The sequence below is a fragment of the Salmo trutta genome, chromosome 1, assembly GCF_901001165.1.
Source record: "Salmo trutta chromosome 1, fSalTru1.1, whole genome shotgun sequence".
NCBI lineage: Eukaryota > Metazoa > Chordata > Actinopteri > Salmoniformes > Salmonidae > Salmo > Salmo trutta.
This window is the reverse complement of record NC_042957.1, coordinates 3382433-3434932: the sequence shown is the minus strand read 5'-3', so window position 1 is coordinate 3434932 and position 52500 is coordinate 3382433. Positions and strand designations below refer to the sequence as shown.

The window sequence follows — 52500 nt, the reverse complement described above, 5'->3', positions numbered from 1 at the left end:
CTTAATATGCACCTTGGAATAGATTCTAGAAGTTTCTTAGTATGCACCTTGGCATAGATTCTAGAAGTATCTTAATATGCACCTTGGAATAGATTCTAGAAGTATCTTAATATGCACCTTGGAATAGATTCTAGAAGTATCTTAATATGCACCTTGGAATAGATTCTAGAAGTATCTTAATATGCACCTTGGCATAGATTCTAGAAGTATCTTAATATGCACCTTGGAATAGATTCTAGAAGTATCTTAATATGCACCTTGGAATAGATTCTAGAAGTATCTTCATATGCACCTTGGCATAGTCACCACAAGGTGGACTGAAGAGATTACAATGGGATTCTGTAGGAAGCAGTACCTATACTCACCACAAGGTGGACTGAAGAGATTACAATGGGATTCTGTAGGAAGCAGTACCTACACCCACCACAAGGTGGACTGAAGAGATTACAATGGGATTCCAGTGACAGTTTCAGAGGTTTGTGTGTTTTTGATGCATAGAGGACATGTGCTCCTATTTACACTAGAGGGCAGAAGAGCACCTGTTTTGAGCTAAAAGATTGTCACTGTTTTACACAAGGAGGGGAAAATTACCAGCTGATTAATGCTTAGTCAATTCTTCAAAATAAAACAATGATCTAACTTGTTCAGTTTATAACTTTGACTAGGTATTTCCTTGTTCTCACCTAGACACACAAACAAATACACACACACACACACACACACACACACACACACACACACACACACACACACACACACACACACACACACACACACACACAAACACAAGTAGCAGCAGGTAGCCTAGTGGTTAGAGCGTTGGACTAGTAACCAGCAGGTAGCCTAGTGGTTAGAGCGTTGGACTAGTAACCAGCAGGTAGCCTAGTGGTTAGAGCGTTGGACTTGTAACCAGCAGGTAGCCTAGTGGTTAGAGCGTTGGACTAGTAATCAGCAGGTAGCCTAGTGGTTAGAACGTTGGACTAGTAACCAGCAGGTAGCCTAGTGGTTAGAGCGTTGGACTAGTAACTAGCAGGTAGCCTAGCGGTTAGAGCGTTGGACTAGTAACCAGCAGGTAGCCTAGTGGTTAGAGCGTTGGACTAGTAACCAGCAGGTAGCCTAGCGGTTAGAGCGTTGGACTAGTAACCAGCAGGTAGCCTAGTGGTTAGAGCGTTGGACTAGTAACCAGCAGGTAGCCTAGCGGTTAGAGCGTTGGACTAGTAACCAGCAGGTAGCCTAGTGGTTAGAGCGTTGGACTAGTAACCAGCAGGTAGCCTAGCGGTTAGAGCGTTGGACTAGTAACCAGCAGGTAGCCTAGCGGTTAGAGCGTTGGACTAGTAACCAGCAGGTAGCCTAGTGGTTAGAGCGTTGGACTAGTAACCAGCAGGTAGCCTAGTGGTTAGAGCGTTGGACTAGTAACCAGCAGGTAGCCTAGTGGTTAGAGCGTTGGACTAGTAACCAGCAGGTAGCCTAGTGGTTAGAGCGTTGGACTAGTAACCAGCAGGTAGCCTAGTGGTTAGAGCGTTGGACTAGTAACCAGCAGGTAGCCTAGCGGTTAGAGCGTTGGACTAGTAACCAGCAGTTAGCCTAGTGGTTAGAGCGTTGGACTAGTAACCAGCAGGTAGCCTAGTGGTTAGAGCGTTGGACTAGTAACCAGCAGGTAGCCTAGTGGTTAGAGCGTTGGACTAGTAACCAGCAGGTAGCCTAGTGGTTAGAGCGTTGGACTAGTAACCAGCAGGTAGCCTAGTGGTTAGAGCGTTGGGACTAGTAACCAGCAGGTAGCCTAGTGGTTAGAGCGTTGGACTAGTAACCAGCAGGTAGCCTAGTGGTTAGAGCGTTGGACTAGTAACCAGCAGGTAGCCTAGTGGTTAGAGCGTTGGACTAGTAACCAGCAGGTAGCCTAGTGGTTAGAGCGTTGGACTAGTAACCAGCAGGTAGCCTAGCGGTTAGAGCGTTGGACTAGTAACCAGCAGTTAGCCTAGTGGTTAGAGCGTTGGACTAGTAACCAGCAGGTAGCCTAGTGGTTAGAGCGTTGGACTAGTAACCGACTAGTAACCGTTCTGCCCCTGAACAAGGCAGTTAACCCACTGTTCCCTAGGCCGTCATTGAAAATAAGAATTTGTTCTTAACTGACTTGCCTAGTTAAATAAAGGTGGAATATAAAATAAAACACACACACATATCGATCTGAATGGAGATTTATCGTATTCCGCAGGAATAGAAACAATATGTCCTTAAATAATTCTCTCTTTCAGCACCGCTTTATATCCCTGCTCTCACACTGACAGAATGAATCAAAGAAACTTGACATCTTTCAGAGTATGTCGAACACTATAAGAGAGAGAGAGGGGGACAATAAATCTGGTAACACCAAGAAGTGATATTTGTTTCCTACGGGAGTCGTGTAGGACATTGAGGTAATATTACTGTCTGGGCAACACTTCACAGCATTCTGTTTAGACCACCTGTCTGTGTGTGTGTGTGTGTGTGTGTGTGTGTGTGTGTGTGTGTGTGTGTGTGTGTGTGTGTGTGTGTGTGTGTGTGTGTGTGTGTGTGTGTGTGTGTGTGTGTCTGTGTGTATGTGTGTATGTGTGTGTGTGTGTGTGTGTGTGTGTGTGTGTGTGTGTGTGTGTGTGTCCGTCCCCGTCCCCGGGAGCATGGTACTGATAAGTAAACAGGACTAAGGAGGAAAGTCCCCTTTATTGTCCTGTAGATCTCTTTCTCTCTCCCAGTGTTAAACACGGAAATGGACCCCTGCCAGCTAGCAGGTGCTTCCTACAACCCCTCCAACTATTTGACTGCATTTCCAGATGATTTTTAAGGGAACTACGATATGGACAAGGTCCAAACCGGCCAACTGTTCAAATCCATCTGTTGTTTGCAATATTATAATACGGTTACTCATAAACATACCAGACCTGGGCTCAGAAACTATTTCAAATATCACAATTACTTTCACATACATTCGAGGAAAGTATTCACATATATTTTATTTGAAAAGAGAAGTAGTTATATTTGAATGTATCTGGAAATACACTTGGAAAGTATTTGACAGTATTTTAAAATACCTGGGTTAAATTCATGGGAGTGTATTTGAGTCTGTGTATTTGAGAATTCGAAATAAGAATTTGGCAGACAATTAAAATAAAAGTACTTGTTTTGGGCTGTGTATTTGATAATACTCAAATACACACAAAAAAGTATTTTAAATACCAGATACTCAAATACACATGCATTTGAACTCAGGTTTGAAACATACTGAAATGGCAACTAGGGTAACTGCATCATCAAACACAGGCTGTTTGTTAGGAGCTAGCAGCATAAGCATTTCGCTGCACCCACTATAACACCTGCTAACCAGTATATGTGACCAATGAACTTTGAATTGATTTGTTTTTCCAAACGACACCCTATTCTCTGCGGAAATGGAACATAATTCCCTTTTTTTTAGGCACTTTTCTCTCCATGCGTATTTTGACCTTGAACTTAAACATGAGAACATTCACCCTGATATTTTTTTTCTGGGTGGAGATCTAAGAAATGAAGATGTGTCTACAGATACGTCGTATTCTGACCTTGACTTCATTTCTTAATAATTCCACCACCTTTACTTGTGAGGAAACTATAAATAAGGTTGAGCGAACCTGCCAGTTCCAAGGTGGGAAAAGGATCTACTTTATTTTTCCTGAAAGAAATAACACTGTTCTCCATGCACCATAAATGACAAAATTGATAAGAGCCATGGATAAGAGCCATGGATAAGAGCCATGGATAAGAGCCATGGATAAGAGCCATGGATAAGAGCCATGGATAAGAGCTATGGATAAGAGCCATGGATAAGAGCCATGGATAAGAGCCATGGATAAGAGCCATGGATAAGAGCCATGGATAAGAGCCATGGATAAGAGCTAGATAAATGATTCATCAGTTTGAATAAGGGGACTGTAAATATACTTACAGTGCCTTCAGAAAGAATTCACACCCCTTGACTTTTTTCTAATTTTGTTGTTTTACAGCCTGAATTTAAAATTGATTAAATTAAGATTTTTGTCACTGGCCTATACTCAATGCCTCATAATGTTAAAGTGGAATTATGTTTCTTGAAATTTTCACAAATTAAAAGCTGAAATGTCTTGAGTCAATAAGTATTCAACCCATTTGTTATGGTAAGAATAAATAAGCTCAGGAGTAAAAATGTGCTTAACAAGTCACATATTAAGTTCCATGGACTCACTCTGTGCAATAATAGTGTTTAACATGATTTTTGTATGACTACCTTATCTCTGTACCCCACACATACAATTATTTGTGGGGTGCCTCAGTCGAGCAGTTAATTCCAAACACAGATTCAACCACACAGACCAGGGATGTTTTCCTATGCCTCGCAAAGAAGGGCACCTATTGGTAGATGGGTAAAAATAAATAAAAAAACAGACATTGAATATCCATTTGAGCATGGTGAATTTATTAATTACACTTTGGATGGTGTATTAATACACCCAGTCACTACAAAGATACAGGTGTCCTTCCTAACTCAGTTGCCGGAGAGGAAGGAAACTGCTCAGGGATTTCACCATGAGGTCAATGGGGACTTTAAAACAGTTACAGAGTTTAATGGCTGTGATAGGAGATAACTGAGGATGGATTAACTACATTGTAGTTACTCCACAATACTAACCTAAATGACAAAGTCAAAAGAGGGAAGCCTGTACAGAATATAAATATTCCAAAACACGCATCCTGTTTGCAACAAGGCACTAAAGTAAAACTGCAAGAAGGCACTGTACAGACTATACTGTGATGCAGGCCAGGGGGACCTAGGTGACCGTCCTCAGTGCCACACGGTCCATCAGAGTGACACCTTCTATTTATGACACATCCCCTCAGGTAGGGACCAATGGGATTACTCAGAAAGAGGCACATCCATCAGCCTTGTCCAATGGGGCGCCTTGCCTGTGGCAGTGGCTCGCTATAGGTCTAGGTCTAGAAGGAAGTCTGGACGGACAGAAAGCTTCACACACTCATCCACCAACCCACACAAACAGGACAGGGGAGACTATTCACTAAACCGGCGAATAAGTACAGGCATGTCATAGAAAGATGAATGTTCATTAAAACTGAGAACGTATATGAGAACGTTCAGACTCAAATTCTCAATTTGAATGTACAGCTAGATATAAATGGAGAATAAACTGTATGTGTATATAGTAAGCCTTTTTAAACTTCCAACAACAGGGTGATCAAATTAAAACCCTACATTTGTACATGGTTCAATATTCTAGCAGTTTCTATAGTGTTACATGGTCCTATAAACTATCAGATTCCATAGTGTTACATGGTCCTATAAACGATCAGATTCCATAGTGTTACATGGCCCTATATACTATCAGATTCCATAGTGTTACATGGTCCTATATACATGGTCCTATATACTATCAGATTCCATAGTGTTACATGGTCCTATATACATGGTCCTATATACATGGTCCTATATACATGGTCCTATATACTGTCAGATTCCATAGTGTTACATGGTCCTATAAACTATCAGATTCCATAGTGTTACATGGTCCTATATACTATGAGATTCCATAGTGTTACATGGTCCTATATACATGGTCCTATTTACTATCAGATTCCATAGTGTTACATGGTCCTATATACATGGTCCTATATACTGTCAGATTCCATAGTGTTACATGGTCCTATATACATGGTCCTATATACTGTCAGATTCCATAGTGTTACATGGTCCTATATACATGGTCCTATATACTATGAGATTCCATAGTGTTACATGGTCCTATTTACATGGTCCTATATACTATCAGATTCCATAGTGTTACATGGTCCTATATACTATGAGATTCCATAGTGTTACATGGCCCTATAAACTATCAGATTCCATAGTGTTACATGGTCCTATATACATGGTCCTATATACTGTCAGATTCCATAGTGTTACATGGCCCTATATACTATCAGATTCCATAGTGTTACATGGTCCTATATACATGGTCCTATATACATGGTCCTATATACATGGTCCTATATACTGTCAGATTCCATAGTGTTACATGGCCCTATAAACTATCAGATTCCATAGTGTTACATGGTCCTATATACATGGTCCTATATACTGTCAGATTCCATAGTGTTACATGGCCCTATAAACTATCAGATTCCATAGTGTTACATGGTCCTATATACATGGTCCTATATACTATCAGATTCCATAGTGTTACATGGCCCTATATACTATCAGATTCCATAGTGTTACATGGTCCTATATACATGGTCCTATATACATGGTCCTATATACATGGTCCTATATACATGGTCCTATATACTGTCAGATTCCATAGTGTTACATGGCCCTATAAACTATCAGATTCCATAGTGTTACATGGTCCTATATACATGGTCCTATATACATGGTCCTATATACATGGTCCTATATACTGTCAGATTCCATAGTGTTACATGGCCCTATAAACTATCAGATTCCATAGTGTTACATGGTCCTATATACATGGTCCTATATACTATCAGATTCCATAGTGTTACATGGCCCTATAAACATGGTCCTATATACTATCAGATTCCATAGCGTTACATGGTCCTATATACTATCAGATTCCATAGTGTTACATGGCCCTATATACTATCAGATTCCATAGTGTTACATGGTCCTATATACTGTCAGATTCCATAGTGTTACATGGTCCTATATACATGGTCCTATATACTGTCAGATTCCATAGTGTTACATGGTCCTATATACATGGTCCTATAAACTATCAGATTCCATAGTGTTACATGGTCCTATATACTATGAGATTCCATAGTGTTACATGGTCCTATATACATGGTCCTATTTACTATCAGATTCCATAGTGTTACATGGTCCTATATACATGGTCCTATATACTGTCAGATTCCATAGTGTTACATGGTCCTATATACATGGTCCTATATACTGTCAGATTCCATAGTGTTACATGGTCCTATATACATGGTCCTATATACATGGTCCTATATACTGTCAGATTCCATAGTGTTACATGGTCCTAGGGGTTATTTACTGTGTCATGGACGTCATGGAGTGATATACAGTATTGAATATTTTGGAGTCTTTCGTAACTGTGGGATCCTTTTCTCTTGAAATATTAGTCATAGGACAACAATAGGAAAACCATCAGGACAACCATAGATCAACCATAGATCAACCATAGATCAACCATAGGTCAACCATAGGACAACCATAAATCAACCATAGATCAACCATAGATCAACCATCAGGACAACCATAGGACAACCATAGATCAAGCATAGATCAACCATAGGTCAACCATAGATCAACCATAGATCAACCATAGATCAACCATAGGTCAACCATAGGACAACCATAGATCAACCATAGATCAACCATAGATCAACCAAAGATCAACCATAGATCAACCATAGGACAACCATAGATCAACCATAGATCAACCATAGGCCAACCATAGATCAACCGTTAGACAACCATAGGTCAACCATAGGCCAACCATAGATCAACCATAGGACAACCATAGATCAACCATAGGACAACCATAGGACAACAATAGGAAAACCATCAGGCCAACCATAGATCAACCATAGGCCAACCATAGGACAACCATAGATCAACCATAGGTCAACCATAGATCAACCATAGATCAACCATATATCAACCAATAGGACAACCATATATCAACCATAGGACAACCATAGATCAACCATAGATCAACCATAGGACAACCATAGGTCAACCATAGGTCAACCATAGATCAACCATAGATCAACCATAGATCAACCATAGGACAACCATAGATCAACCATAGGACAACCATAGATCAACCATAGATCAACCATAGGTCAACCATAGGACAACCATAGGTCAACCATAGATCAACCATACATCAACCATAGGACAACCATAGGTCAACCATAGATCAACCATAGGACAACCATAGATCAACCATAGGACAACCATAGGTCAACCATAGATCAACCATAGGTCAACCATAGGACAACCATAGATCAACCATAGATCAACCATAGGACAACGATAGATCAGCCATAGGACAACCATAAATCAACCATAGGACAACCATAGATCAACCATAGATCAACCATAGGCCAACCATAGATCAACCGTTAGACAACCATAGGTCAACCATAGGCCAACCATAGATCAACCATAGGACAACCATAGATCAACCATAGGACAACCATAGGACAACAATAGGAAAACCATCAGGCCAACCATAGATCAACCATAGGCCAACCATAGGACAACCATAGATCAACCATAGGTCAACCATAGATCAACCATAGATCAACCATAGATCAACCATAGGACAACCATAGATCAACCATAGGACAACCATAGATCAACCATAGGACAACCATAGGTCAACCATAGGTCAACCATAGATCAACCATAGGTCAACCATAGATCAACCATAGGACAACCATAGATCAACCATAGGACAACCATAGATCAACCATAGATCAACCATAGGTCAACCATAGGACAACCATAGGTCAACCATAGATCAACCATAGATCAACCATAGGACAACCATAGGTCAACCATAGATCAACCATAGGACAACCATAGATCAACCATAGGACAACCATAGATCAACCATAGGTCAACCATAGATCAACCATAGATCAACCATAGGACAACCATAGATCAACCATAGATCAACCATAGGACAACCATAGATCAACCATAGGACAACCATAGATCAACCATAGGTCAACCATAGATCAACCATAGGACAACCATAGGTCAACCATAGGACAACCATAGATCAACCATAGGACAACCATAGATCAACCATAGGACAACCATAGATCAACCATAGGACAACCATAGATCAACCATAGGACAACCATAGGTCAACCATAGATCAACCATAGGACAACCATAGATCAACCATAGATCAACCATAGATCAACCATAGGTCAACCATAGGACAACCATAGATCAACCATAGATCAAACATAGATCAACCATAGGACAACCATAGATCAACCATAGATCAACCATAGATCAACCATAGGCCAACCATAGATCAACCATAGGACAACCATAGATCAACCATAGATCAACCATAGATCAACCATAGGCCAACCATAGATCAACCATAGATCAACCATAGGCCAACCATAGATCAACCATAGGACAAATAAATTAATGAGTGAAGAGAAAAGGACACAAAATGAAAGAATAGTTGAATTAATTAATAAAAATGAATCATGAAATGAATAAACAAGGCACTTTCTTAAATATGTTTTATTTCATAAATCATATCAGTACATTTTATTTAACCTTTATTTAACTAGGCAAGTCAGTTAAGAACAAATTCTTATTTTACAATGACGGCCTAGGAACAGTGGGTTAACTGCCTTGTTCAGGGGCAGAACGACAGATTTGTACCTCTTGGACTCAGGGTGTTGTTGCTTCTCTATGTTTTTCTTAATTTCTATCTTGGACTCAGGGTGTTGTTGCTTCTCTATGTTTCTTCATTTCTATCTTGGACTCAGGGTGTTGTTGCTTCTCTATGTTTTTCTTCATTTCTATCTTGGACTCAGGGTGTTGTTGCTTCTCTATGTTTTTCTTAATTTCTATCTTGGACTCAGAGTGTTGTTGCTTCTCTATGTTTTTCTTAATTTCTATCTTGGACTCAGGGTGTTGTTGCTTCTCTATGTTTTTCTTCATTTCTATCTTGGACTCAGGGTGTTGTTGCTTCTCTATGTTTTTCTTCATTTCTATCATGGACTCAGGGTGTTGTTGCTTCTCTATGTTTCTTAATTTCTATCATGGACTCAGGGTGTTGTTGCTTCTCTATGTTTCTTAATTTCTATCTTGGACTCAGGGTGTTGTTGCTTCTCTAGGTTTCTCTTCATTTCTATTTGACGCTGGTGTTCAGTCTTGTGCAGTGAATAAATGGAAAATGGTGCTATAAGAACCTTTCACTGATGTTAAATAAGAAGCATCTATATTTTCTGTGTGTAGAACATATCCAATGTGTGTATTTAATGGGTTTACACCTAAAGTGGCAATATCTTATTTTAACCATAAAGTTATTCATATCAGGGGGAATTTACAAAGATCACCATCATCAAGATAATACAATTAAATGGTCAACATTCTGGAATGGAGATTAAGTGACAAAAACAACCTGTGGGTCAACAACCTGTTTCCACAAAATAAATTTTAAAACATTTAAAAAAAATAATTGTGATTGTAGTTTAAATAGTTATTGTAGGCTATCATCAAAGTGTCTGTTAAAATACTTAGTGCAATTCCATCTCGTAAAATACATATTATCCAAAACATATGATGTTCATTTGATCATTTAAAGCCACAGCAAATCTGACTAAAAGAAAACTTTAAATTAGATGAATTACATAGTCAGCTAAAGACATATATTCTCTCTATCATACATACTGTACATACATACATACTGTACATACATACATACATACATACATACATACATACATACATACATACACACTGTACATACGTACATACATACATACATACTGTACATACATACATACTGTACATACATACATACATACATACATACATACATACATACATACATACATGCATACATACATACATACATACATACAGTACATGCATACATACATACATACATGCATACATACATACATACCTACATACCTACATACATACACACTGTACATACGTACATACATACATACATACATACATACATACATACATACATACATACATACATACTGTACATACTATACATACTGTACATACATACATACATACATACATACATACATACATACATACATACATACATACATACAGTACATGCATACATACATACATACTGTACATACATACATACATACATACATACATACATACATACATACATACATACATACATACATACATACATATATTTGGAATGTATAGCTTCAAGCTACATGATATGTGTTCATAGTCATAAACACGCAACAAAGAATGTTGCCAAAAAATATATATATATAATCCTAAAAAATCTACAAAAATATATTTATTGTGCTTGAGGTACTTCCTTTTGCATTCAAGTTTCACATAGACAGTACATAATATATATAACTATTGCTCCATTTGCAGTTAATTACGTGTAGCTCCTTAGGACAAAGGCTTATTAATATTATATTATATAATATTAATATTAATAAAACATTTATTTCAATAATTCATTATTCTATTCATTACAGTTATAGTTGATTAGTGCACTAACACCACTCAAACGTAAACTCAGCAACAAAAAAAATAAACGTCCTCTCACTGTCAACTGCGTTTATTTTCAGCAAACTTAACACGTGTAAATATTTGTATGACCGGAACAAGATTCAACAACTGAGACATGTACTGAACAAGTTCCACAGACATGTGACTAACAGAAATGGAATAATGTGTCCCTGAGTAAAGGGGGGGGGGGTCAAAAGTAACAGTCAGTATCTGGTGTGGCCACCAGCTGCATTAAGTACTGCAGTGCATCTCCTCCTCATGGACTGCAGCAGATTTGCCAGTTCTTGCTGTGAGATGTTACCCCACTCTTCCAACAAGGCACCTGCAAGTTCCCTATCCCTCACCCTCCGATCCAACAGGTCCCAGATGTGTTCAATGGGATTGAGATCTGGGCTCATTGCTGGCCATGGCAGAACACTGACATTCCTGTCTTGCAGGAAATCACGCACAGAACCAGCAGTATGGCTGGTGGCATTGTCATGCTGGAGGGTCATGTCAGGATGAGCCTGCAGGAAGGGTACCACATGAGAGAGGAGGATGTCTTCCCTGTAACGCACAGCGTTGAGATTGCCTGCAATGACAACAAGCTCAGTCCGATGATGCTGTGAGACACCGCCCCAGACCATGGCGGACCCTCCACCTCCAAATCAATCCCGCTCCAGAGTACAGGCCTCGGTGTAACGCTCATTCCTTCGATGATAAACGTGAATCCGACCATCACCCCTGGTGAGACAAAACCGCGACTCGTCAGTGAAGAGCACTTTTTGCCAGTCCTGTCTGGTCCAGCAACGTTGGGTTTGTGCCCATAGGTGACGTTGTTGCCGGTGATGTCTGGTGAGGACCTGCCTTACAACAGGCCTACAAGCCCTCAGTCCAGTCTCTCTCAGGCTATTGCGGACAGTCTGAGCACTGATGGAGGGATTGTGCGTTCCAGGTGTAACTCGGGCAGTTGTTGTTGCCATCCTGTACCTGTCCCGCAGGTGTACCGATCCTGTGCTGGTGTTGTTACACGTGGTCTGCCACTGCGAGGAATATCAGCTGTCCGTCCTGTCTTCCTGTAGCACTCTCTTAGACGTCTCACAGTACGGACATTGCAATTTATTGCCCTGGCCACATCTGCAGTCCTCATGCCTCCTTGCAGCATGCCCAAGGCACGTTCACGCAGATGAGCAGGGACCCTGGGCATCTTTCTGTTGGTGTTTTTCAGAGTCAGTAGAAAGGCCTCTTTAGTGTCCTAAGTTTTCATAACTGTGACCTTAATTGCCTACCGTCTGTAAGCTGTTAGTGTCTTAACGACCGTTCCACAGGTGCATGTTCATTAATTGTTTATGGTTCATTGAACAAGCATGGGAAACAGTGTTAAAACGCTTTACAATGAAGATCTGTGAAGTAATTTGGATTTTTACGAATTATCTTTGAAAGATAGGGTCCTGAAAAAGGGACGTTTCATTTTTTGCTGAGTTTAGTTTATGTAAAATATACAATATAAACAAGTTTCAATATTCTTCCAGAAAAATATATATTTTCTGTTCTGTGAAAATAACAGAGAATTTGACTAATTTCACTTCGCATATTTCAAGTTTTAAAAGATTCCCTTTTTTTGCATAACTTTCCTGTGCCGTGTGACGTGTGCAATCACAGTGGTAGTACTGAAATAAAGTGCTTTGATCATTATTTAATCAAGTGATGGATCACTATCAACAATTCTATCATCTCTTTCAAACCAAGATGTTTTTCTGCCAACTTTACCATACAGCCAACTTTTTTTGAGCTTTTCCATAAAGGTTATTGCCGATATCGAAGCCGAAACTTTTATTTGCTCCTAATGATCTAGTAATCATTTCTGATAAATTCTCCCTACGGCTTAGTATGAAATGCAGCTGTTAGTGTGCCTTAATGCTGAGGCGGTATTGGCACGCACTACGCTCTAAAACGCTTGATAGTTACAAGGCAGTGAACGTTAACCATCCTAACCTTTGCAAGGCATGTCACTTCACCCATCTCTTCGCATAGCCCACCCCTAAGCAAGCACTGCTTTCTTACCCACAACTGGATTGATTCATAAAGAATTACTGTGGGGATAAATCTCACTGAATGACCAAAATAATGGAATGAAGTAGGCTAAATCAATAGAAAAGCATGTATCAAATTGTTGCTTACTAAATCTCCCAAAGTCATCCAATTCTTATAATACATTTGAAGGATTAGCCAACTTGCGTCAGGCTGCGTGTGGTAAACTAGATACAGTGCATTCGGAAAGTATTCAGACCCCTTGACTAGTTCCACATTTTGTTACGTTACAGCCTTATTCTAAAATGGATTAAATAGTTTTTTCCCTCATCAATCTACACACAATACCCCATAATGACAAAGCAAAAATGTATTAAAAATTTAAAAAATTAAATATCACATTTACATAATGTATTCAGACCCTTTACTCAGTACTTTGTTGAAGCACCTTTGGCAGCGATTACAGCATCGAGTCTTCTTGGGTATGACGCTGCAAGCTTGGCACACCTGTATTTGGGGAGTTTCTCCCATTCTCCTCTGCAGATCCTCTCAAGCTCTGTCAGGTTGGATGGGGAGTGTCGCTGCACAGCTATTTTCAGGTCTCTCCAGAAATGTTTAATCAGGTTCAAGCCTGGGCTCTGGCTGGGCAACTCAAGAACATTCAGAGACTTGTCCCGAAGCCAGTCCTGCATTGTCTTGGCTGTGTGCTTAGGGTCGTTATCCTGTTGGAAGGTGAACCTTCTCCCCAGTCTGAGGTCCCGAGTGCTCGGGAGCAGGTTTTCATCAAGGATCACTCTGTACTTTGCTCTGTTCATCTTTACCTCAATCCTAACTATTCTCCCAATCCCTGCTGCTGAAAAACATCCCCACAGCATGATGCTGCCACCACCATGCTTCACCGTAGGGATGGTGCCAGGTTTCCTCCAGGTGTGATGCTTGGCATTTAGGCCAAAGAGTTCAATCTTGGTTTCATCAGACCAGAGAATCTTGTTTCTCATGGTCTATGAGTCCTTTAGGTGCCTTTTGGCAAACTCCAAGTGGGTTGTCATGTGACTTTTACTGAGGAGTAGCTTCTGTCTGGCCACTCTACCATAAAGGCTTGATTGGTGGAGTGCTGCAGAGATGATTGTCCTTCTGAAAGGATCTCCCATCCCCACAGAGGAACTCTGGCGTTCTGTCAGAGTGACCATTGGGTTCTTGGTCACCTCCCCTGCCAAGGCCCTTCTCCCCAATTGCCCAGTTTGGCCGGGCGGCCAGCTCTAGGAAGAGTCTTGGTGGTTCCAAACTTCTTCCATTTAAGATTGATGGAGACCACTGTGTTCTTGGGGACCTTCAATGTTGCAGACATTTTTTGGTACCCTTCCCTAGATCTGTGCCTGACACAATCCTGTTTCTAAATTCTACGGACAATTCCTTCAACCTCATGGCTTGGTTTTTGCTCTGACATGCACTGTCAACTGTGGGACCTAATATAGACAGGTGTGTGCCTTTCCAAATCATGTCCAATCAATTGAATTTACTACAGGTGGACTCCAATCAAGTTGTAGAAACATCTCAAGGATGATCATTGGAAACAAGATGCACCTGAGCTCAATTTCGAGTCTTACAGCAAAGGGTCTGAATACTTAGGTAAATAAGGTATATAATTTGTAATACATTTCTAAAAACCTGTTTTCGCTTTGTCATTATGGGTTATTGTGTGTTGATTTATTGGGACAGCACTGCTTTGAGACATGCGTTGGGACTCATCTTGATAAATCAATCAATGTCAGATTTGTGTTTTCACTGAATCTCCGTCTGGATATTGGTTAGGCTACAATTAGGCTGGGAAATGTTAGCTAAATTGAGGTGAGTGATGCTCATGATCATCTAGTCTGATGTATCAGAACATTTAGTCTAGTTGGCTGATTTATCAGAACATTTAGTCTAGTTGGCTGATTTATCAGAACATTTAGTCTAGTTGGCTGATTTATCAGAACATTTAGTCTAGTTGGTTGATTTATCAGATCATTTAGTCTAGTTGGCTGACTTATCAGAACATTTAGTCTAGTTGGCTGATTTATCAGAACATTTAGTCTAGTTGGCTGATTTATCAGATCATTTAGTCTAGTTGGCTGATTTATCAGAACATTTAGTCTAGTTGGTTGATTTATCAGAACATTTTGCCAGCATGTTATTCAGGATATGTAGTTTATCAAGTGGATTATTTTGCTCCTCACTCCAGGCCCTTAGTAGCCTTACACCCAAACTAAAGCCTGTTACTTCACTGACTTGTATCGATCAATGTGATCTGGTTGATTCTCTGGCTGGGCAAATAAGTGGAGGTATAGATCATCTATCTGTGATCAGAAACATTTAGCATCTAATAATGTAGCCTAAATCAAGAGTAGGCCTGTTATCTTGCTCGATCACGTAAAGCCTATACACTTTTAGAGTTGTGAAATATGAACATGAGACTCACATGCTTTTGAAAATAGGTATGCTATTATTTTCTATTGGTATCATGATGCAGATACTCTCAAGGTAAGCCCCATACGTCTGCCCCCTAACAACGTGGAGTGAGGGTAGGAAAGAGATGAAATGTGGAACAAAAAGGCAATGGGCTTGTTCTCTGCTTCAAATTGTCTCCTTTTTTTCCCCATGACTCAAGTTGTGTGGGAAAATATTATTATTATTTTATTCTGTTATATTGCTTTAAATTCTTAACATAAAATATGTGTTGACTGTGATCAGGTAGGTATGTCTTTAATTAACAAAATAATGAACTATTGATTTCATTCATTTGGAGGTAATTAAACTCAACTTTTTTTTACAAGCAAAATACCGTAAATTAAGTTTGAAGAGTGAAGTTTTAGAAATCAAGATCGTCTTGATCAATATCACTATTTTTGGCCTTGCTTGACTTGACAGATCTTGCCGGAGACTTCTTTGGAGTCTTCTTCTTTGGGGAGACGACTTGTCGCTCGAGAACCTCGCTGGCTGACTCTGTGACTTCTGACACTTTGATCTCGTTCTCTTTGTCCATAAGGTACATCTGCTTTCTCTTCACAGAGAGGTGGTGGCCCAAGCCTTTCCCCGACCCTGTCTGTGAACTCTTCTCACTGTTGGACTCTCTCTCTGCCTCTTCATCCAGGATTTCGTCCAGCGAGCCTGGTTGGGATTCCATGGAAGATTTGGTTGGCTGGCTATGTAGGCTCGTCTCAGATGTCCCAGAATGTCCATCACCGTCGTCTTCAGACTGTCCTTTGCTTGTGACATCATCCGCCTCATCGGCTGGCTCTTCCTCGGGAGCAGCATAGTTTTTAGCTGTATCCTCCTCATCTTCCTCCTGCTCCTCCTCATCTTCCTCCTGCTCCTCCTCATCTTCCTCTTGCTCCTCCTCAGCTTCTGTCTGGTCCTCCTCAACTTCCTCTTCAGCTTCCTCCTGTTCTTCCTCAGCAGCAGCATCCTCTTCTGCTGCATCCTTCTTCTCCACTTCCGCCTGCTCCTCCTCAGCTTCTGCCTGCTCCTCCTCCCCTTCCTCCACCTCCTCCTCAACAGTAGTCTCCTCAACCTGAAGCTCAGCCTCTGCTGCAGTACCACCCTCTTCTTCTGCTTTGTCCTCTTGGGCCTCTGACTCCTCATTGTTTCCTTCAGTCTCTGAATCCTCAACGTCAGAGTAAGCACCTTCTTCAGAGTACTCTAATCTGGAAAAGGCATCGAATGAGGTCACTTGAGTTTCCTTAAGTGTTTCCTCCACGTTGTCTTTCCTGATAGCTGTCTCCTCGATGTTTGACTCATCTACTGGCTCTATTTTCTCTTCTTTTTCAGCTTCCTCTTTTTCTACATCCTCCTCAGCTTCAGCTTCAGCTCCATTTCCTGCTCCTTCATCTTCAGCTGCCTCTGCTTCGCCAGTCTCTTCTTCGACTGCTGTTTCAGGTTCTGCCGACTCTTTTCCTGCGTTTTCAGTCTCATCTCCTATTGTTTCATATCTGGCTGTCTGCTCTTCTCCCTCAGCTGTCTCAGCTTCAGCACTCTCTTCCTCTCCTGCTGTTTCGTCGTCAGCTGTCTCTTCCCCTGAAGTTTCAGCTAGTGCTGTTTCTTCTCCTGCAGTTTCAGCTAGTGCCGACTCATCACCGGTTGTTTCAACTTCAGCCTCCTCCTCTCCTGTAGTTTCATCTTGAGCTGTCTCTTCTTCTGCTGCTGTCTCAGCTTCTGCCGCCTCCTCTCCTGTAGTTTCCTCTTCAACTGCCTCCGTTTCAGCTTCCTCCTCTCCTGCTGTCTCTGCCTCAGCACTCTCCTCCTCTCCAACAGTTTCGTCTTCTCCGGCAGTTTCATCTTCAGTTGATTCTACTTTGGTACTCTCAGCTTCAACAGTGTCATCTTCTGCTTCGTCTTCTGCTGTCTCTTCTCCCTCTACTTCAGCTTCCTTGTCTTCTCCTGCTTCATCCTCAGCAGTCTCTGCCTCTGCAGTTTCAGCTTCAGCTTCTTCCTCTCCCGCCATTTCATCATCAGCTGTCTTTGCTTCAGTGCTCTCCACTTCTTCTGCTGTTGATCCTGCTGCTATAACAGTTTCTGCTTCATCAGTTTCTTCTTCTGCTGCTTCCTCTGTTTCTTCGTCAGCTGTCTCTACTTCAGCAGTGTCCTCTTCTCCTGCTGTTTTGTCATCAGCTGCTGTCTCTTCTTCAGAAGTTGCTTCTTCTCCTGCTTCATCTTCTACTGTCTCAGCTTCTGCTGTTTCTGCTTTAGCTTCCTCCTCCTCCTCTACTGCTTCATCTTCTGCAGTTTCTGCGTCAACAGTTTCTTCATCTTTAGCAATATCATCTTCCTCTTCTTTTACTGCTTCATCTTTAACTGTCTCTTCTACTGCTGCCTCAGCTTCATTACCCATTTCATCATCCTGAGCAGCATCTTCCTGTTCTTGTGATTCCTTCGCCTCTTTCTTAGCCCCGTTGATAACGTTTTCAACAAGAGTTTCCGCTGCTTTGGCTTCATCTATACCTCCAGTCTTTTTCAACTGGAGAATTGACTTTAAATCAAATGCATGTATAATACTAGTTTTCACTACTGTGGCTTCATCCATAGTTTCAGTGTCATCAGTAGCATTAACTTCTTGTGTCTTTGGAGTAGGGTTCTTTTTCAACTGGAGGATTGACTTTAGATCAAAGGCCATCATGACTGGAGCAATATGCAAAACTTCTGCAGGAAGCAGTGGCCCTAAATCCAGTTTCTTCTTTATACATGTTTCACAAGGGCAATATTCATCATCACTCCGTTGGTCACTGAAAGAAGTGCCGGTTGCATCGTCGCTTTTCTCCTCTCGGTAATCAATAGACTGGTTGCGCACGACCTTCAGTCTTCTTCGCCTCGTCTCAGTTTGCGCACTTAATTCTCGTGACAATTCTTCTTTGGGTGGTCTTGGTCTTCCACCCTGACCGTGGATCTTCCTTAGTTCTCTGTCAATGCTTAATTGTATCCTCCTATGCACATCGTCTTTTAGTTCGGCTATCATGGCATCGAGATGTTCGCTGTCGTCCAAATTCCAGCGAATCTTGAACTCAGCCATGGCATCCACATAATGTGTCATGAACTGTTTCTCTAGTTTGTTCAGTAACTTCAAGACCCAGACAGGATCAGGATCCAGGGAAACCTTTTTGGCTAGTTGTGCCCTTTGGGCAGATGGAGGAGAGCCAGAGGTTGCGTCCTCTCGAGGGTCTGAGCTCTTGTTGGAAGACGGGGGTGTTTCTGGTAATTCTCTCAGACTTTCATTTCTAATGGTGTCATCAGACGCCGGGATGTCTTCGTCTTTTTGTTTCTCTTCCTCCACTGTTGTTCCTCCTTCTCCTCCTCCTTCCTCTGTGGTCCATTGGACCTGACTGGCTATGTCCAGAGTGGCTGGATCAGACATAGGGATTGAGGACTCTGGGCTTTCTTGTTCCTCTGCAGTTTCGTCAACTTCTTGTACCATCAGCAATGCTTCCCCCTCTGCGTTCGGTGCATGTGCCAAACCACCTGAGCTCTTACCTGAGCCTGTTGAGTCACTGCTGACGTCCACCCCAGAGGAGGACCTTGCTTTGGTGTCACCGTCCACAGAGTGTTGATCACAGCCATTCTGCTGTGTCTTTTGATTCTCTGCAGGGTCACACAACCAGAGGGACTGGAGGATGTTCATTAGCTCTCTGTACCTTGCTTCCTTGGCATTTGCATCGTCATTGTGATCAAAGTCTATCAACTGCAGCTTTGCGAGGCAATCCAGGAGACCTCTGGCTGAGGTGCTCAGTTTACGTCCGTACACTGGGGAAACTTCAGGTAAGCTGTGACACCGGTCAAGCTTGGGACTCAACAGTACTTTCATCACCTGCACTGAGGAGTGAAAGCTCTTTGATATGTCCTCCTGTGGAACGGTGCCCTCTGGTTGGGTCTTAGGTGGGGTCTCTGCTGGCTCCTCACCATCAGCCACATGGTTGGCTGCTGTCTCTTTGGGCTCTTCCTTTTCTTTTTGAGTCTCACACACAGCAGTGACATTGTTCTCCTCCGTCCCATTCGTTTTGTCCTTTGGTGCCAGCTCCGGTGAATGGCCTCTGTCACTGAATTCGTCCCCAATGTCGTACATCTCACTATCAGATGGTATTTTCTTAAGCCACTCATTCACCACCTCTGTTGGAGAGGCGTTTGGTAAATTGGAGGGAACCAGCTCAGAGACATCTCCTTCCAGCAACTGTAGGGAGGAACTGCGAGAGGAAACCCCTTTCCTGTGTTTGCACTTGCTGCTCTTGTCACTTTTGTTGTCACTGACATTCCTGTCTGTCGCTTCTAAGGGACCATCGCATAAGATGTTAGATCTCTCCTTCCTAGGATCTGCTGTGTGTAACTTGTTACTGTCACTTGAAAACCCAAGTAGAATAACAGGTTGTTTAATTTTTCTAGGGGTTGGTGGGCAGTGTGGTGGAGTAGGAGTGAGATGACTCTCTGATGCAATAGAGTTAGGTCTGGGAGTGTCTACATGATCTCTAGTGGCAATCTTTGATTTGTTTGTCTTCATTGAAATATCACTCCCTTTGTCGCTTTTGGCATCATCCGTATTGTTTTTGTCCTTTTGTCCTTTCACTTGTAGGTGGGACGACACATTGGACATGTTGCTTTTAGGTCTCTCAGTCACTTCAGCAGTTATGCTATCTTTGGGTTTGGAGTTACAGTAAATACATGTGTCTGATGTGTGGATCCTGTCTGATGTGTGGGTTCTGTCTGATGCGTGGGACTTGGCAGATGCGTGGGTTCCGACTGATTTTGGAGACTTAGCCGACACAGCACTTGTTGCTTTTTCCACATGTTCCTCTACCTGCTCTGCAGCCTTTTCTTCAGCAGCAACTTCAGAAACTTTGGACTTCCTTGATCTTGCAGATACATGTGACTTAGCTGATACAGCACTGGATGCTCGCTCCTCTGTTTCATGGTCAGGTTTCTTAGATCTTGCTGAGATATTTGATTTAGCAGACATAGCGCTCGGTGCTCTCTCCTTCGTTTTCTCTCCTGAGGCTGCTGTTTCCTCAGCAGAAGCTTCAGGAAATTTGGATTTCCCTGATTTTGCAGAGACATTGGACTTAGCTGACTTTGCTGACATAGCACTAGGCGCTCTCTCTTCTGTTTCATCCTCAGGTTGAGCAGTATCGTCCGTTGGAACTTTGGACTTAGCAGATATGGCTCTAGCTGTTCTCTCGGTTTGATGCTCTTTTTCAGCAGGGACTTCAGACACTGTTGACTTCCTGGATCTTGCAGAGATATTAGACTTAGGTGACATAGTGCTCGGTGCTCTCTCTTCAGTTTCTTCTATCTCTTCTGCATTTTCCTCAGCTGGAAATCCAGAAGCTTTAGATTTTATAGATCTAGCTGAAGCATTTGACATGGCTGACTTAGCTGACATAGCACTAGCTGCTCTCTCCTCCTCTGCAGCAGGATCATCTGAAAAGTCGTATTTCTTGTGTCTTGCTGACATATTGTACTTAGCAGACATAGCACTGGATGCTCTCTCGGGTTCTTGAAGACAAAGGTCAGAACCCTTGGACTTCTTTGATCTTGCAGGAACATTAGACTTAGCTGACCTAGCAGACATGGCACTGGGTGCTCTCTCTTTAATATCTTCCAGTTCCTCGTCTCCATTTTCCATAGGAGGAACTTCCAAAGCTTTAGACTTTGCCGATCTTGTAGAAACATTTGATTTTTGGGATCTTGCAGAAACATTGGACTTAGCAGACATGGCACTGGGAGCTCGTTCCTCTGTTTCGTCCTCTGGTTCAGAAGATCCCCCTACATCCTCTTCTGCATTTTCTTCAGCAGGAATTTCTGAAGCTTTAGATTTCTTGGATCTTGCAGAGACATTGGACTTAGCTGACATAGTGCTCGGGGCTCTCTCTTCAGTTTCCCCTACTTCACATTCGATGGCTTCTTCAGCAGGAACTTCTGAAGCCTCCACTTCCACTTCAGGAGGAACTTCTGAAGCTTTAGACTTTGCAGATCTTGCAGAAACATTGGATTTTTGGGATCTTGCAGAGACATTGGACTTAGCTGACTTAGCTGACATAGTACTAGCTGCTCTTTCCTCCTCTGCAGCAGGATCATCTGAAAAGTCGTACTTCTTGTGTCTTGCTGACATATTGTACTTAGCAGACATAGCACTGGATGCTCTCTCAGGTTCTTGAAGACAAAATTCAGAAACCTTGGACTTCTTTGATCTTGCAGAAACATTGGACTTAGCAGACATAGCACTGGGAGCTCTCTCCTTAGCGACCTCCACTTCCTCTTCTGCGTTGTCGTCAGCTGAAGCTGGAGTTTCATCCTCAGGTTCAGCAGGAACTTCAGTCTTAGCAGACATGGCACTAGGTGCTCTCACAGTTTCTTCTATCGCTTCTGCATTTTCCACAGCTGGAAATCCAGAAGCTTTAGATTTTATAGATCTAGCTGAAGCATTTGACATGGCTGACTTAGCTGACATAGTACTAGCTGCTCTCTCCTCCTCTGCAGCAGGATCATCTGAAAAGTCGTACTTCTTGTGTCTTGCTGACATATTGTACTTAGCAGACATAGCACTGGATGCTCTCTCGGGTTCTTGAAGACAAAATTCAGAATCCTTGGACTTCTTTGATCTTGCAGGAACATTAGACTTAGCTGATTTAGCAGACATGGCACTGGGTGCTCTCTCTTTAATATCTTCCAATTCCTCGTCTCCATTTTCCATAGGAGGAACTTCCAAAGCTTTAGACTTTGCCGATCTTGCAGAAACATTGGATTTTTGGGATCTTGCAGAAACATTGGACTTAGCAGACATGGCACTGGGAGCTCGTTCCTCTGTTTCGTCCTCTGGTTCAGCAGATCCCCCTACATCCTCTTCTGCATTTTCTTCAGCAGGAATTTCTGAAGCTTTAGATTTCTTGGATCTTGCAGAGACATTGGACTTAGCTGACATAGCACTCGGTGCTCTCTCTTCAGTTTCCCCTACTTCACATTCGATGGTTTCTTCAGCAGGAACTTCTGAAGCCTCCACTTCCACTTCAGGAGGAACTTCTGAAGCTTTAGACTTTGCAGATCTTGCAGAAACATTGGATTTTTGGGATCTTGCAGAGACATTGGACTTAGCTGACTTAGCTGACATAGTACTAGCTGCTCTCTCCTCCTCTGCAGCAGGATCATCTGAAAAGTCGTACTTCTTGTGTCTTGCTGACATATTGTACTTAGCAGACATAGCACTGGGTGCTCTCTCTGGTTCTTGAAGACAAAATTCAGAATCTTTGGACTTCTTTGATCTTGCAGAAACATCAGACTTAGCTGACTTAGTAGACATGGTACTGGGTGCTCTTTCTTCAATTTCTGTCAATTCTTTGTCTCCATTTTCCACAGGACGAACTTCTAAAGCTTTAGACTTTGCTGACCTTGCAAATACATTGGATTTCTTTGATTTTGCAGAAGCATTAGATTTAGCAGACATAGCACTGTGTGCTCTCTCTTCAGTCGGATCCTCTCCTTCAGCAGGAACTTCAGAAACTCTGGATTTCTTGGATCTTGCTGAAACATTAGACTTAGTTGACTTGGCAGACATAGCGCTCGGTGCTCTTTCCTCAGCTTCTACTTTTTCTTTAGCAGTTTCCTCAGCAGGAACTTCTGAAGTCTCCACTTCCACTTCAGGAGGAACTTCAGAAGCTTTAGATTTTGTCGATCTAGCTGAAACATTGGACTTAGCTGACATAGAACTAACTGCTCTCTCCTCCTCTGCAGCAGGATCATCTGAAAAGTCGTACTTCTTGTGTCTTGCTGACATATTATACTTAGCAGACATAGCACTGGATGCTCTCTCGGGTTCTTGAAGACAAAATTCAGAATCCTTGGACTTCTTTGATCTTGCAGGGACATCAGACTTAGCTGAATTAGCAGACATGGCACCGGGTGCTCTCTCTTTAATATCTTCCAATTCCTCGTCTTCATTTTCCATAGGAGGAACTTCAGAAGCTTTGGATTTAGCTGACATAGCACTAGGAGCACGATCCTCTGTTTCCTCTGCTTCTGTGTCTTCTTCCGATATATTTTCTGCTGTTTGTTCTACCTCCTCTCCTGTATTTTCTTCAGTTTTTTCTTCAGCGGGAGCTTCTGACATAGCACTAGCTGCTCTCTCAGATTCTTTCACTTCTGCGTTGTCTTCAGCATTGGAAACATTGCACTCAGCAGACATAGCACTAGATGGTCTCTCATCAGTTTGATCCTCTTCTCCATCAGAAATATAGTATTTCTTGTATCTTGATGACCGGTTGTACTTAGAAGACATAGTGCTGGATGTTCTCTCAGTGTCTTCTCCAACACAAATTTGAGAAACCTTGGTCTTTTTTGATCTGGTAGAAGCATTGGACTTAGCAGACATGGCACTAGGTGCTCTCTCCTCAGCTTCTTCTTTCTGTTTTACATTTTCATCAGGTGGATCTTCAGAAACATTGGATTTCGTAGATCTCGCAGAAACATTAGACTTCGCTGACATAGCTCTCGGTGATCTCTCCTCAGTTTCCCCCACATCATCTACTGCTGTAGACTTTCTTGACCTTGCTGAGGCATTAGATTTAATAGACATAGCACTGGATGCTCTCTCTTCAGTTTGTTCTACTTCTGCCTTTTCTTCAGCGGGAACAACTATGGATTTCTTGCATCTTGCTGAAACGGCAGACTTACCAGACAAGGCACTGGCTGCTCTAAGTTCTTCTTCTGGACAGAGTTTAGAAACCTTGGACTTCTTTGATTTTGCAGAAACAGACTTAGCAGACTTACCAGACACAGCACTGGGTGCTCTCTCTTTAGTTTCCCCTGCTTCGTCTCCTGCATTTTCTTCAGCGGGAACGTCTGCAGCGGGATCATCAGAAACATCGTATTTCATCAGTGACATCGTATTTCTTGCTGACATATTGTATTTAGCAGATATAGCACTGGATGCTCTCTTAGTTTCTTCAACACAAAGTTTGGACTTCTTTGATCTGGTAGACACATTAGACATAGCACTAGCTGCTCTCTCCTCCGCTTCATCCAATTCGTCTTCAGCGTTGTCTTCAGTAGGAACATCAGAAACTTTGGACTTCCTTGAGGAGTTTGATTTAACTGACAAAGCACTTGAAGTTGTTTTTGCGTTTTCTTCAGCTGCCACTTCTGACATTTTGGACTGACATCTTGTTGAGACATTTGATTGAACTGACATGGCACTTGAGGATCTTTTGTCTGTTTGATGTTGCTGTACTTCTACATCTTCTACAGCTGAAACGTTGGACTTCCTTGACTTTACTGAGGCATTGGATTTGACTGACATGGCACTTGATAACCACTCTCCCTTCTCCTCCTGAACTCCTGAATCCCCAACTTTGGATCTCCTGGATCTGGTAGAGACATTTGATTTGACAGACAGTGAGCTCATTGCCCTCTCCTCTGGTTTGGTGTCTTTGGTTTCAGTGTTCTCTGAAGGGATCCCTTCTTGACCTGCTTCCTTTTCAACTGCAGTCTCAGCATTTCTGTCATCAGCGTCCGTAGAATCTCCTGCTTCGTCAGATGCTTCACATTTACAGTTGTTTGATTCTTGGTCCTCTTGTCCATCTGCTGGTGCCCGAGACACAGCCTTGACTGACTTAGAGTGCACAGAAGATGCCTTACTACTAGGAGGCCTGGGAGATAAATGTTGCATTGGTGTTGCTGCTGTGTTTAAAACAGCACTTCTGGTGGGCTCCTCCTCCTTCTCTTCGGTGTTACTATTCTGGGAACACGAACACGCTCTCGAAGCACTTGGTGGAAGGTCGTCATCCTCATCATCCTGGTCTTCCCTGAGCGATGCCAGAATCTGAGAGGAAAGACTAACAGCAGACACAGGCCGCTCGTCTTCCTCCGCATCAGTGATCTTGACGCTAACCTCACTCTGAGACTCCTTAGAAGGAGCAGAGGAAGAACTATCAGCCATAGCCTCGTCGTTATCCGATGCCTGAGTTGTAATGTCAATGCTCTCGCTCTTGCCAAGGATCTCGCTTTTATCCTGGGTAGAAGCCCTACTCTTACACTTCCCAGACGTCGTCGTCAAGCTCATCTCGCTCCTACTGCAGCCGCGGCTGATGGTGCAGTACTCCACAGTGGTGTCGCCCCCCTCCTCCGCAGTCTGTTGGAAGCAAGTCGCCTTCTCCACCATGTACTCGGTGATCTCCTCACTGGACATGGTCTCCCCCAAACCTTTTTTATGGACAATGGTGTGTGAGGAGGCACTAGAGCTGGAGGAGGTGACGTGGCGGACAGTCCTCTGCCCCCCCGAAATATGGGTCTTCCAGATCTCATAGTCCTGGCAGTGGCCGCAGCAGTGCTGACAGTGAGGGATCTCCAGATGCGTCTCGTGCAGTTTGGTGATGTAGGCATCATCAGCCTCGCCTGGTGAAAGGGGCTCCGACTCGGAACAGCTTTCCACACTACCTTGCTGAAGAAAGCAGTTGTCGTGGTATCCTTGGAGGTATTCGTTGGTCGTTCCTACCGACTTCTTTATCTCTGTGGACCAATGTAGGGTCTCGTCGTTCAGTAGTCGGAAACGCACTTTCATTTCCATTGACAAGCTGCCATCTTTGTTGACTAGCACCCTTTTCTCAATGTCATCGTCCATCAAGCCTTCACGGCCAACATGGGCCGGGGATGTAGAGTTGATTGGTGGGAGTGATTTGTCAGATGATATGGAGTGCTTGGCTGACCGGTTGGATTCAGATCTTGGGTGGATGACAGTTTTCGTTGTCTCAAGTCCTAAGCTGCCTGTATTAGTGAAAAAGGAGAAAAAAAACTCATGATCAGTTAGGTTTATAAGAAGATTGACACTGACGATATTTCAATTTGATAATAAAAAATAAAAACGTTTATAAAAAAAAAAGTTTCAACAAGTTCAATAACTTTGTTTTACAAGAATTATCAGATTTTTGTTGTTGTTGAAGATTGATGATGATATTGATATCTATGATGGCCATGATACTGACAGTTCCAAACAAAATGTTTTGCGTAACATAGTAGTAGAATTGATCAAAAATGTCTTGTAATGACAGTGTAAGACGTTGTTAAGTTATATTTCTACCAGTTTTCTCTGATTCCTGTCCTTCACTGGCTGTGTTGGAGAGTCCAAGAGACTTTGGACTCAGTCGTGGAAGTTTGGCATCTGAGTTTTTCCGGAAGTTCTCCAGAAGGATGGTGTGGGAGGGCTCATGGCCCACACAAATCAACACACTGGGGCACTGCAAGAGACTCTGAACACTGTCGATCTGAGGAACACACAGATAGATAGGTGAGAAGAATCTTCCGGAAAGATTCCTAGATGAGGAAACGGACAAAGAGAATTAGTCAAAATCAGTTGTGATCTAAACTAAGATTGGTAGGTCTCTCTTGCAAGAAATGTTTTATCACAATGAGACAACCCCTGAATAATGTTTACATAAAGAGTCAAAGAATTATAAAGTGTTTAAAGGATGCTATATGATTAAGACCCTACACAAGGTACGGACATGGATTCAAAGTCGTTATGGTCGTTATGGATTACAGCCATCAACAACATAAAGATGTTAATGAGTTCAGGAAACATAAACATCTGCCATCTTAACTTTTCTCACGCGAACATTAAGGCTAATCATTAAAACAGCATCTTAACTCCTGCTCCTGTTCCCACCCAAAGCCCCTCTGATATTATTAACTTGAGTTAATTAGCCTACCATGAGGGGAAGTCTGATATAGAAAATATGTTTTAGGCATTCTGCATGCTGACTTGCATCCGTAACACTGTAGCCCTTTCCTGCAGTCAGTGACCAATAGCGCTCCCTCTTTCACCTCATGGGTTTGAATTACAGAAAACTGTATGGAACTACTTGGATTTGTCCAATAGGAATTGGTTGTTTTAGTTTTGCGTCTATTTTGCCCGTTTCCAGCCCTAGGAGTTTGCTGAATGGGCGAAAGCAGGAGCCACACCACAGAGAGTTGTGATCAGTGTGATGATCACTGTAATCCATTACAGATCGCATAATGACCTAGTGATTTATCTGCTCGGGTAACAAACTATTCTCTTCATTCTGTGTGCTGTGTGGAAATCTCCATATTATACGCTCATTGAACTCAAAATCATTAAGTAGTTCAATTTACAATCTACAAATCTAACACAAATTAATCAACACGTTTTTTTTTTTACTTCACCTTCTCTAGTTTGCAGAATAAGTGTTAATTCGGTGAATATTTTAAACTTTGATTAAATATTAAAGGTTGTGAAATGTAATAGCCTACTATCTCAAATAATGTACCAATGTGATGGTTTAAGTTTGGTCGTGAAACACCAGACATCAAACACCCAACATCTCAACATAAGAAAATAAATAACAAATGAAAACTGGAGTCATACTTTGCTGATTCCAGTGAGAGCCGACAAAAACGATAACCCTCTCAGATGTAGGCACTTCTGATGTTTTGTCATTTGGTAAAAAAATCTGGGATATTCCCTCACACACATATATATATATATATATATGTCTGTATTTAGACTGCTGGGATGTTTCAGTCCTCCTGTGTAACTATTAATCCTGCTTAAAACAGAGCTATTTTGAAAGACTAGAAGCAGGTCAGTGTTGAGAACACACAGGCTATTTGAAACCAGGAGTCGCTCAGAAATACGTCTTCCACTACAGCAGCGATTAATTATCTTCATGCCGGGCTACGTGTGACCGCGGATAAAGCCATTTATCTGGTTCAACTGCCAGTGTCCTTTTTTTTTACAGTTGGAAAAATAAAAATGCACTGTAAGCAGTAAGTACAACTGAATGTACAATAGAACAAATATTATATTCCGAGGAATCTTGAAGAGACTCATTTGACCTTTCAGATTTAGTTTTTGGAGGGGGGGGGGGGGGCTGGAAAAGAGTTGCCAGTTTTGATAAACTGTCTTGAGGATAATCAACGGACGTGCACAAAAATACACATTTAAACTTTGACAGTGCCAAATTTTGTTGGATCTTTTAACTTTTAACTTGATCCATTATCAGCCCATGGCTGTAGGGGTTTGGTTCTGATGCATCCTTGGGGAGTTACAGTAGCAGTGTTAGCACCACTAATGGAGCGGAGTAGAGAGCGGTACAAGACCTTACAGCATGTTTACCCTGGGTAGAACAGAGCAGGAGGGCAGGAAGTCTAATGGTTAAGAGCACTGGGGCCAGTAAACAAAATGTCGCTAGTTTGAATCTTCAAGCTGACAAGATCAACAACAAAAAAGTATGTTCTGAACCCTTGAGCAAGGCACTTAACTGTCATTGCTCCTGTAAGTCGCTCTAGATAAGCAAGTCTGCTAAGTTACATAAATGACTAATAGGATATGACAGACAGGAAATTCCTGGACGGGTGCCTAATAAGCCAGAATGATCTCTGCCTCTCAAAGAGATAGGCTTTTCCTAAACAAAAGTTGAAGGTTCTCGTACTGTAATTAATACAAATTGGTTTTGAATAGAAAAATGGAATCTTAGCATATCAGGGTTGACGGGGCTTGGTAAAGATAAAGTAGTCATAACTCCTGCCACTAGAGGTCTCTCTTTCACTCTCACATTTCCAGGCCTCTCAGAGGCAATTCGAGAAGAAGAAAGAAAAACAAGAAAACTGCTCTCAAGTCTCCACACTGTTGCGTAACATTTTCCAAACCAAATCATTCATGTGATGACTAAAAACAATTCTAACACATTCTGTTTATTTCCTGGTTATTATGTCTTGTGATATATGTTATTTCATATGCTATGTATGACTGTACTTTGTGACAAAGCAAATGTCTCTATGAGATATTGAAGTATTCTATTCCATTCTGTTCTATTCCATTCTGTTCCATTCTGTTCCATTCTGTTCTATTCTGTTCTATTCCATTCTATTCTATTCTGTTCTATTCCATTCTATTATATTCTATTCCATTCTATTCTGTTCTATTCCATTCTATTCCATTCTGTTCTATTCCATTCTATTCCATTCTATTCTGTTCTATTCCATTCTATTATATTCTGTTCTATTCCATTCTATTATATTCTGTTCTATTCCATTCTATTATATTCTGTTCTATTCCATTCTATTCTGTTCTATTCCATTCTATTCCATTCTGTTCTATTCCATTCTATTCTATTCTATTCCATTCTATTCTGTTCTATTCCATTATATTCTATTCTATTCTGTTCTGTTCTATTCCATTCTATTATATTCTGTTCTATTCCATTCTATTATATTCTGTTCTATTCCATTCTATTATATTCTATTCCATTCTATTCTGTTCTATTCCATTCTATTATATTCTGTTCTATTCCATTCTATTATATTCTGTTCTATTCCATTCTATTATATTCTGTTCTATTCCATTCTATTCTGTTCTATTCCATTCTATTCCATTCTGTTCTATTCCATTCTATTATATTCTGTTCTATTCCATTCTATTCCATTCTGTTCCATTCTGTTCCATTCTGTTCTATTCCATTCTATTCCATTCTGTTCTATTCCATTCTATTCCATTCTATTCTGTTCTATTCCATTCTATTCTGTTCTATTCCATTCTATTCTGTTCTATTCCATTCTATTCTGTTCTATTCCATTCTATTATATTCTGTTCTATTCCATTCTATTCCATTCTGTTCCATTCTGTTCTATTCCATTCTATTCCATTCTATTCTATTCTATTCCATTCTATTCTGTTCTATTCCATTCTGTTCTATTCCATTCTATTCCATTCTATTCTGTTCTATTCCATTCTATTCCATTCTGTTCTATTCCATTCTGTTCTATTCCATTCTATTCTGTTCTATTCCATTCTATTCTGTTCTATTCCATTCTATTCCATTCTGTTCTATTCTGTTCTATTCCATTCTGTTCTATTCCATTCTATTCTATTCTATTCCATTCTATTCTGTTCTATTCCATTCTATTCCATTCTGTTCTATTCCATTCTATTCCATTCTGTTCTATTCCATTCTATTCCATTCTATTCCATTCTGTTCTATTCCATTCTATTCCATTCTATTCCATTCTGTTCCATTCTGTTCTATTCCATTCTATTCCATTCTGTTCCATTCTGTTCTATTCTATTCTGTTCTATTCCATTCTATTCCATTCTGTTCCATTCTGTTCTATTCTATTCTGTTCTATTCCATTCTATTCCATTCTGTTCTATTCCATTCTATTCCATTCTGTTCCATTCTGTTCTATTCCATTCTATTCCATTCTGTTCCATTCTGTTCTATTCTATTCTGTTCTATTCCATTCTATTCCATTCTGTTCCATTCTGTTCTATTCTATTCTGTTCTATTCCATTCTATTCCATTCTGTTCTATTCCATTCTATTCCATTCTATTCCATTCTGTTCCATTCTGTTCTATTCCATTCTATTCCATTCTGTTCCATTCTGTTCTATTCTATTCTGTTCTATTCCATTCTATTCCATTCTGTTCTATTCCATTCTATTCCATTCTATTCCATTCTGTTCCATTCTGTTCTATTCCATTCTATTCCATTCTGTTCCATTCTGTTCTATTCTATTCTGTTCTATTCCATTCTATTCCATTCTGTTCTATTCCATTCTATTCTATTCTATTCCATTCTATTCTGTTCTATTCCATTCTATTCCATTCTGTTCTATTCCATTCTATTCCATTCTATTCCATTCTGTTCTATTCCATTCTATTCCATTCTGTTCTATTCCATTATATTCTATTCTATTCTATTCCATTCTATTCTGTTCTATTCCATTCTATTCCATTCTGTTCTATTCCATTCTATTCTATTCTATTCCATTCTATTCTGTTCTATTCCATTCTATTCCATTCTGTTCTATTCCATTCTATTCCATTCTATTCTGTTCTATTCCATTCTATTCTGTTCTATTCCATTCTATTCCATTCTGTTCTATTCTGTTCTATTCTATTCTGTTCTATTCCATTCTGTTCTATTCTGTTCTATTCCATTCTATTCCATTCTGTTCCATTCTGTTCCATTCTGTTCTATTCCATTCTATTCCATTCTGTTCCATTCTGTTCCATTCTGTTCTATTCCATTCTATTCTGTTCTATTCCATTCTATTCTATTCTATTCCATTCTATTCTGTTCTATTCCATTCTGTTCTATTCCATTCTATTCTATTCTATTCTGTTCTATTCCATTCTATTCTATTCTATTCCATTCTATTCTGTTCTATTCTGTTCTATTCCATTCTATTCTATTCTATTCTGTTCTATTCTGTTCTATTCCATTCTATTCCATTCTGTTCTATTCCATTCTGTTCCATTCTGTTCCATTCTGTTCTATTCCATTCTATTCCATTCTATTCTGTTCTATTCCATTCTATTCTGTTCTATTCCATTCTATTCTATTCTATTCCATTCTATTCTATTCTATTGCAATAGACAGCCGGTCCGGGGTGTCACCTTGCGTCCCTCCAGAGTGTACAGCTTCCTGATGTGGTACTGCATGAACTCAGACAGCTCCTCCAGAAACAGGCTCAGGCTGTGGAGGGTCCTGCGACGGAGCACGATGGTCCTCTGAACAGAGGGATCGCTATTCTTCACCAGCACCACCTTTTTGCTGTGCCTGGTGAGGTGCTGGTGGTCAGAGGCCTCAGCAGTGGGCTGGTCAGGCCGGGCAGGTCGCCTGCGGACATACTGCTGGGGGTGGTGGTGTGGGTGGACCGGAGGGAGGTACCAGGCTGAAGGCTCTCTTTGGGCCTCTCTTTGGGCCTCTCTCTGGGCCTCTCTCTGGGTCTCCTGTTTGGCCTCCGTGGCCTGTGCACACAGGTAGCACCCTCGGTCCTCCAGGGGCTCCTGGTAAGTGCTACCCCCACTATGGGAGGATCTGCTGGGGGACGGCGTGGGGGCAGAATGCAGCACGAAGGGGAGTGAGAGTTTGGGGTGGTGGTGGTGGTGGTGGTGGTGGTGGTGGTGGTGGCCATCGTCGTCCAAGATGGCATCGAAGCACTGGAAGCTGCGCTTATGGGAAGACATCTTTATTACTTCCTGTCCAATGGCTGTTACTTCCTAGTCAGTCCCCGCCACTGGATGAAGTTATCTCAGCCGAGAGAAGGTGAGGGACAGGTGGTTGTTGTCATGGTTACGCTGACTGGTTGTCTAGGGGCAGGTGGTTGTTGTCATGGTTACGCTGACTGGTTGTCTAGGTGCAGGTGGTCCTCAAAGTGTCTGTGTTCCTCTTATTCGCCCCCACACTGGAAAAGAGGAAGGAGAGAGAAAGTTAACAGGGGCTAATGATGATGCAGCCAAAAACGGGATTTCCCTGTGTTTTATATATTTCTCCAAACTGTGAGGTTGGAATAATACAGTGAAATTGTGAAAATTCTGATAATGCACTTTTAGTGTAAGAGCTGTTTGAAAAGACCACCTGAAATATCAACAAACTTTGCTAAGGGGGGGGGGACCGCATGACGCCATCACCAGGTGGTGTAAGTGAATAGACCAATAACAAAGAGAGTTTCAAAACTCTCTGCCAATAACAGGTAGTTTTTAGGTTACGTTAGACCCAATTAGGCCCATCACTCAGACCACTCCCAGAGACAGTCCTAGCAAAATTCCTGCTTGAGAAATTTTTGCTAAGAAGCTATATTTTTTGTTTCATTTTGACCATTTTAATTGAAAACAATCACAGTAAGGTACTTAGTTGCTACGCAGAATATATGTTATATCGAGATCAAAATGGCCGCTTTGAACCTTTCAAACTGGAATCCTTCATTGACGAAACCGCCACATCCATTTGGAAGTTACTGCAAAACAACAAACACAGTTTTTTTTTTGAAAAAAAATAAAGAGGACAGACAGGTAGAGAGCAGGACAGACAGGGATAAGAGGACAGACAGGTAGAGAGCAGGACAGACAGGGATAAGAGGACAGACAGGTAGAGAGCAGGACAGACAGGTAGAGAGCAGGACAGACAGGTAGAGAGCAGGACAGACAGGGATAAAGAGGACAGACAGGGATAAAGAGGACAGACAGGGATAAAGAGGACAGACAGGTAGAGAGCAGGACAGACAGGTAGAGAGCAGGACAGACAGGTAGAGAGCAGGACAGACAGGTAGAGAGCAGGACAGACAGGTAGAGAGCAGGACAGACAGGTAGACAGCAGGACAGACAGGGATAAAAAGGACAGACGGGTAGAGAGCAGGACAGACAGGTAGAGAGCAGGACAGACAGGTAGAGAGCAGGACAGACAGGTAGAGAGCAGGACAGACAGGGATAAAGAGGACAGACAGGGATAAAGAGGACAGACAGGGATAAAGAGGACAGACAGGTAGAGAGCAGGAGAGACAGGTAGAGAGCAGGACAGACAGGTAGAGAGCAGGACAGACAGGTAGAGAGCAGGACAGACAGGTAGAGAGCAGGACAGACAGGGATAAAGAGGACAGACAGGTAGAGAGCAGGAGAGACAGGTAGAGAGCAGGACAGACAGGTAGAGAGCAGGACAGACAGGTAGAGAGCAGGACAGACAGGTAGAGAGCAGGACAGACAGGTAGAGAGCAGGACAGACAGGGATAAAGAGGACAGACAGGTAGAGAGCAGGAGAGACAGGTAGAGAGCAGGACAGACAGGTAGAGAGCAGGACAGACAGGGATAAAGAGGACAGACGGGTAGAGAGCAGGAGAGAGGGATAAAAAGGGCAGGCAGCCAGCAACAGAGGTAAGCTTCATGTGACTTTATATAAAGAGCTTAGGCCTAGCAAGCCGACCGCATCAAGAACAGTGGACCTGTCCTTAAGTCACTGTGCTAAAGATTAAAGCATTACAAGTTATTGTTCGATATATACATTTTCCCCATAATGCCAATATCAACCAGTTCAACAAACTATACAATACATAAATACAGTACAGTGTACAGTACACTACATAAATACAGTACAATACATAAATACAGTACAGTGTATAGTACACTACATAAATACAGTACACTACATAAATACAGTACAGTGTATAGTACACTACATAAATACAGTACAATACATAAATACAGTACAGTGTATAGTACACTACATAAATACAGTACACTACATAAATACAGTACAGTGTATAGTACACTACATAAATACAGTACACTACATAAATACAGTACAGTGTATAGTACACTACATAAATACAGTACAGGGTACAGTACACTACATAAATACAGTACAGTGTACAGTACACTACATAAATACAGTACAGTGTACAGAACACTAGATGAATACAGTACACTACATAAATAACGTACACTACATAAATACAGTACAGTGTACAGTACACTACATAAATACAGTACACTACATAAATACAGTACAGTGTACAGTACACTACATAAATACAGTAGTGTATAGTACACTACATAAATACAGTACACTACATAAATACAGTACAGTGTACAGTACACTACATAAATACAGTAGTGTATAGTACACTACATAAATACAGTACACTACATAAATACAGTACACTACATAAATACAGTACAGTGTACAGTACATTACATAAATACAGTACAGGGTACAGTACACTACATAAATACAGTACAGTGTATAGTACACTACATAAATACAGTACAGTGTACAGTACACTACATAAATACAGTAGTGTATAGTACACTACATAAATACAGTACAGTGTATAGTACACTACATAAATACAGTACAGTGTACAGTACACTACATAAATACAGTACAGGGTACAGTACACTACATAAATACAGTACAGTGTATAGTACACTACATAAATACAGTACAGTGTACAGTACACTACATAAATACAGTACACTACATAAATACAGTACAGTGTACAGTACACTACATAAATACAGTAGTGTATAGTACACCACATAAATACAGTACACTACATAAATACAGTACACTACATAAATACAGTACAGTGTACAGTACATTACATAAATACAGTACAGGGTACAGTACACTACATAAATACAGTACAGTGTACAGTACACTACATAAATACAGTACACTACATAAATACAGTACACTACATAAATACAGTACAGTGTACAGTACACTACATAAATAGAGTACAGTGTACAGTACACTACATAAATACAGTACAGTGTACAGTACACTACATAAATACAGTACAGTGTGGTAAAAATGCAGTTATCTTGAGAGACTATGTGGAGGTTTAGCACTAAAATCCTTGAACGGGATGAGAAAAGATTTAAGTGCACTGGCACATGTCAGCGAATAACAGAATATCTGCAATATTCTGTGCGGTAATTACCAAGTAGGCTACAGGAAGTTGGATATAACAACAGGTTTACTGGAGAATGGTTGTCTCCTGTAGAACTCATTCAGTATAGTGAAGAGACAGACTGGTTGTCTCCTGCAGAACTCATTCAGTATAGTGAAGAGACAGACTGGTTGTCTCCTGTAGAACTCATTCAGTATAGTGAAGAGACAGACTGGTTGTCTCCTGCAGAACTCATTCAGTATAGTGAAGAGACAGACTGGTTGTCTCCTGCAGAACTCATTCAGTATAGTGAAGAGACAGACTGGTTGTCTCCTGCAGAACTCATTCAGTATAGTGAAGAGACAGACTGGTTGTCTCCTGCAGAACTCATTCAGTATAGTAAAGAGACAGACTGGTTGTCTCCTGTAGAACTCATTCAGTATAGTGAAGAGACAGACTGGTTGTCTCCTGCAGAACTCATTCGGTATAGTGAATAGACAGACTGGTTGTCTCCTGCAGAACTCATTCGGTATAGTGAAGAGACAGACTGGTTGTCTCCTGTAGAACTCATTCGGTATAGTGAAGAGACAGACTGGTTGTCGCCTGCAGAACTCATTCGGTATAGTGAAGAGACAGACTGGTTGTCTCCTGTAGAACTCATTCGGTATAGTGAAGAGACAGACTGGTTGTCTCCTGTAGAACTCATTCAGTATAGTGAAGAGACAGACTGGTTGTCTCCTGTAGAACTCATTCGGTATAGTGAAGAGACAGACTGGTTGTCTCCTGCAGAACTCATTCAGTATAGTGAAGAGACAGACTGGTTGTCTCCTGTAGAACTCATTCGGTATAGTGAAGAGACAGACTGGTTGTCTCCTGCAGAACTCATTCGGTATAGTGAAGAGACAGACTGGTTGTCTCCTGTAGAACTCATTCGGTATAGTGAAGAGACAGACTGGTTGTCTCCTGTAGAACTCATTCGGTATAGTGAAGAGACAGACTGGTTGTCTCCTGTAGAACTCATTCGGTATAGTGAAGAGACAGACTGGTTGTCTCCTGTAGAACTCATTCGGTATAGTGAAGAGACAGACTGGTTGTCTCCTGCAGAACTCATTCAGTATAGTGAAGAGACAGACTGGTTGTCTCCTGCAGAACTCATTCAGTATAGTGAAGAGACAGACTGGTTGTCTCCTGCAGAACTCATTCGGTATAGTGAAGAGACAGACTGATTGTCTCCTGTAGAACTCATTCGGTATAGTGAAGAGACAGACTGGTTGTCGCCTGCAGAACTCATTCGGTATAGTGAAGAGACAGACTGGTTGTCTCCTGCAGAACTCATTCAGTATAGTGAAGAGACAGACTGGTTGTCTCCTGTAGAACTCATTCGGTATAGTGAAGAGACAGACTGGTTGTCTCCTGTAGAACTCATTCAGTATAGTGAAGAGACAGACTGGTTGTCTCCTGCAGAACTCATTCGGTATAGTGAAGAGACAGACTGGTTGTCTCCTGTAGAACTCATTCGGTATAGTGAAGAGACAGACTGGTTGTCTCCTGTAGAACTCATTCGGTATAGTGAAGAGACAGACTGGTTGTCTCCTGTAGAACTCATTCGGTATAGTGAAGAGACAGACTGGTTGTCTCCTGTAGAACTCATTCGGTATAGTGAAGAGACAGACTGGTTGTCTCCTGCAGAACTCATTCAGTATAGTGAAGAGACAGACTGGTTGTCTCCTGCAGAACTCATTCAGTATAGTGAAGAGACAGACTGGTTGTCTCCTGCAGAACTCATTCAGTATAGTGAAGAGACAGACTGGTTGTCTCCTGCAGAACTCATTCAGTATAGTGAAGAGACAGACTGGTTGTCTCCTGTAGAACTCATTCAGTATAGTGAAGAGACAGACTGGTTGTCTCCTGTAGAACTCATTCAGTATAGTGAAGAGACAGACTGGTTGTCTCCTGCAGAACTCATTCAGTATAGTGAAGAGACAGACTGGTTGTCTCCTGCAGAACTCATTCAGTATAGTGAAGAGACAGACTGGTTGTCTCCTGCATAACTCATTCAGTATAGTGAAGAGACAGACTGGTTGTCTCCTGTAGAACTCATTCAGTATAGTGAAGAGACAGAAAGAAGATCAATACAGACGCCGTAGTCGGACAGAAAACAAACCTTGTCCATTAAATCCACTTCAGTCAGTGTAGATGAAGGGGAGGAAACAGGTTAAAGAAGGATTTTCAAGCCTTGAGACAATTGAGACATGGATTGTGTATGTGTGCCATTCAGAGGGTGAATGGGACAGACAAAATATTTAAGTGTCTTTGAACGGAGTATGGTAGTAGGTGCCAGGCGTACCGGTTTGAGTGTGTTAAGAACTGCAAAATGCTGCTGGGTTTTTCACACTCAACAGTTTCCCATTTGTATCAGGAATTGTTCACCACCCAAAGGACATCCAGCCAACTTGACATATCTGTGGGAAGCATTGGAGTCAACATGGACCAGCATCCCTGTGGACACCTTGACACCTTGTAGAGTCCATGTCCTGATGAATTGAGGCTGTTCTGAGGGCAAAAGGGGGTGCAACTCAATATTAGGAAAACATTCCTAATGTTTGGCCCACTCAGAGTAGATATACAAACTCACATTTTGACAGACGCTCTTATCCAGAGCAACTTACAGTAGTGAATACATACCTTTCATGCATTTAAAAAAAACTGGCCCCCCATGGGAATCAAACCCACAACGCTGGCATTGCACACACCATGCTCTACCAACTGAGCCACAGGGAAGACCCTACTTACACCTGGTTCGGCTTAAAATACCTTTTCCTTAATTGTTCACAATCAAGTATCCTGTGGCTTCTCACCTCTGTTGTGTAATCAGAATGAGGGAAGCTCCCACCATTCTTAAAACAGTCACCTCAGTCACCTCCACCTAGAGTCACCTCTCCACTGTGATCACTGATGTGATGTAAAAATGGCTGCCGCAAAATGGCTGCCATCCATCACACACACTGCTTTTACAACTGCTTTGAACATCCGGTAAAGTACCCAACCAATCCATAGTAAAAAAAATATATATATCGTTTTTACTCAAAATGGCCTCCAGAGGTGCTGCTGATAATAACATTCCATTGCACTTGTTTAAAGTTAAGTTAGGTATTTAGAATACACCCCCTACCATTCTATTAAGCTGCTATTAGATTGAAGATGACCAAGAGAGCATTCTCCTCTCCTTTCACTTTGATAACACATTAAGGAAAAACAAGGAAAAACAAGGAAAAACAAAAACAAAATAATTCTTGGTTATCTCATCTGGCCCCCTGAGATGTCATGGCTGACGATCATGGCTCCCAGAGGAGTGAGGTGAGGAAATTACAAACAACGTCCTCCGAACTGGTAAAGGTCAGGAATGAAGACAGCCTTATCTATTGTAGTATGTGACACAAATAGTACCCTATCCCCTATATAGTGCACTATGTACTATGTACTATGTACTGCGTTCCAGCAGGTATATCTCACTTGTCACCCCCAAAGCCAATTCCTCCTTTGTCCACCTCTCCTTCCAGTTCTCTGCTGCCAATGACTGGAACGAACTACAAAAATCTCTGAAACTAGAAACACTTATCTCCCTCACTAGCTTTAAGCACCAGCTGTCAGAGCAGCTCACAGATTACTGCACCTGTACATAGCCCATCTATAATTTAGCCCAAACAACTACCGCTTCCCCTACTGTATTTATTTATTTATTTTGCTCCTTTGCACCCCATTATTTCAACTTTGCACACTCATCTACTGTCAAATCTACCATTCCAGTGTTTTACTCGCTATATTGTATTTACTTTGCCACCATGGCCTTTTTTTTGCCTTTACCTCCCTTATCTCACCTCATTTGCTCACATTGTATATAGACTTATTTTTCTACTGTATTATTGACTGTATGTTTGTTTTACTCCATGTGTAACTCTGTGTTGTTATATGTGTCAAACTGCTTTGCTTTATCTTGGCCAGGTCGCAGTTGTAAATGAGAACTTGTTCTCAACTTGCCTACCTGGTTAAATAAAGGTGAAATAAATAAAATAAATAAAAATTAAATTAAACCAGAGACCATAGGGCTGGTCGACTATCCTGCAGCCGAACGATGCTGATGTGGGCTCTCGTCCAAAGCAGTGTACTATTTAGCGAATAAAGGGGTGCTATTTGTGGCCCTAGTTCACCACAGGTCTTTTCCTTTCCTGCTCCAGACCAGATCATCCATGTTGTCAACATCGAGGGCACATCCACACATTTGTTCACCTTGTCAGCTCGGGTATCCGCTAGGCTACCTGCCACTACCTGGGCTGCAATGAACATCAAATACATGGAACCAGTGAAAAGATAATAGGCTGCATTGGGGCTGCATCTAATATGTTCTATTGATTTCACAGATAGAGAGAGAGAGAGTTACAATTTAGCAAATTTTTTTTAAAACTTATTTTATACTATATCTTTTCTTCAACAAGAAAGTTATTCATTTGATAGCAACATTAGGTTTTTACTGAACCAATGACCAATGAGCACATTCCCTCAACCTTTTGAGTTCATCTCCCAACAATCTTAACCTTTGCTGCCCTGCAGATAACAGGTCATCGCTGTGTGCAAACAGATAGCCTTAGCCCCAGATTTACACTACCAAGCGTTTGCACCAGGTACAAAGTTTATATTAGTATTTTAGTGAGGGATTTACCACCGAGACACCAACACAACTATCTGTATTAGTGAGGGATTTAACACCGAGATACCAATACAACTATCTGTATTAGTAAGGGATTTAACACCGAAACACCAACACAACTATCTGTATTAGTGAGGGATTTAACACCGAGACACCAACACAACTATCTGTATTAGTAAGTGATTTAACACCGAGACACCAACACAACTATCTGTATTAGTAAGGGATTTAACACCGAGACACCAACACAACTATCTGTATTAGTAAGTGATTTAACACTGAGACACCAACACAACTATCTGTATTAGTAAGGGATTTAACACCGAGACACCAACACAACTATCTGTACTAGTAAGGGATTTAACACCGAGACACCAACACAACTATCTGTATTAGTAAGGGATTTAACACCGAGACACCAACACAACTATCTGTATTAGTAAGGGATTTAACACCGAGACACCAACACAACTATCTGTATTAGTAAGGGATTTAACACCGAGATACCAACACAACTATCTGTATTAGTAAGGGATTTAACACCGAGACACCAACACAACTATCTGTATTAGTGAGGGATTTAACACCGAGACACCAACACAACTATCTGTATTAGTAAGGGATTTAACACCGAGACACCAACACAACTATCTGTATTAGTAAGGGATTTAACACCGAGACACCAACACAACTATCTGTATTAGTAAGTGATTTAACACTGAGACACCAACACAACTATCTGTATTAGTAAGGGATTTAACACCGAGACACCAACACAACTATCTGTACTAGTAAGGGATTTAACACCGAGACACCAACACAACTATCTGTATTAGTAAGGGATTTAACACCGAGACACCAACACAACTATCTGTATTAGTAAGTAATTTAACACCGAGACACCAACACAACTATCTGTATTAGTAACGGATTTAACACCGAGACACCAACACAACTATCTGTATTAGTAAGGGATTTAACACCGAGACACCAACACAACTATCTGTATTAGTAAGGGATTTAACACCGAGATACCAACACAACTATCTGTATTAGTGAGGGATTTAACACCGAGACACCAACACAACTATCGGTATTAGTAAGGGATTTAACACCGAGACACCAACACAACTATCTGTATTAGTGAGGGATTTAACACCGAGACACCAACACAACTATCGGTATTAGTAAGGGATTTAACACCGAGACACCAACACAACTATCTGTATTAGTAAGGGATTTAACACCGAGACACCAACACAACTATCTGTATTAGTAAGGGATTTAACACCGAGACACCAACACAACTATCTGTATTAGTAAGGGATTTAACACCGAGACACCAACACAACTATCTGTATTAGTAACGGATTTAACACCGAGACACCAACACAACTATCTGTATTAGTAAGGGATTTAACACCGAGACACCAACACAACTATCTGTATTAGTAAGGGATTTAACACCGAGACACCAACACAACTATCTGTATTAGTAAGGGATTTAACACCGAGACACCAACACAACTATCTGTATTAGTAAGGGATTTAACACCGAGACACCAACACAACTATCTGTATTCACACCTTCCCTAATATCTTGTTTTTTTCTCCTAACATTTACTTTAAATGATTTGTTCTATCTTCAATGTTTAATTCCCTTTTTGAAAAAGACAGGTGCAAACTCTGGGCCTAAGTATTACCAGTATAGATGCAGCAGATGATAATACTCACGCTTCCAACACTCATGATCCCAATCTCAGGAGATAACAGACCCAAACTGCTTGAAAAACCACAACGGCAACCTGATCAACCAGATCCCTACATATAGACTCCAAATATCACAACAAACCATCGGTCTGCACACTGTGAGTAATACCAAGCGATCAGAGGACAGAAGGAAGTGTCAAGTCTGAAGCCCCATGCCTCGCTCCCCATGAGGCCTCTACTGGCAGCTATCTGCTAATCGGTTCTCTCTCTCTCTCTCTCTCTCTCTCTCTCTCTCTCTCTCTCTCTCTCTCTCTCTCTCTCTCTCCCTCTCTCTCTTTCTCTCCCCCCCTCCCACGCTCTCTCTCTCCTCCCTCCCTGTGAGGTCTCTTCCGCTACCTGCTAATCTGGTTGTCGTGGGTTAGGACCAGGCTAAGGATAGAACGGAAATCCTCTCTAATCGCTAACCGCTACCAAATCTGCCGAGGCTTTCGGCAGACACATGGCCAGGACTTCAGCATTGCATAATCCCAGGGGGAGACAAACTTAGCACGTTTTCAACGGTACGCCACAGGGAGCCAATGGATGTCCATGACTAGGCATTATCAGGGGAAGCCAACCCTGTCCACGTGGGGACCTGTGGGGTTATGCGGTTTCAGACTGATCTAGAGCTAGACAACCAACATTGCACAACCGAAGGAGAAGGCATTGGAAGTGAAATAATTGTCATCATGGGCATAAATCATAAGGCCGTCTTCAGAGAGACTTCAGAGAGACTTCCAAGAGACTTCATATAGACTTCAGAGAGACTTCAGAGAGACTTCCAAGAGACTTCAGAGAGACTTCAGAGAGACTTCAGAGAGACTTCATATAGACTTCCAAGAGACTTCAGAGAGACTTCAGAGAGACTTCAGAGAGACTTCCAAGAGACTTCAGAGAGACTTCAGAGAGACTTCCAAGAGACTTCATATAGACTTCAGAGAGACTTCCAAGAGACTTCAGAGAGACTTCCTATAGACTTCAGAGAGACTTCATATAGACTTCAGAGAGACTTCAGAGAGACTTCATAGAGACTTCCAAGAGACTTCATATAGACTTTAGAGAGACTTCCAAGAGACTTCAGAGAGACTTTAGAGAGACTTCCAAGAGACTTCAGAGAGACTTCCAAGAGACTTCATATAGACTTTAGAGAGACTTCCAAGAGACTTCAGAGAGACTTTAGAGAGACTTCCAAGAGACTTCAGAGAGACTTCAGAGAGACTTCCAAGAGACTTCAGAGAGACTTCAGAGAGACTTCATATAGACTTCCAAGAGACTTCAGAGAGACTTCCAAGAGACTTCAGAGAGACTTCAGAGAGACTTCCTATAGACTTCAGAGAGACTTCAGAGAGACTTCCAAGAGACTTCAGAGAGACTTCCAAGAGACTTCATATAGACTTCAGAGAGACTTCAGAGAGACTTCCAAGAGACTTCATATAGACTTCAGAGAGACTTCAGAGAGACTTCCAAGAGACTTCAGAGAGACTTCAACAATTTGCACAATATAGCCTATTTCACTATAAAATGTACACTAATCCACAGACAATTCCAAGAAAGTTTGTCCCGGGGAGTTGATTGATTGGCTGCGACCAGGTTTTGTAAATGGTGGAAGGATTACCAGGATGCTTAGAAAGGACGCTCTAGTCATGGTGATACTGGGATGGGTTCTCGATCTCCTGATCTTTGATTTCTGATGATTCATGTACATACACACGCCTGATCTAAAAACTTCAAGCAGGTGATGGAGGTACAACTATGAAAATGAATGTCCATCGATCCTTTAGTCATGAATAGACAAGGCTGGGCTCTCAATCTTTCCATATTTGATTTCTGATGATTCAGTCAGTATGAAAAGGGAGTGTACTTACTGATCGAACAGGTGCTGGAGGTGCAAATATGAATCGATGTCCATCTAGGGCTGAGCTCTCCATCGCTCCATCTCTGATTATACAAGTAGGCCTATGCAAATGGGTAGTATATACAGTAAGCAGTAGGTAGAATATACAGTAAGCAGTATGTAGAATATACAGTGGGTAGAATATACAGTAGGTAGAATATACAGTGTGTAGAATATACAGTAGGTATAATATACTGTAGGTAGAATATACAGTAGGTAGAATATACAGTAGGTAGAATATACAGTAGGTAGAATGAACAGTAGGCAGTAGACAGAATATACAGTAGGTAGAATATACAGTAGGCCGTAGACAGAATATACAGTAGGTAGAATATACAGCAGGCAGTAGGTAGAATATACAGTAGGCAGTAGGTAAAATATACAGTAGGTAGAATATGCAGTAGGCAGCAGGTAGAATATACAGTAGGTAGAATATACAGTAGGTAGAATATGCAGTAGGTAGAATATGCAGTAGGCAGTAGATAGAATATACAGTAGGTAGAATATACAGTAGGTTGAATATACAGTAGGTGGAATATACAGTAGGTAGAATATACAGTAGGTTGAATATGCAGTAGGTGGAATATACAGTAGATATAATATGCAGTAGATAGAATATACAGTAGGTAGAATATACAGTAGGTGGAATATACAGTAGGTAGAATATACAGCAGGCAGTAGATAGAATATACAGTAGATAGAATATACAGTAGGTAGAATATACAGTAGGTGGAATATACAGTAGATAGAATATACAGTAGGCAGTAGACAGAATATACAGTAGGTTGAATATACAGTAGGTAGAATATGCAGTAGACAGTAGATAGAATATACAGTAGGTTGAATATACAGTAGGTGGAATATACAGTAGGCAGAATATACAGTAGGTAGAATATACAGTAGGTAGAATATACAGTAGATAGAATATACAGTAGGTAGAATATACAGTAGGTAGAATATACAGTAGGTGGAATATACAGTAGGTAGAATATACAGTAGATAGAATATACAGTAGGTAGAATATACAGTAGGTGGAATATACAGTAGGTAGAATATACAGCAGGCAGTAGATAGAATATACAGTAGGTAGAATATACAGTAGGTAGAATATACAGTAGGTGGAATATACAGTAGATAGAATATACAGTAGGTAGAATATATAGTAGGTAGAATATACAGTAGGTAGAATATACAGTAGGCAGTAGATAGAATATACAGTAGGTAGAATATACAGTAGGTAGAATATACAGTAGGTAGAATATACAGTAGGCAGTAGATAGAATATACAGTAGGTAGAATATACAGTAGGTAGAATATACAGTAGTTAGAATATACAGTAGGTAGAATATACAGTAGGTAGAATATACAGTAGTTAGAATATGCAGTAGATAGAATATACAGTAGGTAGAATATACAGTAGGTAGAATATACAGTAGGTAGAATATACAGTAGGCAGTAGATAGAATATACAGTAGGTAGAATATACAGTAGGTAGAATATACAGTAGGTGGAATATACAGTAGGTAGAATATACAGTGGGCAGTAGACAGAATATACAGTAGGTAGAATATACAGTAGGCAGTAGACAGAATATACAGTAGGTAGAATATACAGTAGGTAGAATATACAGTAGGTGGAATATACAGTAGGTAGAATATACAGTAGGTTGAATATACAGTAGGTAGAATATGCAGTAGGCAGTAGATAGAATATACAGTAGGTTGAATATACAGTAGGTGGAATATACAGTAGGCAGAATATACAGTAGGTAGAATATACAGTAGGTAGAATATACAGTAGATTGGATATACAGTAGATAGAATATACAGTAGGTAGAATATACAGTAGGTGGAATATACAGTAGGTAGAATATACAGCAGGCAGTAGATAGAATATACAGTAGGTAGAATATACAGTAGTTAGAATATACAGTAGTTAGAATATACAGTAGTTAGAATATACAGCAGGCAGTAGATAGAATATACAGTAGGTAGAATATACAGTAGGTAGATAATACAGTAGACAGAAGGTGGAATATACAGTAGTTAGAATATACAGTACGTAGAATATACATTAGTTAGAATATATATTAGGTAGAATATACAGTAGGTAGAATATGCAGTAGATAGAATATACAGTAGGTAGAATATACAGTAGGTAGAATATACAGTAGATAGAATATACAGTAGTTAGAATATACAGTACGTAGAATATACAGTACGTAGAATATACAGTACGTAGAATATACAGTACGTAGAATATACATTGGTTAGAATATATAGTAGGTAGAATATATAGTAGGCAGTAGGTAGAATTTGTAAGTCGCTCTGGATAAGAGCGTCTGCTAAATGACTTAAATGTAAATGTAAAATATACAGTAGTTAGAATATATAGTAGGTAGAATTTACAGTAGAATGTAGACAGAATATACAGTAGGTAGAATATACAGTAGGTAGAATGAAGAGTAGGCAGTAGACAGAATATACAGTAGGTAGAATATACAGTAGGCAGTAGGTAGAATATACAGTAGGTAGAATATACAGTAGGTAGAATATACAGTAGGCAGTAGGTAGAATATACAGTAGGTAGAATGAAGAGTAGGCAGTAGACAGAATATACAGTAGGTAGAATATATAGTAGGTAGAATGAAGAGTAGGCAGTAGACAGAATATACAGTAGGTAGAATATACAGTAGGCAGTAGGTAGAATATACAGTGTGTAGAATATACAGTAGGTAGAATATACAGTAGGCAGTAGGTAGAATATACAGTAGGTGGAATATACAGTAGGTAGAATATACAGTAGGAAGAATATACAGTAGGTAGAATATGCAGTAGATAGAATATACAGTAGGCAGTAGATAGAATATACAGTAGGTTGAATATACAGTAGTTAGAATATACAGTAGGTAGAATATACAGTAGGTAGAATATACAGTAGGTAGAATATACAGTAGTTAGAATATACAGTAGGTAGAAAATACAGTAGTTAGAATATACAGCAGGCAGTAGGTAGAATATACAGTAGGCAGTAGATAGAATATACAGTAGGTAGAATATACAGTAGGTAGAATATACAGTAGGTAGAATATACAGTAGTTAGAATATACAGCAGGCAGTAGGTAGAATATACAGTAGGCAGTAGATAGAATATACAGTAGGTAGAATATACAGTAGGTAGAATATACAGTAGGTAGAATATACAGTAGGTAGAATATACAGTACTCAAAGACAAACATCACCCTTACGGTGGCTAACATTGAGAGTTAAGTAACTGAATAAGTTAGTCAACTAATTGAATAAGTAGACAAATCTCATCCAATCAAGTCCTTGCATCACAGAAGTCAGTTAGCCTACATGTGATTAGCATACAGGTTTTACTGCTACAGTAATGTGCTGCTGAATCTACAATAGAGGACGTCAGTCTCTGACTTGACAGAGATTTACATTTACATTTTGGACATTTAGTGGACACTCTTATCCAGAGCGTCTTACAGTTAGTGCATTCAACTAAGCTAAGGTACAATGGCACATACACAGTAATATAATTACAACACGGTCAAAGAAAAGAAAATGACCTTTTGTAAACGTTACATACTGCTAGCCCCTCCAGCACCTGCAGGAAGAAAAAGACAAAAACACCACAGAACGAAAGGGCTAGTAGACGGCAGGACCACCCCTGTCCCGCTCCTTTCTGGTGGCTGTGTGTTTCTGCTAAGAGGAGAGCAAGTGCTTGATCGTCACCGGGCTGCCCACACCCACTCTCACTCCTTAACACAAACAAACTCTCAAGAAAAAAAATCTGCCTCCTGTCTTAAGTAGCTTGTCAGGGTCGGCGTTGGGTGGGGTGTGAGTGTGGGCTGCTCTGACTCACGGGACGCAGAGACCCCTGTTGAGTCAAAGGAACTGGTGATGATGTCATCCACCCACGTCCGCTGAGAGGGCTTTCCTGAGCCAATCACAACGGAAATGGAAATGAGTGACAAAGTTCCATACCCACAAAACATTCTAACCTCTCACCATTACAACAACACGATGAGGGAGACAGTGTTTAGAAACATATTCTATTGTTATTTACAATAAAATGTACTCCAAAATGACACAATATATTATTTCCCATTTAATTTCTGTTAGGCAAATGCATCCAACAAATTTGTAGTCACAAGCTTGATGTAATCATTGCATGCTATGAACATGGGACAGAATACTTTTTACTACTTTAATACACATATAAGTGAATTTGTTCCGATAGTTTTGGTTCCTTAAAACGGGGGGGGGGGGGGGGGGGGGGGGACTATGTACAAAATAATGCTGTAATTTCTAAATAGTCTAACATCACAGTCATTGTATCATTTCAAATCCAAAGTGCTGGAGCACAGAGCCAAAACAACAACAAATGTTTCACTGTCCCAGTACTGTTGGAACTCACTGTGTAGTCAGTCACGAACTGGGTTTGGGAAAGAACGTCCCGATGATTTCCACGTGGACTGTAGAAACATCAACATTTAGGACACTGACAGCTGTCAGGGTAGCTAGCTAGCATGCTAACTTTAGCTAACTATCTTGCTAATCTCTGTTGACTATGAACTTGCTTACCCGACCGTCGCGACTCTGACTCTCTCTCTCTCTCTATATTGGTTACACAGACTCTTAACATACCCTTCCTACTCTAACCACCTCTCACCGGCTTTGTATTCATGTTACCTGATGAAATTGTTGTACAATATGATATTGTTACCATCTGATGCACATTCAGATGTCATTAAAAATCAACACTGCCGAGTTTTCCCTGTCCTCTGCCGTGCTCTAATTGTATTAATCAAATAAAATCAAATGTATTTATAAAGCCCTTCTTACATCAGCTGATATCTCAAAGTGCTGTACAGAAACCCAGCCTAAAACCCCAAACAGCAAGTAATGCAGGTGTAGAAGCACGGTGGCTAGGAAAAACTCCCTAGAAAGGCCAAAACCTAGGAAGAAACCTAGAGAGGAACCAGGCTATGAGGGGGTGGCTAGGAAAAACTCCCTAGAAAGGCCAAAAACCTAGGAAGAAACCTAGAGAGGAACCAGGCTATGAGGGGTGGCTAGTCCTCTTCTGGCTGTGCCGGGTGGAAATTATAACAGAACATGGCCAAGATGTTCAAATGTTCATAAATGACTGCTGATGATATCTGGAAATGTCTCCCCACCTCATACAAGTACTTGGGAGTATGGCAAGAGAGCACACTGTCCTTCTCTCAGCACATATCCAAGCTGCAGGCTAAAGCTAAATCTAGACTTGGTTTCCTCTATCGTAATCGCTCCTCTTTCACCCCAGCTGCCAAACTAACCCAGATTCAGATGACCATCCTACCCATGCTAGATTACGGAGACGTAATTTATAGATCGGCAGGTAAGGGTGCTCTCGAGCGGCTAGAGGTTCTTTACCATTCGGCCATCAGATTTGCCACCAATGCTCCTTATAGGACACATCACTGCACTCTATACTCCTCTGTAAACTGGTCATCTCTGCATACCCAATGCAAAACCCACTGCTTGATGCTAATTTATAAAACCCTCTTAGGCTCACCCACTATCTGAAATATCTACTGCAATATCTATTACTTTCATAATAAACTCATATAAAAGAGAAAAGTAATCCATTTAAAACAATACAGGGTCACAAATGGGGGGACAGGGTAATTTTGTGGTGGATGGTGGTGGTTGCAGTAGGCATCTATATCAGCAGCAATTTCAAAACAGGCTATAAGAGATCAATTGAAACTTTCAATTAAAAAAAATGTATTTTACATGTATGGTTAGAGTTTATGCTTCATTAATAGGTTATGTATAAAAGGAAATGTTTACTATAACGAGTTTTAGGTGAAACGGGAAGAAATAAAAAATTTGATGTCAGAAGTGGGATTCGAACCCACGCCTCCAGGGGAGACTGCGACCTGAACGCAGCGCCTTAGACCGCTCGGCCATCCTGACTACATAGAATACGCAGCAGTTTTATCGGGTTTTAAAGGGTTATATCGATAAAGTCATCTATATGATATTACCTAAACACAGATATAGCAGCTAAAGCTTGTTAAAAGGGTTTAACACAAGCTTACTAATGCTAACTTTAGCTTAGCTGCTATTGCATATCAATGGCTTCCCCAGTATTATTTAGCATGTCATCTAACTAGGTCATTTTAGCTTCAGCTTACCTGAACCACGGTGATGAATCCTTACTTTTGTCGTTGTGTATTTGTGATTTAAAAAAAAGGCAGCTTTCTGCTGGCTACCACATTTATTTTGACTCAATAGATATGTCTAGCTTGCTGGTGAAATACGGGGCCGTTGAGTGAACAAGCCATGTCCGTAGGGATCTCCTTTAGTTTGCTATGCTCGGTCTACCACTGCGTTTTTACAACGTATTATGTTTTGAAGCAAGCAGTGCAAAATAAAAAAAATTGCACAATAAATTAGGTAAATCTAAGCACCTAACAGAAATTAATCAGTAGATTAATAATACTGTAACGATCCTTGGTTTATAACCGCGGATATCGACTCTGTCACTCGACTAAGCTTTTGTGGCACAGTCGATAGCGCGCTGGACTTCGGGCTAGAAGGTCCAGGGTTCGAGACCTGCTCCCTGCCTGTTTCATTATAATACCGTCATAAACTGCATGACCATTTTGTCATTCTAAAGTTTTAAAAAAAGAGTCAATGTAGAATAGTTTCTAAAGCCTCAGGGCAAGCTTCCTGGCCTTTTAAAAGTGCAAACCCTGTCCAAAGAAAGAAACTGTAGTCTAGTTCATAAGTTGTTTCAATTGCTCCTCTTTAATTCTAATACAAGCTCATTCCATAAATCAAATATGACCAAACTTTAATAACTGGAGAGATTCCCAAACTTAAAAATAAGTGGACCTCAGGATAATGTGATATTGAAACTGTATTACTATTAGTAAACTGAGAAAGCTGAAAGTATTACTAAACTGAGAGAGCTGAGAGAGTATTACTAAACTGAGAGAGTATTACTAAACTGAGAGAGTATTAGTAAACTGAGAGAGTATTACTAAACTGAGAAAGCTGAGAGAGTATTACTAAACTGAGAGAGTATTACTAAACTGAGAAAGCTGAGAGAGTATTACTAAACTGAGAGAGTATTACTAAACTGAGAGAGTATTAGTAAACTGAGAGAGTATTACTAAACTGAGAGAGTATTAGTAAACTGAGAGAGTATTACTAAACTGAGAGAGTATTACTAAACTGAGAGAGCTGAGAGAGTATTACTAAACTGAGAGAGTATTACTAAACTGAGAGAGTATTACTAAACTGAGAGAGTATTAGTAAACTGAGAGAGTATTACTAAACTGAGAAAGCTGAGAGTATTACTAAACTGAGAGAGTATTACTAAACTGAGAGAGTATTACTGAACTGAAAGAGTATTACTGAACTAAGAGAGCTGAGAGAGTATTACTGAACTGAGAGAGTATTACTGAACTGAGAGAGTATTACTAAACTGAGAGAGTATTAGTAAACTGAGAGAGTATTACTAAACTGAGAGAGTATTACTAAACTGAGAACGCTGAGGGAGTATTACTAAACCGAGAGAGTATTACTAAACTGAGAGAGTATTACTAAACTGAGAGAGTATTAGTAAACTGAGAGAGTATTAGTAAACTTAGAAAGCTGAGAGAGTTTTACTAAACTGAGAAAGCACAGAGGGAGCTGAGAGTATTACTGAGAGAGTATTACTAAACTGAGAAAGTTACTAAACTGAGAGAGCTGAGAGTATTACTGAAGAGAGTATTATTAAACTGAGAGAGTATTACTAAACTGAGAGAGTATTACTGAACTGAAAGAGTATTACTGAACTGAGAGAGCTGAGAGAGTATTACTGAACTGAGAGAGTATTACTAAACTGAGAGAGTATTACTGTATTACTAAACTGAGAGAGTATTACTCAACTGAGAGAGTATTACTAAACTGAGAGAGTATTACTCAACTGAGAGAGTATTACTCAACTGAGAGAGTATTACTAAACTGAGAGAGTATTACTCAACTGAGAGAGTATTACTGTATTACTAAACTGAGAGAGTATTACTAAACTGAGAGAGTATTACTCAACCGAGAGAGTATTACTGT

The 52500-nt window shown here is 40.8% G+C and overlaps 1 protein-coding gene and 1 non-coding gene across 2 annotated transcripts; both read right to left on the bottom strand.

Annotated features, from left to right (window-relative positions):
• Positions 1-15392: 15392 nt before the first annotated feature.
• On the bottom strand, positions 15393-32761 carry rp1l1b (rp1 like 1b). The gene is made up of 3 exons (XM_029692384.1): positions 32263-32761; positions 26925-27108; positions 15393-26611 (listed from the first exon to the last, which is right to left on the bottom strand). Exons 1-3 carry the CDS (start codon positions 32305-32307, stop codon positions 16191-16193), a joined length of 10650 nt encoding a protein of 3549 aa, XP_029548244.1. The 5' UTR covers positions 32308-32761; the 3' UTR covers positions 15393-16190.
• A 17511-nt stretch (positions 32762-50272) lies between these two features.
• Positions 50273-50355, bottom strand: trnal-cag (transfer RNA leucine (anticodon CAG)). The gene has a single exon. It is a non-coding gene; the product is annotated as a tRNA-Leu (tRNA).
• Positions 50356-52500: the final 2145 nt, after the last annotated feature.

Coding starts and splice junctions, on each gene's coding strand:
- rp1l1b (XM_029692384.1), bottom strand. CDS start 32,307: ATGCAGTACCACATCAGGAAGCTGTACACTCTGGAGGGACGCAAG. Junction 27,109..32,262: donor ACACTCTGGAGGGACGCAAG/GTGACACCCCGG, acceptor TGTGTTCCTCAG/ATCGACAGTGTTCAGAGTCT. Junction 26,612..26,924: donor ACAGGAATCAGAGAAAACTG/GTAGAAATATAA, acceptor TCACTAATACAG/GCAGCTTAGGACTTGAGACA.